The sequence below is a fragment of the Apus apus genome, chromosome 4 (assembly GCF_020740795.1).
Source record: "Apus apus isolate bApuApu2 chromosome 4, bApuApu2.pri.cur, whole genome shotgun sequence".
Taxonomy (NCBI): domain Eukaryota; kingdom Metazoa; phylum Chordata; class Aves; order Apodiformes; family Apodidae; genus Apus; species Apus apus.
Window position 1 is genome coordinate 61,371,298 of NC_067285.1, and position 57,494 is coordinate 61,428,791.

The 57,494-nt window shown below is 36.8% G+C and overlaps 1 protein-coding gene across 5 annotated transcripts; it reads right to left on the reverse strand.

The window, feature by feature from the left end:
• Positions 1–5,325: 5,325 nt before the first annotated feature.
• On the reverse strand, positions 5,326–50,556 carry SEC24B (SEC24 homolog B, COPII coat complex component). 5 transcript variants are annotated; one of them, XM_051618039.1, is made up of 24 exons: positions 50,329–50,556; positions 44,314–45,018; positions 37,673–37,858; positions 32,423–32,527; positions 27,224–27,304; positions 25,531–25,712; positions 24,730–24,914; positions 23,499–23,601; positions 22,761–22,887; positions 21,053–21,162; positions 20,010–20,122; positions 18,390–18,508; positions 18,035–18,090; positions 17,515–17,721; positions 16,779–16,902; positions 15,988–16,146; positions 15,414–15,587; positions 14,638–14,748; positions 13,330–13,505; positions 11,514–11,651; positions 10,870–10,974; positions 10,176–10,268; positions 8,406–8,509; positions 5,326–7,525 (listed from the first exon to the last, which is right to left on the reverse strand). In XM_051618039.1, the coding sequence occupies exons 1-24, from the start codon at positions 50,450–50,452 to the stop codon at positions 7,411–7,413; spliced, it is 3,702 nt and encodes a 1,233-aa protein (XP_051473999.1). In that variant the 5' UTR covers positions 50,453–50,556; the 3' UTR covers positions 5,326–7,410. The 5 variants fall into 5 exon arrangements, with proteins under 5 accessions (XP_051473999.1, XP_051474003.1, XP_051474001.1 ...); XM_051618043.1 differs by lacking the exon at positions 50,329–50,556 and adding an exon at positions 47,389–47,405; XM_051618041.1 differs by lacking the exon at positions 50,329–50,556 and adding an exon at positions 45,590–45,661.
• Positions 50,557–57,494: the final 6,938 nt, after the last annotated feature.

Sequence of the window (57,494 nt, forward strand, 5' to 3'; positions counted from 1 at the left end):
GCGATTTTAGGAAGGCTGCATCATCCAGTAGTTGTTTTTTTCCTCTCTCTTCTGAGACTTTTTACTGTATCTCATTTGTTTAGACTTTCTTGTATGCTTTTTCTTGCTTAGAAATTGATCCTTGATGCACTGTAAGCAAAAATTATTGCATTTAGGAACTTATTATAGGACTCACATATACGATCACTGGACAAGAATCAAAGTCTCCAAAAACTATCATGGCTAAGCAGTAAGCTATTATTCAGGTGGGAAATGCACACACAAACGTGGCTCGCACTGGGCAGGAAACCCGCAGACAGAACGTGGCTCAGAGCCTACCTCCCAAAAAGGTTCAGATGAAGAAAGAACTGTCCCAAGAGGGAAAGGCTGTAGCTTGACATTTAAATTGACCTCAACATGGTAACACAGGTCATCTCACTAGGAATTCACTTAGAATAGCATCTATGGCAAAGATTGTTGTTTGACATTAATTGATATTAGAAGCCACAAGTTCAATGTTCAATTTGTTCTAGTTACAGAAGGAGTGTATTTGTTTTTAGTTTCACGTTTCCAGTACAATTTTAGCAGCCCATTAGGCCTTTGTGCAGCCAGCACCAACACTAGCACACCTCTTCAGTAAAGAACCTTCCTTACAAACACAGGGGAGTGCAGAGTCCCTGAGACCTCCTAGTTCTAGGTCCCTGTCACTAAGATCTTTTCTGGGGGATACAATTAAGTTTATATTCCCCATCCCCCAAGGTGCTGAGCACTCACAACCTCGCAGGAACAAGCAGCTGAAACAAAATAAATGGTTCATATAGGGCAACATGAATGCCACAGGTGTATTTTGAATATTTGCTGAGAGTTTATTTGCCTGTCCAGTCATAAATATTAGCATCTCAGGACACGCAGTCAAACAACCATTGCTCCTGACACATGGGAGCCAGGAGGAGCATGTGGGGACAGGGTACGGATTCCCCTTTTGGCACCATTGCACAGAGAAATCAGCTTAAGCTGGCACTGGAGCCACAGCTCCAAGCAGAAATACACAACCAACACACTGGAAAAATATGGGTGTAGATCTACTTCTGGAGCTGTTCCAGGCCCAGCTCCTGTTCAAGGCAGGATAATCTGTCATCAAAGAGCAGCAGTAACATGATAGAAAAGTTCAGCTGTTCTCTCTTCCCTTGATACCTGCATCAGGCAAGAGCTTCACCTGGTTTCAGGCTCTGGCTCCTTTTGCATCAGTCTGCCACAGACGCAGGGCTTACGTCTTTAGCTTGGCACCTGCACTATCAAAAAGAGTTTGGAAACCCAGTATTTACATGAACATTTTTTTTCACTCAGGCAGTCTTAATGACCTGCACTACAGCTTTGAATGACTCACAGCTTAAAATGTGAGACATGTAAATTTAATGTCATCAGGAAGCAGCGACTGTTCAGAACACAGCACAGTGCAATTTGTGTGCTCAGGGGTCCTCACTGAAACTTCTCCTTAAGCACTCAGTGCTAGTAACAGTTAGTAATAGCTACGCACAGCTTGACACGTCACTCAAATACATGGAAGAGACAGTGGAATCAAGGTGAAGGAGTGGAACTGAAATGAAGAAATACTTCACAGTCCAAAAACTGCAAATGGCAATAAAAATGACTCCTCAAACAAGCATAAACATTAATTATACCAGAGGATGCCATGAACACCAAGATACACAGATTTTTTGTTAAATCATGTCACATTAGTCATTACAAATTAACACCACAGCTGAGAACAAAGTCTGAGTGACAATCATATTTGTTCTAGAAATTCTGACATCCCATGTTATGTAAATATTAATGGACCTGAGCATCCACTCCAACCCCACTCACTTTCCAAGACATTATACTCCATTCAAGTATTCCGTATAACATATTTGTACAGGGGTTTTGTGGTAATATTCTTTGTCTGGAGAACAATTGTCCATCCTTTTAAAGGTGATATCATGTCTGTCCTGTTGCTGTTCTAAACTAAGGAAGAAAGACTGCCAGGAGCAAGACAACTTGCTAAAGAAAAGGCTGGCTTCTAAGCTGTTTTTTCATTTGATTAATGGAAAATTCACATGCTAAAACCAAAGGACATTCCTAGAAGTCCTAACTCTTGCTTCAGTAAGTCATGTAGTCCTGCCTAAACCTTTTCCACAGCATGCAGACTTTCTACAAGATTTTTGTTACTTCTAGTTGTTTGCCATGGAGGAGGAAAGATACTTGACAGGTTTTCTTTTTTAAACTTCTCCCGGAAGCCATATAACAGAACTTATTTTTTATAACATAGTTATTTAAACAACCAAGTATTATTGTTAACAAAGTTCACTGTAACAAGAAATTGGGATGAAAAAAAGTAGAAAAGGGAAAAGGCTGGTGATACCTACCTTTATGTAAATCACTACATGCAACACCTTTTGTGATACCTTGCATAGTACCAGGCACCCTATCTCAAGTACAGCCTTAGCAGGCAGTGTAAGAAAAGAGCTGAACACCATAAGAAATTTAAACACACTGAGAAACTGAAAACCTTAGCATGCAAATTAAGGAGAGGACATGATAACTGTGTATCAAAGAAAGGTACAGAGTAGTTTAGCAGCTCATGTTCTCCCCAGCACAGGAAGCTACAGAGCATTCAGCAGCTTTCAGAAATAAGAACAAATTGCATTTTTCTTCACAGGTCATTAGACCGCAAAAACTTTCCATTAGAAGAAATAATTCATTCTAAGGCCAACAATAAGCACTTACTCTGATTAGCAAAAATGCCAACAGGCTTCCACACATGAAACTCATCTCTAAACGTGCAAGCTGGAGATGCAACTCCAGGTAGAACAACCTGCACACTAAGGATTTCTCATGTTTCATCCCAGACCATCCGATACCAGTTGCTCTTAAAGGAGACAGGCTAGCAGAGCAGGTGGATGAGCAACGCCGCTCGATGATCTAGCTGCAGTTTGACAGTGATGGAGCAGCAGCAGACAGACCCCTCGTGTGCTGCTTTTCTCAAGCGCTGCGTTCCTCCTGCAGAACCAATCCATCCCATCTGCACCGCTAGAGATGTGAGAGTCATGGTTGCAAAAGCACCTTCCATTCCTTTTTCCAGGAACTTAAACTTTCAAAATACATGCTTGGAAGGCTGAAAGATGTTGGGCTTGCTCTCCAAGAGCAAATCATGCTTTTGTGTAAACAAAGTATTTTTGGCAATTAGAAGTAAGTTTGGAAGGGGTAAAGGAGAGAGCTTGGAAATTCAAATGGCTTTTTATTTTTAATAAAAATATAAGGCACTTAGAAATACCGCCATATCATAAGAAATGGCCAAACTCCTAGATAGAGAGTCATGGCCCCAGTCTTTCAGAAGCTATGCATATGCTCAGCAAGTTGGATGGAGACATCCAGCACACATACTAGTGGTTTCAGTTCTACTTTTATTCCTGGCTTCCCCTAAGCTCTACTTTGGATAGTGAAGGCAGCGTATTCAGCCATCAAAAAGACAAAAGCAGAAATAATGCCTTAGCTATAAGTTGATAGCTACACATTTTATTTTTGCTTCAGTGTTAGGTCATCAAGTAATTTTTACTAAAATTTTGTGTTCAGAAAAGCTGGAATTTACAGCCTGTAGAATTTTTTGAAGCATCATACTTACAGAGTTATTAACAAAATACAGTTTTTCCTAAATGATGTTCCAACACAAAAATAATTTGTTAGTTTTAAAGCGTATCTTCAAACAATTTATGAGAAGAATAACATTTCCTACGGCTAGCAGATTACCAAACTGGTTATCACTAACTCTTCCTCATGCTTGAGGATTCTTGTGCCAGTGAACACTTCACTCAAAAATCCCACAAGGCCGCAGTGTCTCACAAGCAAACTTTCTACTCATGTTGGTAAACTCAAGTAATGTTCTTATACTTGCTAAGCAAACTAAACTCCCTTCTAACACTCCTGATCTTTTTAAAACTGTCACTTTTAATGTAACATGGATAAGGGTGTAGTTGGAAATGTGTATTTGCTGATGCTACTAGCACGGTATTCTCTTAGCATCTAAAAATTCAAATACAACTCCTGTATGCAGCTTTAAGAAAACAGAAACCAGAAAATCAAAAAGGTGAAGAAGTGCATGAAAAACAAGATTAACAACTCATTCTCCTTCTCCAAATATTTTTTAAACCATTTCTGAAGTACTTTCAGGAGTTCCACCATCTCCTCTATTTACCTTCTGTAGAAATCTGCAAATACTAAAATATCGTGAATGATCAATATTCCGGATTAGGCAGCTCCATCACTTTTACTAAGGACTCTCAGAGGAAAATAAAAAAATTCTGGGAAATATTAGGTATTTTATAGTTATCCAAGTTGTAAAGGAAAGGACATCAAAGGGCCTGCAGGTGGCAATCAGTAAGAATTCAATATTGGAGCATAAATTGAAGAAGCTCCTATAATGTGATTATTTGAATTTTCACTGCTCTTGTAATAATCTCTTTTACATGGCGCTAATCATGTGAGAATTTGCTTGCTACACTTCAATAGGATGCCTTTGGATTTTTCATGAAAAGGCATCATCAGTAGCTTGCAAGAAAACCCAAAATGTTCTCGAGACTTCAAATTCTAGTTATTTGCAATGGTAGTAACAACACTTTGCAGATTCCTGCATTTCAATATAACAATGTCAGCTTCAGTAAAGGCATGCAAGCCTGCTAGAAATGTGCTTCTTATTAATTCTAGGAACTGATAAATAAAGAAAGATACATCAATAAATCATTACACTCTGCCCACCCTACCTTTAAAATTCCCAACACAACTGTACCAACAAAACCTGTTCACTAAATCTCAGCATGAAACGTTTTCTGCAGCAAATCTTAAATTTCCCATTAGACAGGCATGAATTGTTGAAGGAGTTTTGGGAAGAGTTCTGTGCCTGAAATGGCCACAGATCATCTTTGGGCAGTTCAGAATTTTATTTAAACATACAGGAAAGTATGCCCCTTATCTCTCCTTCAAAATATTACTCAGTGGGCAAAAAGCTTGTTGAGCTTCATAGTGCATCCCTCAGTAGGGATTAATCCTCTCATGTGCATCTTCTGGTACAGTGGTGTGATCCAAACCATCCTAAGTAAAACTGTCCTTTAGGTACTCCTGCCATGCCCACAGATACTCTTCAAAACACTAAATCCTCAGATATTTAAATTTCAGTATACTTCTATGAGACTGTCTTTTTAAAATTTAAACTAAAGATCAGTCAGAACAGAGATGTGCTCTATTATTAGTAAAAAAGAATTAAGATTCTCTGTGCTGTGTAATAATTTTACTGAACAAATAGCTCTCAAGAGGTACTTTTCATAATTTTTATATACAAAAAACACAGAAGAATAAAGCTTTAAGTAATGGTTTTACATAATACGTTGCAATTAATCATGGCATAGTAGGTTCCCAGATACTCAATACCAAGCTCACAAGTCAGAAGCATCTACCAGCTAGCATTTAAAATTCTAACATGCTCTTTTCATCTTTGAAATTACAAATGATTTTTAAGATGCCTCACTCTTCAGCAGCACTTAGCTTTCACCCAAAGCAAATTAGTCTACAAATGTACTGAATCCTGGAGGTCTGATTTAGGGACAACATTCAGCATCACCTCAGACATTTATTACATGATAAATTAATTTACTAGATGAAAAGCTTCTTCTAAGTAATCTTGGGGTAACTTAAGCACATCTAGTGAAAGACAACACACAAATATAACTCATAAAGTATCTTATCCAAACAATGAGTTTGTGCCAACATGCAGAATAACACCACTTGCAGAATTTAATTTAAAGCATTTGCAATCCATAGCAAGCACTTTTTTTCTTGACTATTTGATTCAGGGCATATGGCAGTTAATATGCAATGTTAGCATTATCAAGGCTACTTTAAAATAAAATGTGATCATACTCATAACCATTTACTTTCTTTGTACTTAATTACTTCATTGTAGACACATTTCATTAAGCCAAACAAATAAACAAAGCTCAGAATAGTAAGTATGAGTGAATGTGCTTTATGAATTTCTAATATGCCTCTAAAAAAACCAAAACAAAACCATCTCAACTTAAAAACCTGATTTAAAAATCTGGGATAAGTCTTATAAAAAGCCTGAACCATTGAGTTACCAAAACATTAGCAAGAATAAAGTTTCTGAAAGATGCACAGTGTGATTACATTTTGAATTTCGACATTTTAAAGCCTTTACTTTCATTGATACAAGGTAATTAATTTTTACACCCTCCCCCTTTTTTTTTTTTCCCTTAGACCACAGCAGAAATCAAATATCAAGCATGAGTGATTCCCCTTAGAGTAAATGGCAGACAACACGTTACAGAAAACCAGACCAAGACAACAGTAGTTTACAAAACAGAAAACAAGGTTAACAGATATGCTTTCTTCAGGATAACACGTAAGAAAGATTTTAGGAACTTTATATCAACAGCTCATTTCAGACTATGCAATGTTTTCTCCTCCCTTCCAGAGATCTATGAAATCAAGTGGTAAACATGTTCTCTTCAATATTCAGTTCAGTAACAGTTTAGTTGCAAAAAGATTTTACTTGCATAAATATAAAAACACATGATAAAGCAAAATATTTTTAATTAGTAAGCCAATCATAAATAAATTCACCTAAAATTAATAGAAGACACTGCTGTGTTCTTTCTACATGGATACTTTTTTTTTTTTAAAGCATGTTTTAAATGTTTTAATTGTCAACTCCATTGTCTAGCCTGGGACAAAACAATTAATCATTGAGCACTCGACAATTCCGCACACTGAGCTAAATCTTTTTTTAGTTACATTTTTTACATTTTCTTTACAAACGTAATACTTATGTACATTATATATTTCATTTCTACAATTGATGTACTTTACTGAAACTCTACAACTTTCACCGGCAATTTGCTGAAGTCATTAGTAAATATGAATCATTCCTTTTAAAAAGAAATTCATATAAACAACCAACATAGAGCACTGCCCTTTGACATCTCTTAAGAATTTAGATCTGGAAGGGCTACTATAATAAATGTAAGAAAAAAAGGCTTTACCTAATTTTACATTTTTTTTAAGAATATCATCCCACATAGCTACATAAATTCACCAGCTTGCAATAAACAGAGCACCATACTGCTGCACAACTGGAAACGTGTATAAACCAATTCAAGTTTACTAGTGAAACAGCTTCATCACTCCTAGGACTTTTAGACTGAAGTAAATCTGCAAAATTCTTTTGGAAATGTATACTTCTTTAGCCATAAAGCTTCTGAAAAACAGTGCTGGTCACTGTATATTGTGAAGAACAAGTATCCACTTTTGTAACCTCCCATACGCTTCTCTTGGCCCGTGCTTCTTGTTGAAGTCGGGATTTTTCTTCTATTTATTTCTTGTTCATTTACAAATCTGCTGTTGAATATTAAGTAAGAATTCATAATATGAGAAAGCTGCTTCTGTCCGATCCTCAATTAAATGCTGAAAAAAATCTGTTTTGGCAGGATTCTCATCTCTGAAAGAAGAGAGGAAGGTATTTTAGTTCAAGCATTATGCAAAAATTCCACTGCAAATTCAAGCAGAGACATCAAGTTTAATTAATTACTTATTGCCCTTTGAAGTCTAGATTCAATCCAAAGATACTACAATTGCAAATTATCCAAAGTTTAGGAAAAAAACCCTAAAGTTTGCAATAAACTATCGAACAGCATATTTTAAAGAAGTATAAAATGGCAGAAAAGTATGTTAAACAGCATTTAAAATACCTTGTAGAAACACAAAAAAGGGAACATAAAAATAATTTTAGTTTAAAAGTTAATATACATGCTGGTGGCAATGACCCTGAAAGGGTTAAATAAAATCTTGGTAAAGATTAAAAAACTGGAAAATTTACACCTTTGGTTACATGTAATCTCAACCACCCCCCCCCAGTTTTTCTAATATTTGGCAATAGAACAGAGAAGGTAAACATGCCAAAGATCTAGTACCCAAAATTGCTGCCCCAAAAAAAGTTGCTGGGACACAGATACAGTGTGCAGTAAAGCTCTGCTGTTTACTATGGTCTCCCAGCCTTGCCTGCAATTCTAGGAGCAGCAGCCACAATGCCAACAGTTGAAAAGCTTTGTATTTATATATTTAAATATTATTTATCCAAGTAAGAAAGTCATCATACTCTCTAAAACATTAACTCCCATCAGGCTCAGTAAACTAAATACTCTAGAGAAGACAAATGTAAACTGAAGTTGAAACATTTTAGGAAACAGCATTGTATCAACTGAAAAGAGGATGTAATTCAGTTTCTTCTGGGTCAGGTATTTCCAGTTTTCATCAGTGTCAATTAGAAATTATAAATACAAGTTGCTAATAATTACTCAGTATCTAACAGAAATACTTACTTTATTACTTGAAGCACCGGACTTAAAGGTCTACTGTCTCTAAGCCAAGATATAAAAGATCGTGTCCTTTCTGAAGAAAGTGCATCTACCTCAGGAAGCTGTGTCTGAAGGTAATTGGAAGAAGTAATTAACTTTTACTATCAAAACTCTTTAAAAAAAATAGATCCTGATAGTAATAACATGACCCAAGCTAAAATCTCTATTAAGAAACTACCAACCATGGATTACACATACACATTTTTTCTTCAGCTTAAAATAAAAAAATTCAGGAATATCTGCTCTGTAGGAAGCCATACATCTTTAATTTAACTGCCTTTTAAGTGCAAAAGGTTTTAGAAAGTAAGCTCACTTCAAAACTATTATTTTCAAAATGCTGCTTTTGCAGCTTTCCTGCCTTTATCTTCCCTGCCAATCAAGTTCCTACATGTTGCATTTTATATCACTAAAAAGATGAATAACATGAAGAAGTGAAACCTGAATTACAAGCAAATTTCAATGCAAAGATTATACTGGAATGTTTGGTTGGGGAATGAGCTGAAAAAAATGGAATTAAAAAAACTGAGCCATTCACCAAGATAAATATACCAAACTCTTAGGCTGATACAACCTTTTAAGACAATTAATATGACATAAAATAGTTGATTACAGATTTAAAAGTAATTCCATTGCTATCTTTGTAATAAATGAATGAAAGGCAGAATTTTAAAGCAAAGACAACAACTTCTGTTATGTTAGGTTTTTCCTCTCATTTTCATTATAATGCTATATAACCATTGAATCCTTCCTTTATCCAAGCTCTTCCTGAAAACTCTGCAAATACTTACTACCAACTGGTCAGAGGGGACAGTTTTAAATTGCTCATACAAGCAAAATACAAAACTCTAAACAAACAGTCCAATTTTATAGCAGTCTTAAAACTCACCACTCTGAACCTGTTCTTACAATTACTGCTCGTCACTTAGTTTCCCCCTTCATACTAAGCAAACTTTTTAAGCAGGAAATACCTTCCTGTGTGTTTCTACAATGACAAATACATTTTTTGTACTATCTGGATATAACCATTCCATTCTGAACTTTTCTAGAGTGTCTTAAAAGGGTCCATTCTTACCTGCAACTAGTTGGCATACTGGAATCACTACCCACTGAAAAGAGCTCTTCTCTTTAATTGCTGCTCTGTTTCACGCACAAGACTATAGGTACAGGTTGTAACAAAAACCCCTCAACCAAAACAGCAGGGGTCTTTCACGTTCTAATAGCTGAGAGCAATTCTTTTTAACAATTACTCAGGGCTTGGAAGATGAACAAAACTTAACTCTGACCCTTTACCTACAGGCCTAGGACATCATACGATAGACTTGTTATCTTATACGAGGTTTGGAGAACACAAGGCTTCTGAAAACCATGGCATCAATAAAATAACTCTAATCTTAACAATTAACATCTCTGAAAATATAAGTTTTGTATTAATTCTACAAAATCACATCCTTACAAGTCCACATGTATTCCCATAAAAATAATAAAAACATTAATGTCAGAGAATAATTTTTGGCATTCCACAAATGCCAGAATTTACACGTTTACATTCTCCCCTTGTAAGCATCTGTCAACTTCTACTTGTCTCCTGAGAAGCTGGCAAAAGGTTAGAAGGTACCCAATTAACAAAACCCTAATTCATAATTACCTAATTAAAAATTGAAAATGCAGAAAAAATGCATTAAATATAGATTGTACATGTAAGCACTAGATAGCACAGCTCATTAAAATGCTTACCATTTTCTGTGGTACTGACGCATAGTTTGGGTATCCAAGGACATCTTTTATGAAGTTGTTATCACAGTTTTTTCCAATCCAAATATAAAAAATCTGCAAGAGATCAGAATCTGTTTTAGTAAAGGCCTTGCATATATTTTAAAGAAAGAGGTAAGTGGTGAGGTAATTGGAACAGTACTACAGTAATATCTTTCATCACTTGAGAGCTCCTGCTGCAATTCATACATATGTCTCTGTAGTTACTTGTACATTTACTTATTTATTAATACATTTATAGCATTTGAAATAAGATTATTCAATGGCAAAAAAATGTAAAATACTGAAAGAATGAGGATGCAGGACACATCTATATTGGAACAGTTGATGCACTAACTTCCCATGTTAGCTCTTAAAGTGAAAAATCTAACATTTTTAAGTCAGACCACTATCTCCAGTTACTGCACACTGACTTCCCAATCTCAAGTAATAGTAAAGCATCAGTTACAAAAACACATCATAGCAATTATTTCAGACATCTGGAGACAGAAGCTAGTTTGACATTCACAGTCAGCCCTTGAACTCATCCAAGGTTCAAAATGAATACAAGTTACTGCCAGGTTACCTGGAATGCCAAATTCACTACCCTGTTGTTGTTGAGAGTTGACTGCCTTTAGTAATTCAGCATACATTGCTCTATTAAAAAAAAACAACTTACTGAACCACAATCCATAAGAAAAGCTCCTTCTCTTGTCAACTTCTCTGCAGATAACTTCTGAAGAGGTGGCTGAGGAACAACTCTGTCATTTACATGTATTGTAGTCTGTAACAAAAAACAATACTCAGCAATATTAGAATATAAAGAAAATGCTATTTTTTATCTTAACCAGGAAAAAAATACTGTTAATATCTAGCAAAAATGTTGTGTATGTAATACTTTTCATGCAATAGATAACAAACTTCCAAAAGAATCCTAGTGTTTACACTTAAACTTTCTACCAACAACCTCCATAGATTTTTCCCTTGCATTCAACTTCACTAGAAATGCTACAAGAGGAAAAAACATCAAATTCTACTCCCTGTAAGTGTTCACCATTTTACTGCATTCAAATAACAAAGTTCCTTGATTTAACATGTTGCCTGAATCGATCCATGGGTTTGTCCACAGAGCACTGTGACTGATCCAATTAAACAATCTGGCTGTTGGCAACGACATTATTAGAAAATACTTCCCTCTTTCTTCCCAGCAATATAACCAAACAAAAACTATAAAAAACTCCAACCCTGATTACAGCTGCTTCCCCACCTCCATTAGAAAAATAAACTAATAGAAAATATCATAGAACAAGCTTCATACATTACCTCATCAATCAACTTGTCTATTCTGTACAAGTTGGGATGTATCATTTTCATCAAATGAACAAGTGGCTGGCTCTTCATCTGGCACATTGCATATACGCGATCATCCAAGCGTGTACTTGTTCCTGTTCTAAATGCTTTCTGTAAGTGAACAGGGGACCTTATTAATGTCTATAAATATCTGAAGGGTGGATGTCAAGAATGGGCCAGTATCTTTTCAGTGGTGCCCTGTAACAGAAAGTTCCACCTCAGCATGAGGCAAAACTTCTTTACAGTGAGGGTGACAGAGCACCGGAACGGGCTGCCCAGAGAGGCTGTGGAGTCTCTTTCTCTGGAGACTTTCAACACCAGCCTGGAGAAGTTCCTGTGTGATCTGCCCTAGGTGTTCCTGCTGCAGCTTTGTTCCTTTGTTCCTTTGTAAAGGAATGTATCTTACTGAGATTCATTAGCATCTTAATCAAATACAACTTGAATACAATACCTTTAATTTCCCTTCCCTACATATTGATAAAGGGAATAAAAAATTTCCCCCCCCTTGTGTAAAATTTCTATGTGATTGGGCCAGCATTTCTCATTTTTATTCTTGATGTTATTGGTCTATGAAACTCATTAATGCAAGATATCACACGAAGATATGACCCTAGCAGACTTCAAAAAAAGTACTTCCGTGAATAACGTTAACTCTAATTTTATATTAGTAGGAATTAAATGTTATGCAAAAGCTTTGGAAAGGACAAATTTTTTTATAGCAGAAACTGGGCTCTCATAGGAGAAAAAATATTTTTTAACTCTTTCCTACTGGATGTCCTTTAGAAGCAATCAGTAAACAATCACTATTAGAAGCAACACCATATTCTGATTCAATGGAGAATACCCTGTTATCAAAACTCATATTCATTTCTACAGCAAAGCTAAGTATATCAATCCTCCTTGGCTGTCACAAGCATTTTGGTTTCTCTATATACCAGGCTTTTTTATTGCTGAAAAAACTTAAACAACTTCTCAGCCACTCTTAATTCTGTCATTTACATGGATTCTCTTGATAATAAATGGTCTGTTTTTTTCAGCATCATTAACTGCATTACTTATGCAAATACCGAAGGACTCCTAATGAGTATATTAGAGACTGAAGCAGGCACTAAGCCAAAGCAAATAATTTATCATTATTTCATTTCTTACCAAACTTAAAAGATTTCATGATAAGAAAACAAAGAACTGCCAGACATGAAAATCTTTTACCTATCAGCTTTATTGAGAACTAAACCCTGCAGTAAGTTCTCTTTTTAAGTATGATGTTTGGTAATACAAAGATACTTAAAAAAAATAATCAAGTAGTAGTAACTAGTTCTACATGAACTTTAAACTATGTCAATTTACTTTATATAAGAGATTTAATTGTATCTCCATGGAAATTATTTTTCCTTCTTGGCACTATGAAGTATGAAATATGCGCATTGAAAATATTGCACTTGTCTTTTCTTCATAAAATAAAATGGAAGTAGTACTAATAAGTGGCTTCCAACAGTCTTTATGGGCAACACCAATTAGCTGTGAAAATCTCAGAAATGCCAATTGCTAAAATATACATATTTTTATTCAGACAAAATTAAAAAAAAACAAACCAAACAAAAAAACCTATTCAGGCACCAATCGTTTAAAATAAGTTCACAGTCATCTTGTATGTGAAAGTCCTGTAAGATCCAAGAGGATAAGCCATATTTTTTGAATTTTAGAAAAGTGCAGACATTGCTTGATTTTGAGCTGAAGAATTCCTCAATAGAACAATGAATGAAATATTAATCCACTACATTACACATACCTGTTTGAGAAGGGCCAAAATATACAGCGGAAACAGCTTGAGGGAATTTGGTGCTATTAGCATGGACTGCTGGAGATTTGAGGCAGTTGACATGTATGCTGCCAAGGAGTCTACCACGGCATTAACTAAGGCATCTCTTGCATCCGCAAGACTAGATGAAACTGAGCGATCCACAGCTGTTGGGTTAGAAGGATACAAGGAATTAATAGATTTGGCCTCATTTATTCCCTTGAATTTTGAAAATAACAGTTGTGCTTTTAGATGATACTTTAAGATCTAAAAAACCCCAAAAAGTCCAACCTGTGGTCCTAACTTTTTTTAGGAGCAAGAGTAAACAAGACAAGTACCCACACAGAAACTTGCTTTCATGATGCTTAAAAAAACAAAAGGTAGCTGATGTCCACTCCCTAGTTCCTACTCTTCACAAAAATTGTTAAAAGCTGTGGTATGTACTTGTGACTAAATACAAATCCTGTTTTAAACCTTAAACAAGTAACTTAGCTATTGCTGAAACTCTCTGCAGTCCTACCTCCAAGATAAAATTTGCAGCAACTATTTTTTATTTCCTCCCCCCTGTTATTTCAGTGATGTAACTATGACTAGTGTCAATGAAGTTTCATCTTTTTCTGCTAAGGAAGGGCTGCAAATCCTTTGGTTGCAGGAAGCCACCTGCTGGACTGAATACACATTTAAGATGAGATAGAGAAGTACTATTTATTATTTCTAATATATTTGACTATTAATGTACAACACAGCATGTAGTAAAATGCTGCACAGAGCCATATGTGCTCAATGGCACAGATCAGTTTATAAAACAGCTACTTATGACCCCCAAGTACAGGTAAGTGAGAATTCTAAACCCAGCAACAGGATAGAAGCATAGACAACCAATGCATACTGCAGATACACTGTTGTCAGAAGTTTGCTTCTAGTCTCCAGCAACTCACTAAATTGAATCACTTAATTGTAGAATGCTGAAATTTGAGATAACAACTGTGATGATGATAGAAAAATGACAGTTTTGATTCAAGTGTGTCATGATTCTATCTCCTTTAATAAACTCGAGAGAACAATATAAGAAGACTCCTTTTAAAAGATGAAAGTCAACTAAGTATTCAGATTAAGGAATATTTCAGTTAATAGTTTTGGTATAAATTTGATTTTGTAATCTTTTGTATTCTCAGGCTTTTGTGTGTTCCACTCAACCTTCTCCTACAATACCCAAGCTTCATTCACTACTTAATTTAAAGGGGTGGTAAAATCAAGAACACACAAAGATGTATTGGGATCTTCCTGGTCTGTACTCACCCATGTTTGCTAAGAGGCACACAATGGCTTGTACATCTGCTCCTGCATATACGTCAGTCAGTGAACTTACTACAGGCAAGCAAAGTGTGTGCACTCGAATTCGACGTTCACCTAAGTAAAAATAAGCAGAAGTAATTACGCAATATCTCCTGGCAGAAGTATACAAATTCAGTCATTACATCTCATTTAAGATGAACTCATACTGCAAAAAAACACTGGTCAAACAACGGCTGTAACAGTATCTCCTGCTCCTGTCTCTTAACCGGTTAAAAATCTGCAATGCTCTAAAGCTTTAAAATTATGAATTGGCACAAACTAGCTTCTAACATCCACAGTGAGTGTCTTGATCTTGCAAATGAAGTACCTTGACTTTCATCCCAAAATTTTGTGGCATCCTCCATAACAGAAAGTACCTGCTAGTCTTTATGCCCACCCAATGTAGTAGCAACTCACTCCAACCCCTGGCAGGTCTGTCATTTTGGAAAAAGTGCATGTCAAACATGCATGTTTGTTATTTGCTTATAATAATGGTGTGTGCGCCTTTTAAGTAAAGGAATCTTGCTCAATCAGCTCTATATAAGATGGAGATAAATTACATTTTCCCATTAAAATTGAGTTTATAGAGATTTACATTATATGATTAACTGCCACACAGGCTCACTAGGTTTGTCAACATCCTCTTAGAGAACAACAAAAGGCTGTGAAACTAACTATACAAACATTGTGTTAGAGAAAGAAACAAAGGCTCAGTGGCCAATTAATTTGAATTTATTTACCTTTGCTGGAAGTATACAAAAGAGCTGTTTGAAAACAAACCAAAGATGTGTCAGTCAGACTTTCCTCGATGGACATTTGTACTGCAAATCCAGCATCAGGATTGACATTGGCAAGGGACAATAAATCAGTAGATCGTACAAAAAAGTTCCCATGAAAAGTGTGTATTGAAAGACCTTAGAAGCAGATTAAATAAATCAGAATGAGGTTAAAACAGCATGAAAAACTCCTATCAATAATTAAAAGCCACAGCCCTCAAGCTACGTGTAAAAAAACAGTAAAAATATTTATTCTAACACACAGAATCAATTATGTGAACCATTAGACATTTCAGCATCATCCTGTAGAGTCCTTCCACTACAATGTCAATTTATGTGAAGTGAGATGGTGCCATCTTCAGTAAACGCTCCCCTTCCCCAAAAAAGGCAATAGCTAACATAACTTACATAAAGGCAATTATCTTCAGTGAAGGTGAAAAAGCATGAAATCTAGTGTTACTAAAGACTGAGTACATCCAAAATTTAAGTTAATGTGCTTACACCAAGTTTTCCATACAAATCAGTACTTAAAACATACCTTTTGTACATCTTATGCGCATAACTGCTTCAAATCCAATCTTTCTTGTAAGGTATCTTTTAAGGTCTTTTTGCAGCTTTTCAGCTTGAGCAGGATTATGGGTACGATGGAAAGATGGATAGTAATAGATGCATCCAGCAGAATACTTGGATATGCAAGCTGTGAATGAGAAGAAGATATGGTTAGGAGGTAAAAATATAACACGAAGTCAGGATGCGCAACTTGTGTCCAACTTCCTGCAAGTCACATCTACATTCACCTTTTTTTTTATTTGACTCACATCAGCAAGACAACAAGAACTTGCCCAGACTCAGGCCACTGAAGACAGTGATGAGTCATCTCAATACACAATTATCTAATTACACATTTTCCTCAATAAGCAACCTACTACTTTTGGCAGTTAAGACAGGAGTGCATGCAGAAATACTTAAGAGTCAGGGTCAAAGTTAAGTGTACGCTTAGAGACAAATCTTGGTTTAATACTAAAATAAGAGACCTCCATTCCACCCCTATGATTAAACTTTATTAATTCCTTGCCATCTGTCTGTCTCCTGTCCTTGAGCAGGAACGCACCCTCTTGTTTAAAACTCTAAAATCCCAGAATAATACTTGATACCACCAATTCACCTGTTCTTTACTGCTACCAACTTCAAAGTCAACTCCTTTGCAGCATTAGCTGCATTTACAAAAGTGCAAAAAGATTCACATGATTTAAGCATTCCTGAAGAAGCTTGTGCTTATGAAGAAACACAGTGTGCAAAGAGTGAATGCAGACATTAGGTACTCCTTACCAAGTGAAGCTAGATCAGAATACTGTGAACTTAAGAGAAATAAATCCACAGCAGTCTGCTGGCCTGAGCAGTCCAGTGCCAACTTCTTATAAAAATCTGTTGCTGGACCAAGATGTTGGACCACCTTTGGTGAATAAATTACACAGGAATGAGTTAAGACAATGATTGTGCTCTCTTAAGACTTCATGGAACAAAAGACATAGTATTCAGCAGCAAAGTGTCACGTTTCCTTTAAGCAATAACTGATTGACATTTCCACCTGCATAAATTATTTTTCTTATGCTCCATATTCTTTCAGCTTGCTTTTACAAGCAGTTATCATCCTACTTTCAAGGGAGTCTAGATTTTCATAAAATAAATATTCATGTAACTATGTAACACTTACTGGATGCTGTAAACCACAAGGCCATAAAAATAATAAGAAATAACGTTTTAGGTCTACAATTTAATATATCCATACTTTGGCTCAAAACTAAGGCTGATAGTAACTAAGTGATATACTTGCAGCTGCTTCTGCTTGCCAAGAAAAGCTATGGACCAAAAGACAGCTTATGAAGTAATACCACACATACATGTATAAACTAGTTATTTTAAATGCACAAACACAGACACTGAATAATTAAGATGTAGTGAATTGCTATAAATAACCCACAGGAGATGACCTGCAGAACTATGCAAGTCAGAAAGACATGGCCAGTACCTAATCTTATGAGATGAATATTAGAAATTTTTGTACCTTTGTGCTTGACCTTTGATTGGGATCTTCTCTGGAATGCAAAAGCCCTGCTCCCAGAGAGGGTAACTGCGTTTGAAACACAGATATCCGACCACCTGTTGGAGACATCAGTTTAAATGCAGCTTGAAGAGCAGGGCCCAATGCACTGTGTGTTTCTCTTGTATTGGTGAACATATCTGGTAACGCGTTCAACAGATCTTTTATCAGCTGCAGAACAGATTGAAAGGTGTTTGTGAGATTTTGCAAGCTTGAGATTTTCTGCTACTTCTAAAATGCTGTATTGCCATAACTGAAGTGGACCAACCAATACCAAATATTTCAGCTTATTTCAACACACTGAGGAAAACTAATAATTTTTAAAACTATGATGCATCGAACAAACAACATGTAATACTTCTATAATTAAAAAGTAGCATTGAAATGATACATTATGAAGAAAGGCTTGAATTCAAAGTGTAAAAGGAACCTTTAGTTTGAATAATTAATTCTAAATTTAATGCTATATTTTGAACAATCATACCTCTTTGCTTTCATGAAGATTTACAAGTAAACTATCTGGTGTAGGTAAGAAAATATCTGTAGGGAGAACAGAAAAAAGCATTTTATTAAATAAAAATATAGCATTATAATAGAACACAACATTTCACTCACCACTGCTAAATTTAACAGGAAATACAGTCTACTTTTCTGCTACTTTATTAGAGAGAATAATACAGTCGATACAAAGCTTGTTTTACAAAAGCAAAATTAGTATATTGGTATATTCCCTATACGTTCAATAAAATCGACTTAATAGCAGAATATTTGAGATTCTCATCTTTCTTATGGGAATAGTAGCTTCTCAAAAATTTAGTTTCAATTTTCTTTTTACTTACCATCAATATCTGAGACAATCAGCATCTGAGGCTGAGATAAACCTTCTTGCAAGTTGTAAAACTGAACAGTGCTGTCAAACGTTATGAACCCTATTCTTGTCCTTGAGTCTCCAGGCAGCCTGAAGCATTAAAAAAATAGACTATTAAGCCCTAAATTTCTCTCTCAAGACACACATGTATACACAACTCCCGCTGATGTTAGCAGCAACTCAGCTCATGTACACAGGGGTACAACGGGAGAACAAAATAAAGAAGATCTGAAACATGAATACAAGTAATATGTCTTCAATATTGTTGGAAAAGCTGGGATAATGATAGTTTACAAGAGCGTTACAGATAAGCACTCACTAATATATTGATGTCTTCTTCCAAGAGAGAACTTAGTAAGTTCATTTAAACATTATACTGACACATGGAAGAACTTCTCAATTCTTTACTAGAAAATAGTATATTCTGCTCTTTCATAATTCAAAAAACCCATTTACTAATGTAGTTAAAGAGTACTTAAAGATCTAAACCAAAACCCAATGTTTCTACAATGCAATATACTTATTTCTTATGTGGACCATTCTCCTATGTACAGCATTAAAAATGCAAAAAGAAAAACTAAACGGGATTTCTCAAATAAAATAAAAAACATGATCAGGTGCTGCAAACCATGATGGTGAACAAAGGCAACAGATGCAAACATTTTTTACCATCTGGGTATATAAATTAATTTGAAGCAGGGCTTTTCCTATGGACTTTGAATTACATTTTATGAATTTTCCTAAACAATTTAGCATGTTTCCAAGACTCTGTTGACAAAATACCTTTGAAGATCTGAACGAGGAAAGACCATACCAATTAATATAAGTGAAGAATTTTACTGTACACATCGGTGTCTTTATCAGAAATGAAAATTGTTTTGTAAGAGAGAATTGTAGAAAACAATTCAGAGTGAGGCCTCTACATATTAGTTTTCAGAAACCATTAACACAGTGAAGTTTACTAACCCCGCTCAAAAAGCGCCCTCAACAATCCCATACAAGCCATTCCAATGCAAAAATTAAAACAGATAGAAAGCGACACAGGGAACTGTTATCTAAAACAAGCCAAACGGACAACACAATTCCCCTAGGCAGTCCCACACTAGTGGTAACAATATTCCAGTACACATCATCTCAGCCATTTCAGCACAAGAAGCAGCCAATTTAATCTCTATAATTTACTTAATTATTTTGATCTTGGCGGGGGGGGAAGTGCAGTTTATAGATGTTTGTACAATCAACATGTTGTTAGAAGCTACAGTTGAGTATTTGTAGATACGTACATTAGTTGCAGATCCACCTTTTATCATATACAGGGAAGATCTCTCTCCTCATGCAAATTGCTTCAACAGCTTTTTATTGGGAGGGGTTAATTTTTTTTTTTTTTTGCTTGGCTGGTGCCTTTTTTTTTGGTTGCTTTTTTCATTTTGCTTTTTAGACACCCAAGTTGTGTTTCAGAATCTAAGGCAATAAAACTCTCCTTCAGGTACAGAATGTTTAAATTCCATATGCAAGTTTTATGCAAAACTGCAGGTTAGTATTGTTCATAATAACATGTTAGCTCATTTGAAAAGGTTAGTTATATTCTTACTTGTCTAGGTTTTCCAGCAATGACTGGCAGACTATTGTCAAATATCCAGCCTCCACTGCATTATGAGACACATCTAAAACAAATAAATATACCGCAGGCTGAGGAGGACGAAGCTACAAAGTAAAAAAAATATTAAGTTCAAAATCATATTTAAAGAAATGTTAAAAATGATTAGTCATTAGAAAGGGAAGCGGGAAAAGGGACTACTTAGAAAATGCAGGGCATACATTATGGAATGAAATAAAACCGATTTACTGAGAGTCATGTGGATAGACTTAACTACCGTTCCCAGTGGTTAGTAATTCCCGTTTGTAATAAGCATACGATATTATGCTTCAGAACAGAAACTGGATATTTTAGTCTCTCCTTCCAACAGTCAACTCAAACATGACTCTTTGATGCCAGATACGGAATTCACCCTTCAAAACACCATTGTTCTTTCAGTATGTGGACAGTGCAATCCATTAAATGGGGTTAAAATATTCTACCTGTATCCTTTTCCCAACCAAACAAAAATGTGTATTTATTGTCAGAAATCTTCACCACAGTGTTCCAATTCAAAGACAAGTGAACAACTGTTGTTAATAATGTCATTATGAATAAAGCTTTATCCCAGGCCTTATTTCTTGGGAGACAAGACTACTACCACAGCAAAGCTTGACTCCTTGTTAGAGGTTACCATTACTAACTAAAAATTTGAAACCACATTAATTCTCTCATTATTCCATTACTGGTCTTTCCAAACTTCTTCAAAATGAGGGAGAAACCTAGAAACCGTATTGCATCAGACTCAAACCAGGCTAATGCCACACTAAGCCACAATGGATGGCCCCACACACTGCAATTGCCTTTAACTGACAAACCTCTGAATATTTACATTTGCCAAAACTCAAAATAAACATGAATTTCAACTGTTCTTTGGTGTTAAAAGGACCTGCACAGGAAAATTAATGCACACCACTGAAGCAATGCACAACATTAATTTCAAGCATATTTATATTAACATGCAATTGCTGTTAAGTTACCATGAGAACTTTTTTTACCATATAGTCTGAGGAAGCAATGAATTCCACTGTAGAATTTTGGACCTCTGGCCGCTTGTGAGGCTCTCCGTAAGATCGAGTCAGAGGATTATACATAAATTCTTCAGGAACTAGTAAAAACAAAAATCCACAAATAAGTTTATATTATTTGTCAGCAAATAAAAACCATTATGGCAGCTACAAACAAACTAATCCAGACATACTTCAGTTATCATAGAATCGTAGAACTATTCAGGTTGGAAAAAATCCTTGGGATCACTGAGTCCAACCATCATCCCTACTCTGCAAAAATTCTCCCCTAAACCATATCCACCAACACCTCATCCAAACAACCCTCAAACACACCCAGGGATGTGACTCAACCACCTCCCTGGGCAGCCTATTCCAGTGTCTAACCTCTCCTTCAGTGAAAAAAATTTTCCTAATGTCCAGTCTAAATCGACCCTGTTGCAGCTCAATATCTCTCTTGAATTGAGGTGCCCAAAACTGGATGCAATACTCCAGGTGTGGCCTCACCAGTGCTGAGTACAGGGGGACAATCACCTCTCTACTTCTGCTGGTCACATTATTTCTAATACAAGCCAGGATGCCATTGGCTTTTTTGGCCACCTGGGCACACTGCTGGCTCATATTCAGCTGCTTGTCAATTAGAACCTCTACGTACTTTTCTGCCTGACAGCTTTCCAGCCACACTTCCCCAGCCTGTAGCGTTGCATGGGGTTGTTGTGGCCCTAGTGCAGGACCTGTACGTGGCCTCGTTGAAGCCCATACCATTAACATTAGCCCAACAATTTAATCTATCCACGTCTCTCTTGGATAGAGAGCCTCCCTATCCTCATGCAGATCAACACTCCTGGCTAGCTTGGTGCCATCTGCAAACTTACTGACATACACTCTACATCCTTATCAAGATCGTCAATGAAGATGTTAAACAGAAACAGTCCCAAGACTGAGCCCTGAGGAACACCACTTGTGACTGGCCACCAGCTGGACTATGGAAAGTGGCTTGGTGATCACATCTGCCAACTCTTTCAGCACCCTTGGATGTAACCCATCTGGTCCCATAGACTTGTGTGCGTCTAAGTAGTGTAGTAGGTCTCTGACGACATCCTCTTTAATCGTGATGACCTCATTCTGCATCCCCTCCCTGTCTCCTAGCTCATGTGGCTGTGTATCCACTGCTGTGGAACTATCACTAACAACAGAAAAAAATTTACATTAAAGATACATTAAAAAAAGGAACATTTCAAGTACCCCAAACAACATCAAAGTTAAATAACTGGAAACAAAAGAAGGTTTATTAAAAACAACAATATAACCCCAACTTTAAAACACTAACACAAGTAAAGGATTTCACAACAACAAGCTTCAATTTGTATTGTTTCTCACAGCCTCTGGCCTGGACTGCAGACAGTGTTAGCTGTCATGTTTCCACTTGCACACTGCAACAGCAATCAGTGGAGTAAGTTGATTACATTACACAAGTAATTGGAACAATATTCTTCCATGTTCTTAATCTCCCAGAAAATTGCAAAACACATTTTGCTTTAGAAAATGCACAGCACAGCTGAGTTATGACTCAGAGATTTAAAAAAATACCTTAAGAACACTGCCATTATTTTAATTGAAAGTATCCCATGGACTGATATGATGCAAATACTTGAAAGAGATTCTATAAATGCAAGCAACTCCTGCTACAAAAACTCACCATCATTAACTCTATAGCACAGGTTGCATTTCCACCTCCTTTGATCAATGAAAGAAACAAAAGGGTTGATATATGTCCTGCAGGATCTGCATCTCACTATTGTGCTTGATGTTATTACTGGTAATTGCTAAAAAGAAACAATGGAAAGCTGTAACCAAAGCACATAATACACTTCATGGAAAACATTAACTGTGCAGTAGAGTGCATAAAAGCTTCATAAGACTAGATATTCTATATTTTTTTTAAATCTTTTTAGATGCCTTTTAAAAATATCCCCTTTAAAATCAGGAGTAATAGCATTTAATGATTGTCTTTAACCAGTCTCTCAAATGAAAGATCTAATCGTTTTTAAAATGAAATTACTTTAAATTACACAGTTAAAATAACACAGCTACTATGGTAAGAGAAATTATGAAAGACAGGACAACGTTTGGATGACTAAATATGACAGGCAGCAAACTTTACATAAAGAACATACAAAAATACCAGAGTTAATAATCTTTTTACATAAATACAGATAACAAGGAAAAAATTTTGAAGGACTTCTCCAAAGCTTTTCCCTTATGAATTTCAATGAAGCAATAACTTGGAGGCTTTTATCCTCTCCTCTCTAGGTTTAAAACTTATTTTGCTACTTCTGTCAAATTTAAGACTTACAGTTCATCACATTTTATTGCTTGAACGAAAATAACAAATGCCTGTATTAAACACATGTACTAAAAGAGTCAGCTACTTTACCGTTAGGTCTCTGAAGGGATGTAGCAACAAACCCAATGGAAGCTTAGCTTTGTTTAACAAAGCCTGTGTCTGTGGAATATTTGTCAATGTACAGCGAAATGAGCTGAAAAGAAATAAATACACTATGTTGAAAGGGAAATCTAGAAGATGTTAAAAACAGTGTTAACGTAAGATTTTAAGGAATTTTGATATTTAAGATAATCCTATGTATCACAAAGCTGATTTAATAAACAAAATTAATGCAAAGAGATTAATAAAGCCTCCTAAAGAAAAAAAATACTCCCGTGCTCCCCAATTTACTAGTTCAGCCATGCAAGTATACCAAAATAAACATGCAATAAAGAAATAAAACTGCTCTAGGTACAGCACTCAATTTATTTTTTATTAATTATAACGATTTTCTGGGTGAGGAAACTAAAGAAAGAAAATGGTATTTACTAGTTCTCAGAAAGTAGTATTTATACAAGAAAACAGTAGTAAAGGATCTCAAATACTGAGAGAGTCAAAGCTATTTGTGTATGTAAAGTGGAGGATGGACTTCTGGATAAATAAAGAGCACTAAAAACACCAAAGCATGAATAGTGCTGTCCTAAGTGTTCCACACCTAAGACCAATTTCAAGACCCCCAGTTTTCTATTTCTGTTTTCTGGTGAGACCATGATTGTCAATAGGGCAGTAAGCTGAGTAAATCTGGAGCAATGAGTAACATTTATTCTGTAATTAGAATGAAGATCTATGGGAAAGAGTGATTTCCATTGTACTCAGCTGTACTTGACTTGAGATAATAGGTAGTATGTAGATAGTAGATATCATATTTGATTAGAGGTGAAAGGATACATCATGATTGCAGGATTAGCTCAGTAAATTAAGCTCACAGTTTATTCAAGGTATTTAGGCACGATCATCGTAATTTTCTGGGAATAAATCCTATGCAGTGCTAGAAAAATACTCTATGAAATGCACTGCATAACATTAAGGTATTGATTACTTTTTCTTGAATGATTAAAACAAGGCAAAGATTAAAAAGGTATAATATTTTAATAAGCAAGCTACACTCACGCTGCATACAATGTCTACATTTGTGTAAGGATGCAGGGGATAAACTTATCCTCAAGTGTAAGGGGTTATATTAGCTAATCACAAAGTCAGGAGTTAGTTTAGACATTTTTTGACATTTAAATTATTAATCTCTGAAAAATGTAAGATGCTGATCTAGATACAGTATACTTACTCTGGACTGCAATTTAATTTCCTAAGATCAGAATTCAAGTTAGGCACAGGTGCTGGAACTGAAGACACAGGCAAAATATTTCTATCTTGTGTAAGGTTTACTGGTCTCAAGCTTTCTGGCTGCTGAGAATGCTGTAGACTTAACCCTCCTAAGGAAGAGGACAGCTGGTTCACACTTGGATATTGCTGAAAAAAGTAAGAGCATTGCAAATAGATAAACACACAATGACATTTAAATAACAACCTCAAATCTTGTAATCCCAGTTCTTCCAGCTATGTATTAAAAGAAACAGCTACAGCAGAAGTTAGTAAAAAACCCCAAACAAAGAATTGTATGGTAGAAATTTAAAAATGCTAAGGTAAATGTGACATACCTTCCAAATATGTATAATGGGACAAAAATAAAATTGATTCTAGAAATTAACATTGGAAGTCACACATAATCCTTCAATCCAGGCATATGAAACTAGTTACTATAAAGGCTGTTACAATGTAAATTTTCCAAGTTACAGAAACTGTTTTTATATACACATATATATACTTTTTTTTTTTTTTTTTAATTAAAACAAAGCAAAAAGCCATAGAGTAAGAAAGGTTAGGCTGGAAGGCATGTCTGTGGTCTGGTCATCCAAGACCCTGCCCAAGCAAGGCTAACTTCAAAGTTAAATTATGTTGCTCCATAGCCTCATCCATCTGACTTCGAAAGTAACTAAGGATTGAGGATTTCACAGCACAATCTTTTGGAAGAAACTTTTCCCATGGAATCACTTAATAAAGTCACTTTTAAATTAAAAATACAAACCTGTGGATAGTGCTGAAAACCAGGATGGTGTCCTGGATTACTGGGCTGCACAGGAGTAGGTGGTGCTGCGTTTTGATAGCCAGGTTGCAGTGTTGGATATCCATAACCAAAGGGCTTAGAAGCTTTTGATGTTTGGGGGACGGATGGAGGAGGAACTGGACTGCTGGTCATAGAGTGTGTCTCTGGAAGGACATAAGAAATCCCAGAGATATTGAACATACTTACTATTTCTTTCTTAGTTTAATTGTAAACTCCAAAATGCTTAACAAACAACATTTCCTCCATGTATAAGTTTTCATGTTATCCATCAAGTTGCCTACCTGCACTGACCAAATAAATTAGCAAGGAAGATAACTACAATTATGCTGATAAAGGAGATATACGTGGGAAGACAACCACAGACTTGTACAGCTACTAACAAAAACCTATTTAACAAGAAAAAAAAAACCTTAAAAAAAGTATTTAACATGAACAAAAAACTGAAATAAAACACCCTTAGAATCACACTTTGTTCCAAGCTTTACAATTGATATAAACCACGAAAGAGACCATCCATGCTTAAGTTTCCCCTCTAGTACATATAAATACTTTTAAAACACAAAGCTAAGGCAACAGGACTGTTCTCTAAACGTAGACCTAGGTTTTCTTGAAGTGAAGCAAATCCTTCCTGTACAACCCTGCAGCAAGCCTACACTGACCTGTTTCTCTCCTACCTGCTCTCAATATGACAGTTCTACAGATTTCAAGACTGAGGTAGTCCGCTTATAGGTTCATTGAGAACAACTTCAGTGGCGTGTCAACTGTTCAGCGGCGTGTCACCTTGAGCACTGTGCACAATTTTGGGCACCACAATATGAAAAGGACATCAAACTAGTGGGAAGTGTCCAAAGGAGAACCATGAAGGGTCTGGATGGGATGATTTATGAAGAGTGGCTGAAGTCACTTGGATTATTCAGCTTGGAGAAGAAGGGGCTGACGGGTGACCTCACTGCAGCCTATGGCTTCCTCACGAGGGGAAGAGACGAGGCAGGTACTGACCTCTTCATTCCTGTGACCAATGACAGGACTCAGGGAAATGGCAGGCAGCTGAATCAGGAGAGGTTTAGGTTGGATTATCAGGAAAAGGATTTTCACTCGGGGTGGTGGAGCACTGGAACAAGCTCCCCAGGGAAGAGGTCACAGCACCAAGCCTGCCTAAGTTCAAGAAGCATTTGGATGATGCTCTCAGGCACATGTGATTCTTGGGATGCCCTACACAGGGACAGGAGTTGGACTCGATGATCCTGATGGGTCCCTTCCAACTCAGCATGTTCTATGATTCTACAATTCTATTATCAGTTACTAAGGTCAACACAGTAAGTCACAGAGTATGGCCTAGAGAAAGATGCTTGCTTTCACACAGCGCATACTTTCAGCAATATCCTCAATATCACAATGGAACCTATGACTTATGATACAGGTAAGTTTTATTAAACAGGTACTCCAACTTCAATGTTAAAACTGTGAAAAGTGATTAAAAAAGCAAGGTGTGTTCTCTCTGATGAACTCCCCCAATTCTTTTATAGGCATTTCCTTTTACCTATATGTTAATTAACAAGAAATTACAACAGAAATAGAAAAAAAATCATAAACAGTAAAAATATTTAAGTCTTTAAATAAACAATTATGCATTAACATGTGATAAACAGCTTACCTGGATAGCCACCTCCTTCCAGAGCATCATAATTGTTCAGAACAGGAGAGGCACTGCTTGTAGTTGAGGAACTATCAATTGCTGGGGGAGGAAAATAATTTAGAGTTAGGTGCTTAAGAAATGGCAAATTTTTGAGAACTAGGAGACTGAGAATTTTTTCTAAAACTGTTGTTAAGAAACATCCTGGGGAAAAAAAACCAAACTATTTCAGCTCTAAGACCTGAAAGCTACTCCTACTGCAAAGAGGAGGGGGAGGAAGAGATAAACAATCAACATAGTAAAAAACAAACAAGCACACACCCAACAAATAGCAAGAGAGAAAGCAATGGGAAAAGGACAAAAACAATGAAAAAAGTTTCCCGAAATAAAAAACATTTTTCTATTAAACTAGAAGTTCTTTCTAGACTACATCAAATGAAGCAATTTATAACATTTTAAAAGCAGTCTCTATCGTGACTGCATCCACAACTGCAAAAAAACAAAGGTTCCCATTGTCTTTGGAGTCCTTATGCACCATCCCCTACCTTCAAGCAAAACTGAAAAGTATTTCATTCTTTACTCATTTCTGTGCTGCTATTATTCAGAACTTGTTTTATTTTTAACCTAAGGCATCCGTTTTCCATTGAACACTTACAAGAGGTCTCAGCTTCAATCAGAAGGATTGAATAACTACTTTTGGTACAGACAAAAGTAACTATGTAAAATTAGATAACTAGCCAAAAGTAAAAAAAACACAGGGGCACATCCATAGTTGTTATTAGTAAAGACATTCCTAATACTTAACTTTTAATTCACTCTGTGCAGATATCTTGAATATCTTACTGCAAAGCATTACAAACAAAAATATATTTAAAAAAATGTCTTCCAGTGGCATTTCATATACATTTCCAAAGAAAAAGGGCCAAGGAGGTTGAATTTATCTGCTCCTTAAAACACTTCATGGCTTGGGCCATGAAGTACAACAGAGGAGAAAAAGTTTAAGAGATCAAAAGAAACAATTATCTATAAAACATTAGTGGCAGAAGATACTCAAAAGAGATTCAATGATACTGTTCTACTGAGAAGGATCAACTGTGACCACAGGTCCCAATATAAAGCTGAAATGTATTTCAAGGGAGAATTTGAGATTTGGTCCTCCCTCAACTGAGATTTACAAGTACAGAGACTTTTGCATGTGGAAATGTAACATCACTGAAATTTGGGACACATTAATACCACGAGAACACCATAATTGTATAAATTATTTTTGAGCATTTTGACATGAAAGCATTCAGCTAAGAAACAGAAAAACTACTAAAAAAAACCAAAACACTAACAATAGATTTTATTTTAAATAATAACACTGTGAAACTCACATAACTTTGTTTTTCACCCTAACTTTCCTTTGTTTTTCTGAGGCTTATGAAAGAACATAGACTACAAGATATCTTTTCCTACCAAATCTGATCTTTCTATCCTATAAACTAAAAGGAACAGGCTTAATTTTGTTGCCTGAGCAGAAACACAGCTTTTCAAGGTTTGCTAAGTCCCACTACAGAAAACACAAAACACACTTTTATTAGGTCAACATGATCACAATTTAAGAATTTTCAATAAGATTTTTCTTGTCTGACCAGAAGTTAGTCCTGCATTTCAAAACAATACTAAGAGAATATAAGCATGTTTATGTAAGACATGAGTTAAAGCTTTCTGACTTAACCACTAGGTCAGTCGTTACAGAGTTTTTCCCACAGTAAATTGCATTCATGAAATTATATCCATCTATAATAGAACTCCCTATAAAAAGAGTTTGCTCTCTTCACTAGGAAGATACTTATGATAAAATGAGTTGCAAAGAACTATTGTATACTTCCCAAGCTCTGCTGGAAAAGGTAAGAGAAATCAACTTGACAAATATATAAAAGAATATTTTAAAGGCATGTTGTAAGCAAAAATAATGCAGCTAGTTGTACTACTACCAAAAAATATTCTATGCATAATTTCTAACATGCAGAAACATTTTAGTCAGAAAGTATAATCTCAGATACTTTGAAACATAAACAAGGTCTGCCAAATTTAATATAAGAAACAGAATCCTATTACTGAGTATTCCATTTACTTACTGAAGACTTTTCACTTAAGATCTTTGCTTCTAAGTAACTTTCAAATTTTTTAACATATTCTCGAGAACAGCACCCCAACGCCTATAAGAATTATGATGTGCCCTATTCTACTCCCCTCAATGGAAAACAAATAGTTGACTCAAAAACAATGAGTTGTACAGTTTTCTGCAGACCAAAAGTAGCTTCAAACTCTAAGCTGGTCCCATGTCATGTAAGTCTTACATATTTTCAATCAATAAAAACCACAAGAACTTCCACAAAATTAAATAATAGTTTTTCTATGCTTAAATTAAGCTAAAACATCTGTCGAAGCTTAGTTTAGCTTAATAAGCACCAGACCAAAGAACATTTTAGGAAGACAGAAAAAAGTTTTATAAAGAAAAAAATATTACAAAACATCACCTAAATAAAATACCTAAGCTTTTACAGTTAGGTAATTATTTTACCAGTAAAACTTGCTTTCAGACTTTTCAATAACTCTTTAGTAACGTAGTTAAAAGATCTAATTGGTTAGAATGACAAAAAAATTAAGCAGCTACATAAACATAAGCAATCTGGTGTCCAACACCTATTTTTTATCAAATCACCAGCACAGCCTGAGCTAGAAACCTGTCTACAGGATCTGTTTAGGATTCAAATCAGCTCCTGGTGACAGGACATTTATTAATCAGACAGCCTATATATTGAACCTAGGTGCATAAGATAAATTTAAGTACAAGGATAGCTCAAAGGCTCGAGCTTTAGAGAAGTTCAGAACCTGAGAAAAAGATGGTAGGGCATACGAAAACTTTGTCTCTGGTAGGTTTAGGGAACAAAGTAAAGAGATAAAGGTTGTGGTTGATAAAATTCTGATACATCCTTTGACAGAAACCTTGGAATGGGATTAGATGAAGATAATTATCTGCAGATAATCAGTAGGCAGCCCCACAATAAAAAAAAAAAACAAAATGCTCTCCCTCTTCTAGCCTACTCTTTAGAAAGCAGAGTTCAAACAGCAACTGCATCACAACAGTCTACGCAAACTTTATATCCCAAAGTACAATTGTTTTCTAGCTAGTGAAGTCTAATTATAGTCACAGCACTAGCAAAAATTCTGGTATCTAAAATTAGGAAGTATCCTTAGATTTAAAAACAAGAGTTACAAAATGGTTACTATGCTTAATTTAATGCTAATACTCAAGGCTTTTGAAAGATCCAAGCTGTTATCACACAAAGGCTAAGAAAGTAAAGAAACTGAATCCAATAATCAGAAGTAACAAGAATTACACAGGATATGTAAAATATCCTAGTAGTTGTGCTCCATTAGGGGTTAATAATATCCCTTATATTGATACTATTGCACCCTCCAAATCCTGCCCCTCTCTGGCTAGAACAATGACAAGCATCTTCAGCTGAAAATTCCTTCCTCCTTGGAAAAAGAACAGCAGCTGCTTTCTCCTGAAGTTCTACAAATAATTCAATGTAACAGTTGAAACAATATTATTCAAATTGGTAACCTGAACCCATCACACTGTTCTTAGTTATGACCTGAAAGTCATTATTGTTTTGCGTCATTCTTCATGCTACCATTAAGAGTGCACTAAACTACTTTTCACAGAATCACAGAATCATAGAATGGTTTGGGTTGGAAGGGACCTTAAAGATCATCTAGTTTCACCTCCCCTGCATGGGCAGGGACACCTCCCATTAGATCAGGTTGCTCAGGGCCCCATCCAACCTTGTACTGAAGACCTCTATGGAGGGGGCATCCACAGCCTCCCTTGGCGACCTGTTCCAGCATCTCACCACCCTCACAGGAAGGAACTTTTTCCTAATGTCCAACCTGAATCTCCCCCTCTTTAAGCTTTAGACCATTGTCCCTTGTCCTCTCACTATACATCTTTGTAAAAAGCCCTACCCCAGCTTTCCTGTAGGCCCCCTTTAGATATTGTAAAGTTGCTATAAGGTCACCACAGAGCCTCCTCTTCTCTATGCTGAATAACCCCAACTTCCTCAGCCTATCTTCACAGGGGAGGTGTCCAGCCCTCTGATCATCTTTGTGGCTGAATACTTTTACAGTATTCTAGTTTTATGATTTAATTATTTTAATAAAACTCAGAATTATATGGCACTGATTTTTTTCTGCCTAGTTACAATATGAATTACAAGTTTAAAGCAGAAGTTACAAAAGTCTGCTATCCAAATTAATAGTCAAAGCCAACACACACACAAATGGGAGTAGTATATGAAAACAAGGTCTGTACATGACTTCCATCTAAGAACAAGGGTAAAAGCCTAATATTTAATCGCAAAAAGCTTTTTACACTTTTATCACTCACATACAGATTGTAAAGATTTTTCTTGAAGTTAGAAGAAAAGAAGTTATCATCTAAGAAACTAAGGCAGTGAGAAACATAAAAATCACAAAATGAGGCAATTCTGACAAAATACAGGCAGACTCCTTGCGACCAAGAACATAACATTTCAACTGATCAGGACAAACGGCTTCTTAAAAAAAAAAAAAAAGTAAGAAGGCAACCTTTTTAAGTTCCCTACAAATTAAGCAGGTTAAAACTGAATCTATGTGTCTGACCATAGAGACATACTTTTGAAGGAGAAAAAAAAAGCAGTATAGATTTACTATCTTAAAAAGCACCAATTACCTTTCAATATTTACTACCTTAATTGTAAGGGTTCCCTATATGTAAAATGGAAAACAAGGTAAACACTGTTCAACATAACAATACAAATGTAACTAGCTGTTTAACATAAGTAATTATAAGTCCAAGTTCTAGATCTAGTTTCTTCAGTTAAGAGTTTAGAGCCTACTGCAAATCAAATTATTAAAAATACGGGAATCTTGCAAAGTGTGAATAATACTTTGTTAAGAGACAGAAAACCTCTGGAATTAATATGACAAATGAACAAGACTGTTTGCTGACCACTACTGAACACTTGTTTACTATACTAATAAAAGCTGGGACTTGTCTAGTAAACTTGATACATGATGAGTCTGAGTGATTGTTAGTCTTCAAGGAAAAAAGCTTCAGGGGATGGAAATATGGAACAAAACTCGAGTAGGAAGAGAACAAGATACTGGTGTAAAGCTAAAGCCAACCTGCTTCCTCATCCTCCTCATCCTCTTCCTCATCATCTGAACTTGATGACAAGGGAGCTGGTGCAGAGCTAGCTTGATTATTAACATATCCACCATACTGCATGCCTGTGAAGTGGAAAGCACAAACATAAGAGTCAGACAGACAGAAAGATGAGAAACAAAAGTCACAAATCATTGCATTAGAAGTGAGAAAAATTAGCCATCCTAGAGAAAAATCCCAACATGCCAAAGTTAAATATAAAACCCTAGACTATAGAATTTGAGTTCATATATGAACTATATGAGCAATACAGCAGAATCAGCTTTTAGTGGGCTAGTTTACCAAAGAATATTAGTAGCACACAGAAATTAGCAGGAAATTTTACATATACGTGTGTGAGTGAATGCTTGTGTGTATCAGGAATTTAAACACAGAGACTTTCTAGGTTTGTATTTAATATCAGTTGTCCACTGCAATACTTTTACAGGTTAATATATAGAAATAAACATGTTCCTTCCCAGATAAACTAAAATTGTGTTACAAAAACACTAGCATGAAACTTTTGCTTGGCACACCTGCTCCTTTTAGGACAGGAATAATTCAAGTTGAAATTCTGAACACTGTCAGAAATTAATAAAATATATTGCTGCTGTAACATGTGAGAGTACAAACATACAACTCAGCAACACAGACAGTGAAATTTAAGCTAGGTAAACCTGAAAACTTGGTTAGTCTTATTTTTAAACCAGTGCCTAAACTGAGGCTTACAGACCCATACTGAAGCACCTCAACACATTATCCACTTTTGAGCTCTGGTGACAACTCAACTATTACCACTGTCACCTCCAAACCACAATCTATAACGTTTTTTGGTAGTGGTTATTTTTCATTGTTTTGTTTTGGTTTTTTACAATATCAAAAGATATGTGAACAATACACACACACTGCACATACATGTACCATTTAAAAAAAGTAAAGCATGCAGCAATGGTTTATAATTAATTTCCTACATTAATCATTATTGATGAAATTTCTGCACCTTCAAGAAATCTGGAGTTTGTCTTATCACAGGGCAGGGCTAGCAAGGATTTTAAATATGCTTGTAGTCAAGCAGCAATATCCTAAACAAATAAAAGTGACGGCTGTTTCTCTCTTAGCAATCCAATGGATTGCTGTTACAAGAAAATATCCTTATTCTTCAGAACTTTTCAAAATTTTTCCAGAATTTGCAGAGTTTGGGGTTTCTTCCCTGTAGCACCACCATGGCACCACTAGAATAGTGTCCTTATTTTAACACTATAAAGCACTAGAAAAGTGTTGTATGTTATGTATAATCTGAAACCATAACAGTAATTATTTAATCACCCACAATGTAAATAAACTATATCAACCTTTGTTTTATTTAAACTATGGGCTAAAAAAGCTGTTAGTTTCACGGCTTTTTAAAAAAGGTTTAGCAAATGATCCCAAGAGGACTACTTGAATTTCACTCCAAAAAAACAGAATCAAGGTAAAGAGAATCTATTCAAACAGCAGAAGTAAAAAGACAGATCAAAACTACATCACAAAATCCTTGAGAAGCTGAACTTTGCAAGAAGAGACTGACACTATTTAACTTTATCTAGTGCATTAATAGTCCTACAATTCCAATCAAGTTTCTCCACAAGCAGTCACAACGATGAAGGCAAAATCAACCCAAGTGCAAACAAGAAGGTACAATAATGCTTCAGTTTCTCTACAGTGCTAAAATACAGGACTAACTCAAGTGATTCATCGTCCCATCTTTTATGATGGCTACTGCATGCACTTGCTAAGGAGGATACAAGAAAACCATTCTCTGTGCAAAACCACACTGCAGCCAAGGGAACTCTGTCTCTTCTCAGGCCTGGGAGAGCTAATGAGGAATAAGACAGAACTGCATTATCATGGAGGATAAAAAATTTAAAATAATTAACATGCAAGTAAAAGGGAAAAAGGTCAGGATGACAAGAAGAGACACATTGTAACAAAGAAAGCCAAAGTAAAAGATGATGGACACAGCATGAGAGTGCAAAGACAGACCTCTAACAAATACAAGTAAATCTACCTGGAAAGCGCATGTCAATACAAGAATTTCAAGCATGGGCAGGTGAGAGATAAAGACTAAATTAGTAATTCTAATAATGCTACTTTAGAGTCTTTGAAATGTTTTTTGGAAAACAAAAACTTCTACTGCTAAAACTTCCCTTTTCCAGTCACTGGTTACATACATAAAGGATGCACGTGTTCAGAAACAATACAGAAAAAGAGATTAAAAAACAAGCTAGTGACACAGTAGTAACTGTGAACTATGTCACTACGAGTACTCTGGAGGCAGGACTGGTTAACTCTTAGTGGCCTTATGAGCTTGCTTAGATTTTTTATTTTCCTTGCCAGCAGTACAACAAAATTCTGATGGAGAAGCCTCCAGTTCTGGTTCATTGCTATATCACCAGTAGGACAGTACAGGGAGAAAGCAACTGAAGGGCAGAAATGGGTGGCTGAAAACTGCAGTGCCACCATATGCCTAATCATTACTTCTGTTGTGACAACTCAGTTTTGCTAAATATCTTTTGCAGAGCTGCTAATAACATTAAAGTCTCGTACTCTTGAAACGGCAAAAGCTTACTTTGAAATAACTATTTATCTTGAGTGAGATCACTTCATAGGTTTGTCTTAAATCTGCAACCATGTAATTTGAATAGTTAAAAATTTCTTGGAGTGGAAATTTCTAAACCTTGCTACCCGTGGATCTGCAAAATAATAATACTGCATTCTAACACTTTATCCCACTATATTTTACAGATACTGATCAATGTAGGTGGGAGGACACAAAAGGATAAACTGGATAAGAACATATCTGCCTATTAAATGAAAGAACTAATTAGGTATTTTCAATACAATCACCTATACCATGAAAGACTTTAAAACATAAAGCACACATTTTATGTGGCTTAAGTTTCAGAATGGAGGCCCCACCAAAAATGAAAATGAAATAACCACATGCAAAAATATGCTACATTCTGAATTTCTTTAAATGGCTCTCTACCCATAACCTTCTCATATTTGATGAATTTACTATGGCATTAAGATCTTAACATTACAAATAGTAGCTCTTACAAAATGAGTCCTCCATTCTTAAACTCTTTGCTTTAAATGAACTTAATTTACTCATCAGGTTCTCTCATTAACACAAAATCTAAGGAAGTCTACAAAAAAAACTCCAGACGGGACAAACATTCAAAGGTTCACCTCTTAAGACACCTTTTTCAAGTAAACTAGTTAATCTGCATTACATTTGTTATGGATATTTATGTAAGATTTATATAAGATTAAATATACTTTAATATATTGTAAGTCTTTTGTCCTGTTAGAACTTAGCCAAGAAAACAATTAAGAGTATTTTCATTCTGTACAGAGATGCCTACATAGGAGCTTAAAACATCAAAATCTACTTTACAAATCAATTCAAACTGATTTTCCAGAATGCTTTCATGTAGACTACACTACTCTATAATAAGAAAAAAAATCAGTCCATTTAATCTCCGCATGAGAAATACACCTGGAATGCTAAAAAGTGAGACAAATATTCAGTAGATGAGTTCTATTTTTTCAGCAGGTTAATTCCTGCAAATAAAGTTATCAAATGTAATTGTTAATAAAAAGGTATGGGAAGACTATAGTATGTACTTCAGATTCCTCAAATGAAACTGAAGGAAAAGAGTTTGAAGTTTTCTAATGCTCATAGAATTATCATCTAAACACAGAAATATACATGCATGATGACATGTACATGGATTGTCATTACATTAGTATCAATGCAAACTCCTGACGACTTATGTTTATATTCCTGACACAGGTACATTGGTTTTCATTGCTGGTGTACTCATTCAGCTACATATTTGCCTTAGTCTTCAGTTATACGGAAGCATTTTAATTTAGTGAAGAGTTCAGCAGCAACCACAGAGATTTGTATTTAACATACAACATTATGCTCACACACTCCACAGGAATCACTGCAAGAACATAAAAACACACATTGAAGCAAGCACAGTCAAACAGCTAAAATCCTTTTTCTCATCAGGAATGCAGTTATGCGATTTCTTTGGAAGATGAAGGAACAGTTTTTTCTAGCAAGGACATCTACATTAAAAATTTTACCCAGTACCAAAATCAACTATAAAACTGTGCAAAACCCAAGCACAGTTCCAAAAATTATGTCCTTTAAAATGATACAGTGTACATAGGCCTTTACAGCAATGAAGAATTATCTTTTTGCCTGTAAGATACAGAGAGCTGATTCACAGACAAATTATTTCTTAACATGCATTCTCCACTGCACCAAAAAAAGGAGGAAACTGAGGAAAGGGGAAAATTTAGACATCTGAAATGTAAGAATAAGAAACATGCTGCAACAGTCACACACCAGGTTTTTTAGAATTATTTTGAACTCTAGACATAAGACATTGTTCTGGAAAAAGCAAACGTCTACTTCCACCTTACATGTTCAATTATTTTTCCATGAGAAATAAGATTTTTTTTTTTTTTTAAATTCTGAAATCACATAGAGAAAACACATTAAAAAAATCCCAGTGCAGTAAATTACATTTGGAATACTAGATACAGAAACATGTATCAATCAAGAGGCAAGTCAAAACATCAGGGCAGAATTAGCAGGGCTGAAGGCTTAAGACCCCATCGATTCTTTGTCAAGAAGCTACTAACACCAGAAAAGGAAGAAGCTCATAAGAGAACTCCTCAGTTCCCCCACAAAAACTGCAGCAGCCTTCCATGGAAGCTTACACCTAGGGAATAAGAAAGCAATTCTAACAGTCTGAATGTAATACTCAAACTTCTCTGTTTCCCTGTGCTAGTAATGGTACATTACTAGCTTATACCTGATTTTCAAATACAGACTGATTACAAAAGCTACTTTTAAGACCCTCTTCCAAGAAGTTAAAATAGTGAGAAGATTTAGAAGAATAATGGAGAAGGGTTTTCAGAGGAAGAGAAATGTAAGACTGCCAACGAGACAAAGATGACATGTGGCCAAAGGAAATAAAAGAGACAAGATAAGAGAAGCTAGAACCAAGGTGGTACAAAACAAGGACATTACAGGAACCTGATGAGATGCAAGAGGTGTACTTCAGTCAGACAAATGCAGAAGAGCAGCAATAAAGCTTCCAGAATTCATATGCTCATGTGGGACAGGGCAGAACTCTGTACTGTAAATTCCCATTCCCTTTTAGTACCTTCCTGAAGGGCTGATTCCGGTGACTGTGTAACAGTAGGTGAAGATCGTGGCTGTGAAGAAAGGCTTGGAGCAGGTGTCCTTACTGATGAGTTCAAAGCAGAGGAAGATAATGTTCCAGTGCCAGACTTGGAAAATGGAATGCTCTGGCTCACAGAGTGTGCAGGCTGTGAGGAATCAATGCCACCTGAAAACAACAGCAGAAAGCAGGAATGTTTTGTATTTGCACAACTATACAATGCAGGCAAACACATTCAATTTTGCAAGAACAAAAAGCACAACACAATACTTCAAAGAGAGATGTCTTTCAACAGGCATATATGGAAAACCTGTTTGTTTTTTTAAAAAATATACCTTTAAAGTTAAGGCTCCATTAAAATGAAAAAACTGAGACAACTTAAAATTAACAGCAAAAAGGAAAGCATAATGTAGTAAGACCAGTATTAAGAAGAAGCTATTTTGATCCTTTCCCAAAACTCCACACTTTCACAGGTTCCTCTTCCCAGATAAGCAGCCCACAGTCCATGTGGGGTATTTCCCTCTCAGTATTCCTCACACTGGCAGGAAACCTCAAAGTCAGCTGTGTAGTAAACCAGTGTTCTGCTTCCTTCACTGGGCTGGCACTTTGCAACTTTGGTACTAAATTATGAGATCCATATTCCAGGCAACCTGTTTCAAGCAACCCTGAGTATTCCACAGAACTTATGGTGTGTTTTAAACATCTGGACTAGATATAATCTGCTTTAAAAAGTCAGATTAGTGTTTTGAGAGATTTAATGTAGTCCAGTTGAAATTCCTGTCAGATAAGGACAAATAACTTCAATTAAGTTAGCTTTTAAGAGGGTCACTCTTTGTTTATAAATAGAAAAAATTAATATTATGATCCTTTCTAAAAAAACTTGATAGTCCAAATTGTTAAAAATGAGAAGAGAAAGGAAATGGTTTGACCAATACTACTCAGTAAACACAGAAGCAAGAAAAAAAATTCTGTTCATACCTGTAGATTAAGTTACATAATTCACTAGAGAATGAACAGGTACTAATTAACTTTGCCTCCTCTGCACATATAGCAGTGTAGTTCATACAGTCCCTGACTTTTCCTTAAATGGAGTGGGTATCTGAACGACTTTATGGGGAAAGTGAGGCTTACTTTAGAGGGGGGAGAAGATACAGCTTAAAATGATTCTTACGTATTTCTAAACTACCATGCAAACTAACAGCATACATTTTTACCATCTTAAAGGAATATTTATTTATTATGCAGTTTTCAAATAGAATGTTAAGCATACATACTGCTTTTATTGCAAGTATTATCAAAATATAAATAATGTATTTCCTCAAAATACATACACACAGCATTTTTTTTTTTAAATTTACATGCTATAACCTCTGCCTCTACATATCGTGTCTTGTAGACTCCCCACAGAAGCATCAGCACCTGCCAGCAGAAATATTCTTGTTCAGGTAGCTACACAGTTTCCTCAAGCAAGATATGCAAGATGACAAGGGAAGTTCTTTGTGACTGTGCTTACCCAGATTTTATAGCAGAGAGCTGTTCAGGGGGTTATGGTATTTTCCACACTTCAAGTCCATATAGCAGTGCTTACAGCTTCAAGCACTGCTGTAGGGCATGCTAAATGCTCTAATGTCACCATGCCACATGCTCAAAACCAAACCCAACTTACACCCAGATTAGCTGAGGATCTAATACCTTCCTGCCAAGTACTAGTATTTATTCTCAAGCAAAAGTTACCCAAAATGTCCTTCAAAATTATCTGGATCTTTTACATATAAATAAGTAAATTATTTTAAACTCTGAGGAAAAAAAAAAGCATATTTATTTTTTTGTACAGAAATCCAGCCTGCAAGATTACATCTTAAATTTTTGGTGAAGCAGTTTTTGAAAGAAATAAATAACTAAAAAACAAAGCAAAAAGAAACAGTTTGACAAAGTCTCTAAAAATGCATCGTTAGTAATTACCACCACACGAGACAATCTACAGTTAGGGTAATTATGCTATCAATTATGTTTTTTCTCTGGGCAGTAGGAAGATTGCATCATACAAGTACTGATCAATTCAGGATGACGTATTGTAGCTCATGACAAAGCTGGACTGAACAGTAGTTTAGAGTAGAATTTTCCCATGAGCTTAGCCAGGACAAGCCCAACAACCAATATCATGAGAAGTCAAGACCTTTGTCAGGTTGCAATTAATATAAAACCCAATCTCAGTGACACAGTGTTTTCAGTTTTTCACCTTCCACTACTCACTGAAGTTTTGCCTCATGCATTTCAACCATGAACGTCTCTTGCACTAAAAATGACCAAGTACATCACTTGGTGTCAGAAGCCACGTACCAATAAAGATCTACAGCTAAAAGGTATGTTACAGAAAGAATGTGCAGAGCTCTGCAAATTAGCAGTGTAACTAATAATTTTTCCAATACACTATCAATTAAAGTTCTTAGTTAATTTCCAACTTGAGACCTACAGGCATGAGTTAAAAGTGTATCACCACAGTATCTTAAGTTTTCAGAACACATGCAAGGACCACCACTTCTGACTACCTACAGCTGTAATCTTGATTTTCTGCCCCCTCTTCCCCACAACATAACATGCAATTTCTACTGAGAGATTTATCACATGCCTGCAGTTTGGTTTTCAACAGCATCCTATCTCCCCTACTTTCCGTAGCTCAGCTGCAGTCCTTCCCCTTTTTCCAACTACACCTCTATTAGCAGATTTACAGGATTATAGCCTACATTCCCATGGAACTGGGGCAGCAAGGACTTTAGATCCTGATCTGACATGAGGGGAAGAATGTGTATGAGATCAAGAAATTAAAGTGTCTCCTGCTGGAGCAGACTGCCTTTGCTTACAGGACAGTACACAAGATACAGGAAGCAAACAAACCCATACCATATACCTGCAAAAGGGGCTCCCTATCTCCCTCTCCTTGGGGAGGTGCAAGAAGTCCTGTAAAATCTGGGCATTCTGGTTGACATCCACAATGACTGCAAAGCCCCAAGAAAAATCAGAGTGTACCGAGAGCAGCTGAAATAGCTGGAAAAACATTAAGGAAAGCTACTGACCTAGAAAGACAAAAAGTCTAGATAATATCAAGTGTGTTATTTACAAGGCATAACTCAAGTTTCTGGACAGATTTATATCAACACTGTTCTGCTGAAATATAGAATCTAAAACTAGAAGAGGACGTTTTTGCTAAATGAAACTAGTTTAAACAAGTAGAGAAATATCAAATTAAATATTTGAATTGTACTTTATTTATACTTCCTAAAGCAGGAAAATTATTCTCACCGGCTATTCATTAGAACTGGTTAACTTCCAGTAAAAGATGCCTCTTAATTCAGCAAGTTTCCCTGAAAATATGTCAGCAATTTCAGATTGTGGCTGAAAAAAGTTTCAGAAAAAGATTCTGCTGCAGTTTAGTGTCCTCAGTAAGTGACATAAAGCAGCTCGGGGGTTTGACCTTAACAGATTCAGCATTTTGGGGGCCATCCAAGACCCTACAGAAATTGTTTTTATTTCAAAATCTACTTTTAAGCCAAATGCTTAGAACTTCGCTGATTCAGATAGAAAACAATTTGGAAAACACCAAACTTCTGAAATGCTTATGCCAGCTTAAGTTTCCTGACTAAGTACTGTTTAAATACACACTTTTAAATAAAAAAAACATGGCATTCATCTAGAGAAACAATGTTTAGCTTTCATCATAGAGACCTCAAGTGTTCACTGACTGCACAGAACTGCTATTGAAAAATGAAGACAGTAGTATTTTGAATGACAGTCTAAGATTTGCTTATTTATAATTTAAGGATCATGAGGGGTCATCTTTCACAGCACAGCAGCAATTACAGCAAACTGTCTTCTTGGTACTCTGGCTAATAAGTAGTAGGATATTGTATTAAAACGTTTTTACACAAATAAACACTAAAAGCACTTTTAGGAATTCCAGTGTATCTTCATTTTTTTTTCCAGCAATTTTGCTAAAAAGTATGAACAGAACAGAGTCCAATTCCTGACCATCACCGTTTCCTTCCTGGAGAACAGCAGGGAGGATGAAAAATTAAGAAAAATTCCTTCTTAACAATCATTCATCATAAAACTCCCAGTGTGTTGTAATCAGACACTTTCCTAGGATGTACAAGGAATGGCAAATATTTTTCAAGATCTAACTGCTTTTTTTTAAGGGCTGCAAACAACTAGAATACTATATATAAAATTACTCCATCTCAGAACAATAAGACTGCACTGGAAAATATAGAAAACATATCAATGTCCCAAAAAGTACTTATGCCGGGATCAAACAACTATTTGCCAGTTTTTATTAGTAAGACGTTGTAGCAATTGAATTTTTAATATATTTTAGCCAAAGATACTGAATTCTGGACTAAAAAAATATCAGATATTAGTGGAGGCAGTCGTTTAGCATCAGATTTTAAAAATGGTGTTAAGAATTTAGAGTAGTAAAACAGCCCACCTCTTCCTTCAGCCTACCTACTGATTGCTACCTTTATTTGTTCTTCCCCAGACAGTAAATACAGAATCATTTGTGTGCTGAGGTTGAACTAGGATTCAAAGGGATGAGAAAAAAAGATATTCTCCAGATAAATCAGTTCCACAATCCCATCCACTGTGCAAGGAAGCACAGGGCATGCTTATTTCAGCACCTTTACAAGCTCAGAAAAAGTTTGAATGGGGTTTAAGTAATTCTGCCTGCAGTCCAGCAAACAAATCAAGTATTGCAATATTAATCAAGTGTGATAGAAACAGTGGTTTAGTGTTTATCTTCCTAACTGCATTGTGGGTACCTATTACACACCACTACCACAACGAGTTCTGTCATCAGCTCTTCGAATTTCAAGTGTAGTATTACTACTTTTTCTTGAAGGCCATGTATTGGTTCAATCGTTCCCTTAAAAGCAGTGCTGATAGTTCAGAAGCAAGATTATCCACTGCTCATACTGCTCTTCAATATCTGGTCAACTCCACTGTTTCACCTTTAAAACAGCTGCTTCTTACAAAAAATATCACTATGAACAAATAACATATCAAGAGATCCTGCAAGGAAATTAAATTAATAGTATTTTAAATTAAAGGCTTCAGTAAAAAAAAGAAAAAGAACACTAACAGTCTGAACAAGCAATACTTTGTTTTCATTTGGCTCCTGCAAATCTCACTGTTCTGGAATACCTACATTCTGCCAAAACCAGTTATAGATTCTGTGCTCAACACAATCAAATTTTTTGGCCAGAGTTTTAAACCTGTAGTCCTTCTAAGAAGGTATTTTTATGCTCAGCTTTAAAATGCCATTAACTTCAAGAGCTATTTAAGGAGCTCCCTATTTTTCTATTCCAAACTGTATTTTGTTTCATGTTTTTAAAATACTACAGAAAATCACACAGAGCACCTCTCAAACCATTCAAACTACTAATGACAAACTCTCATGCTAATTCAAACTACTAGGATGGCATTCTACATCCTAATCTTTCAAGGAAAAAAAGCAATACTGAAGCTAAATTCAACCTTAGCCTGGATTGGATGACCTTAATTTAAGCTGAGCTGTTTTTCGCAGACTGTTTTACCATCATCAAAACCATGTTCTTTCATAAGTCCTTGGTTTTAGAAAAACTCCACTATAAGGACTCCTAAAACAATTCCAATGTTAAACTATACTTTGAAATGTGTGGCAATGAAAAGGACACATTCTATAGTTCTGTAATATCTCTCTTACCAGAAAACCACTAGTCTTGCACAGCTTACCAGTCAAAACTGCATGAAGTCAGAAAATTACCATTATACAAAGAAAAGCAGTATTCTCCTGCACGTTATTGCTCTTCCAGAGGGAGAGCAAGATGTTTAATGTAGAGGCACTCCGACATCTCTAATCTCTCCCATTCTTCCTACTAAGTACTGCCTAACCTATGTACTCATTTTTCCCATGAAGGAGAAGTTGCAGCTACTAGCAAGGACTGAGTGTACTCGCCCTCCACGGGCACCTTTGCAATTTTATTCACTGTAGCTACACACATACTAAAAAAACATCAAGTTGTTGCTTACAAAAATCAGGTAAAAACACCAACATTTCTTTCTCATTCAAATGCTTACCAAAAATGTTAATTAAAAAAAACCCAATTATCTCCAAACCCATGTAGGCTTCTACTTTTTCTGAATTTTCTGAAGAAAAAAGTGAATTCATATTAACTTCGGTAAAACGTAAAGAATCAATTTAGATCATGACTTAAAAAAATTTCCAGCCAGAAACATAAAAAAGTATCTTTGCAATGAACAGATTTATTTCAGAAACTACACATTTCTTCAAAACTGCATGAAAAAATTCCTTTCCAAGACCAGTCGCATAACAACAACCCCAATAAACACCATCTCCTAAACAGCGCAGTTTTCTGTATCCCTTGATAGAAACAAAACATGGCAAGGATTCGATTAGCTGCTATCATGAGGAGTGTGGTAACCAAATGAGAAGTTTCAAGAATGAGTGAGTACAGAATAGAAAATTATTATACAGAATTTCACATAGCGAAGAAGTACAAACAAAGCACGTGATTCCTGATGTTTCTCAGATACATCTGAAGCTCACTAGCCTTCAAATAATACCATACCTGTATTTATTTGGTTGTTTACTTTAGAAACCGACCCAGTGAGATTCCTGCTGAGGTTGTCTTGAACAGGCTGAGCAGAAGAAATAGATGATAATGTTGAATTATATCCCACAGGACCATGCTGTTGAAGAGAACGAGGTACTGATGTACTCTGGCTAGAAAATGTATTTGTCTCTTTGAACTGTCCAACAGCAGGTAGGCTCTGAGAGGTAAATGCCTGCCCGTACACACTGCCAGCAGCTGCAGGATAGGAAACATTAGGATACATGGCACTAGAAACCACAGGCATGGGGTAGTGATCAGAATTAAAGGGAAATCCCTGAGATGCAACTGAAGAGCTCACAGAAGTGCTGTAGTGATTACCAAATGATGAATAGAACTGCTGAGCACTTGTATGTACATAGGATGCAGATGATATTGCTCCTTGAATAGGTCCTTCAACTGAACCCCCTGTATGGGGAGGAGTTTTATTGTACAACTGCTGTGATTCCTGTGTATTCAACACACTGGTACCCACAGAAGGTGTCATCGCATTTTGTGCTGGTGCTGAATAGTAAGCAGCGTAGTAATTGGCTCTATACTGGTCATCCAAATGTGAAGCAGCAGGTTTATTGGGCACTTGGGAATAGTGTCCTGAGGGTGCACTATAGTTTGGAGGATGTGAGCCATATCCAGAGGGGAACTGCATCTGAGTCGGCACAGGACCTGAAACAAAGAGGAAACATCACATGTATTAAAGGTGCATCTGATCTAAATTGCTATTTACTCTAACAAACAATTGTTTTCTGTCAATACTTTTGAGCTAAATTTCCATCAGCATGCAAAATAAAGTATTTGAAGTAATTTACAAACACAGACAGAAGTAGCAGAAAAACTGATTGTTTCCATTATCGAAAGATGTTTCCATGCCAAGACTAAGTCTCCCATTTGTACTTCTAGTATTCTGAAGGGTTTTTAGGAGGTTAATGTTTAAACAAATAATGAGCAACAGGAAGCACCAAAGTAATTTTTCTAAGCATCTGAATACAACAGTATGCCTTAGAGAAACCCAATGAATGTGGAAAATGGAAAGCTGCAAACTATTACAACAAAATATAAACAAGTAGGGACGCTTCTTCACAAATCCTCAACATGGTGACTGAGATTAAATGCTGTAGGACACTTATTTTTGCCTTTTATGTTCTTCTGTATGACATTTTAATGAAAATCAACATTTTTATGAAACTACTGAATATTTGACAAGGCCCTTCATTTCTGCTTGCTACCTGATACTTACATCAGGTATAGGAGATGTTGCCATCAGGGAAACTGACCTCTGCTGTCACTGCAAGTGGCTCTGCAACATTAGAGGTTAGTTACATACTGGTCCAGCAAGAGTAAAGCACTACTTGTTTGCTAGTGTCCTGCAAACAGTAGCAAACCAGTCCTCAAACTAGGACAGCTAGAGCCTGAATTTTAACTATGTCCAAACTATTTTTTTCAGTGTTAACTGATCAATGGTAGTTATGAAAATTCTTCCTCAAGTTCTTTTCCTGAACCCTATTTTTATTTTCTAGTGAACTAGAAATGCATTTCCCTAGATAAATTCCTTTCTTAAAACTACCACACCCTACTGCTTACGTCACACTCAATGACTATGGCGTTATTTCTCACCCCTCAGTTAACAGAAATACAAGCACAGCATTGGGCCACTTGAAAATTTAAACAGCTGTAGTGATATAATAATAAGTTATTGATTTCCCCCTCATATTTATGGTATGGAAGTAGCATTCTCGTCTTGAAACTCTGGAAAGCAATTGCTCTCAAAAGAAACACCCAGATGTTCTATGATTTACTTGCAAGGCAATTCTAATAATGAATTTGTTAACATAATTTTTAAAGCAATGATCATACTGTTTAAAATAGCTTTCTGATAAAATTTAGAAAAGCTTTTCATTATTGACAACCCAGACAGTTGAGTAGAAGAAAAAGGAGCTAAAGATTGAACAAAAATAAGTTGGACTGCTGAGCTGAAAGACAGAAAGGCACTTCGGTAGAAAGCATAAGTAGCTTTAAAAATGCAAATATTAAATCCCGAGTTCTCAGGAGAGTAACTATGCTTCTGATTCACTATTTTCTTGAAAAAGTGGAAGATGCTTCATGAAGCTCTGCAACTTACTCTCCTTTGAAGGAAAATATTTTGTGTTTGCAAGTCATTAACAGCTACATAAACTTTGGCAGACTTTGGACCTGCTTCTTCAGAATCTGATAGAGAAAATTAAAAAATACACCAGTAACTTAGGTTTGTCAAGGCTTACTGCTTTAAGCACTTATGTCACTTTAGACATCAAGAAAATACATTCTCTATAAAGACTGTGTGTTCAAGAGTATAAATTCCATGAAGCCCTAACTAAAAGAGACACATCCAACATTTGAAAAATTATTTTTTTTATTTCAAATTTCTGGTCTTTTGAAACTAAGTTTTACAATAACAGACAAAAGATTATTCTCATTATCTGAAGTGAGTTTTTTGTCTGCTCGATTATAAAGAACATGAATGAAAGTAATTTTTGTACTGCAATTAGTAGCTGAAACTACTAATGATGACTAGATAATTGGACAGTTTTCAACTCTGGAAATCTGGGTACATCTGCAGTGTCATTTTGAAACCTGGTTAATTGTGCAGCCTGTCCTGATGTCTCAGGTACTCTATCTTCCTCCCAGAACACCTGGCGAACCTCTTCCAAAAAGCTCCACAAAAGGAGCTGAAAAATTGAGCTGCACATAGGTGTATTGCTAAAATGCCATTTCTGTTGAACCTCTCATTTCACAAATTAGTATTTTGTAATGTTAGAATGTATATTTACAGACATTAACAGGCGAACCCCAAAAGCCTTATAACTTTTTAAGAGGGGGTGGAGGAAAGCCACTAAAAAAAAGAAAGAAAAAAAAAGAAAAAAAAAAGAAAAAAAAAAAGAAAGAAAAAGCAGCACTATGGCTGAACCACTGTGTGAATTACTAAAGCTTTGCTTTTGTCATGTTTGTTTTCATTTTTATACCCATGCTACATAGGCTACCTACATGTAGTCTACGTACCTTACACCACCATCTTCCTTTCTGGACAAGAACAGGTGTTAGTAACAGGGAACAGTCCTGCTGTGCCTTGTTAAGCTCTCTGTGCCCTTACTTGCCATCAAACAAGCCAGCAAATCAAGCTATTGCTGAGCTCCCACAACAGGTCAGTCATGGGAATTAATGCCTAGCTCTTTTACTCCCCCAGCTTTCTGTTTTCAGGGATTTAATATCTTTCAGACTTCTATCTATCAAATTTAATGCAACTATCCAAAGTCCGAGGATGGATGGAAAGAAGGCTAAATAATGTCATAATGAAAACCATGCTCCCAAAATGCTAGCAGAGATACCAATAGTAACTTTACAAACCAACTGTAGACTACACTAAAAAAAAAATATCTGGAGAAACCTAAGGATTCAATACAACTATCCTCTCAATGTTAACATTTCAATACATTTGTTAGCAGTGAAGTGCTCCATTGCTACTGGAAAGATACATCATCTTTCAGTACTGATTAATCAATGAACATTTTATTATGCTGAAATTAGGAAACAAGTAATTTTCCACCTAGATAAGAAGCCACTTCTAAGACTACTACAATAAAAGCTTCTCATACTTGCACACTTTACTCAGAAGAATTACATTTTAAAGCTCCAGACTTTAAAGCTCACCCTAAAGAAGGGCTTTTTAAAAAAAAAAAACACTTAATTTCAGTATTGGGACAAACAAAGAGCACTGAATATGAGAAAAAAAACCAATGCAAAACCAAAACAAATAAGTTAATTTAAAAAAAACAAACGCTAAGTAATACTAAAGCTAAAGTCTCCAAGAGTCTTAAATGGACTTGGACACTAGATCAGGCAAAACTTATTAAAAACAAAACTGAATATCCTTTTTAATATCACTGTAGGTGCAACAGGTTGCTTACTTTCTGCAAAAAAGCAGCTCTTCTTTCATCAGCTCCCAGTAACTTCAAAGTTTTACCTGAAAAATCCACATTCTATGTGGACAAAGCACTCTAAACATCTTGAAAGGATGCACTAACATTTTCTTTCAGCTAACATAGAAACAACTGTATTCACTTAAGTCTCTTACATTTAAACTTCAAAAGCAATTACAATCTTCTTTGTGAAACTTAGTTTCTGTTGGACAGAATGGAAATTTCCAGCAGTCTTTTCCTGATACTGCTCTCCTCTACTTCACCTCCTTTCACAATTTATAAAAAAAAAAAAAGAGAGAAAAAAAAAAGAGCCTCAAATCCTGTGTCTAACTTCAGAAGATTAGTACTAAAAGACATACACTCATCTAAACATTTTGGAATGCTATTGCAAAATGACACAAAATTACAAAAGCTGGAGTTCTTGCCTACAAATCATCATATACACATCACTGCAAGACCTCTTAAGGGACATGGAAGCCAAAGTCGTGTAGTTAGCAAGTCACACAATAAAAATCCAGGACTATTAGTGAACAGTGTATACATTTCTCAGAATTAAAGAAAAAGTGTTTCACTGAAAACAAATTGTCTACTACACAGTTTTAAAGCATCTGGTTTTAAGAATATTAACAGCAACATGGAGTTAATTAATTAAAATAACAAATAGTAATGACAGCTCTTTAATATTACTGTTCTGTTCAGTTAAAAAACAAGGAGAATATATCATGTAAGTTTCTGTTTGTTTCTGCAAAACACCCTTCCTACATTACTGATGCTGTAGTAGCTGTGTCCTCATCACAAAAGGTAAAACACCACGCAAGATGGTATTTTCTGAATTATTTTGACAAAACTTAGTATTACAGTATTAAAGTCTGGACACATCTGAGGCATCTGTATTGTGCTAAAATCTACCATTTAATTACCTATGTTTTCATTCACTTCAGCGACTTTTGCATTATCTGCAAGCTGATTCACAACCCACTTTATAGGCCTACCACCACTTTGGACATGAGAAATATTAACGAGTAAAAAATTTTGTAAGTCATTATTCTGCATATTGAGCTGTGTGGTAAAAATACAAGTGCACAAAATAGCCTGACTACAAAACAAACTATTTGACAGTAGGGGCTAAAGTTCCATGCAAATAAGAGGCCCAATTTAGATACCAAACCATGATTAGGTGGGGATGAAGACCATATGGGCATTCTGAAAAGCTAAAGAGATGTATTAATAAAGAACTGATTTTATAGTGCACCATTTTTAATGGGGAACTGCGTGCTAGTTATTTATAGTCAAGCTAGTCTCAACAGCTCTCCATCTGAAAAAGCAAGTCAGAATTTTGCGACTTTGAACTATTTTACTTTTGCTTTTCAGTGACCTACATTTCACTGGTCCAATCTTGTTTATTCGACTCAAAAGCTAAGATCCAGTTGTGGGAACGCCTACCCACCTACTCGTTCTAAGTTCCTAAACAGTTATTCTTAGCTTAGAAGTAGTCTCATCTAGAGTACGTGGGGTTCGGCCCATACTCTGGCACCAGCCTGGCCTGGCCTGCAGGTGCCTTGGCCTCCAGAGCATTCCCAGACCCCCACAAAGCAGGCGCCACAACACGGAGCCGACCCAAACTCGCGAGGAGAGAAGGCAGCGGATACCACCTCCCTAGCCCCTTCACCGAGGCTGGGAGAGACTGCGCCTTCGAAAGTTAAGCCCGCACCCAGCGGCCCGGAACGGGTCGCGCCGTTCCCGAGCGGTTCCGGCGGGATCAGCTGCCTTTCGAGAAAGGGCTTCGCTACGCCCCGGCTCGGCCGCGGCCCACCGGGCCCCCCGCCGGGCCCGCACCCACGCAGCCCCCACAGCGGCCGCCCCGCAGCCCCCGCCACCCAAGGAGGAAGGAGAAGCGAGCAGCCCCCAGGCACCCCCCGCCAGGACCCCGAGGAGGAATCGGCGCAGCTTGTCCCGGGCACCCCGCCAGAGGCCTCTCCCGCCGCCGCGGCCGGCAGCGCTAGGCCCGGCCCAGGCTCCTCACCGTTCTGGCAGCGCGGTGCGCCGGCCTGAGGGGCCGCGGCCTCCCGGGAGGCGCCGGGCCCGGCCGGGGAAACGGCGGCAGCGGCAGCGGCTGGCCGCGGCGGCAGCCCGGCGGGCGCAGACATGGCTCCTCGCTGCGCTTCCTCGCTCCGGCTCGCTCCTCCTCCGCCTCCTCCTCCTCCCCGAGCGCAGCCGGGCGCCGGGGGTCGCCAACGGGCGGGAGGCCGCGGGAGCGGGATGGCAGGAGCGCGCAGGCGGGCTCGAGCGCCGCTCCCGCCGCTGCGCCGTGAACTCCGCCGCCCACAGCGCCCCCAGGCGGCGCCTCCGCCGCACTGCGCGGCACGGCGGGAGGGGCGGCCGGGGGATGCGCGGGGATAACGCGGTGCGCGCCCGGCGGGAATGGCCTGCGGGGCAGGGAGGAGCTGCGCGGGGAGCACTCTCCGTCTGGGAACGTCGGCCGCATGCCCCATCTGTATCCCTATGGATCCGAGCAGGCAGGCCTGGGAAGGACGAGGCTTCTCCGTCCCTGCCTCAGAGCGCAAGACACACATATACTGTACATACACTTCCCGTGATTTTGTCTGATTGGGGCTTTTCTGTCTGTACAGATAATATATGCAATCGATATCTTAGGAATATACGTGCTGTAGGCACATCGAGGTAATGTGGGTGCTCTGCGCAGTGGGAAAAGGCCTCGCAAAGTGAAGCATCGAGGTGAAGTTTTCCTCTGTAATTATTGTATGTACAGACAAAAAGCCTTTGTAGGGCCGGGTGAACTGAGGCAAGGTTTTTCTTTCTGTGTTCGGAGTGGACACTTTATCTTCTCTCTGTATATGGACAGAAAGGCCTTGGCAAGGAAGAGCAAGGCAAGGTGAGGCAAGGCTTTTCAGTCTTTTCACTCTTCAGCCTGCTCTGTTGGCTACTGTTTGCAAGGGATCTCCATTCAGTCTGGCACTTTCTGCAGTTATTCGCACACCAAACCATATCAGTTTTCACTGTGTGTCTGCCTCTACTATCTATCTATCATCTGTCATTCACTCAAACACTACTCAAGACAATTACTTACTCAGGTTCTTTCATGCATTGTGTATGGAAGTCAAAAGCACAGTAACATCTGGTGATGATATTGTCAAGACCAAGTCCAAAAACAGAGTCACCTTTACTTTTTACATATCTGTAACCAGTTCCTTCCAGTTTGAATGCTGCTTTTTGTATTGGTTGTTATGCATGTCTTTCATTAAATATCTTAATATTTTTAAAATTACCTTGCCTGTATGCTAACCATACAGTCCAACTCTTGAGTGTTGCTGTTACTTGTTTGAACATGCAGGGCATCTTTAAATACTTGAGTATTTTAAAGTTTCTCTGCCTTCATAGCCTATCAAACTATGTAGAGGTGTCTTGCACAGGCCTCCATTAGTCCTTTAATAGACTGTAGATCCATATCTGGGAGGAAGAGTTTCTTCTCCATGTCCTAATAAGCTAAGGCAAGAATAATGGGTTCAAAATGTAGTAAAGTTCAGGGGAGCTATCAAGAAAAAAACATACCCTAAGATACTAAAGTGATATGGGAATTGTGTGACATTGCCATGATTGAAGGACTCTTAACAGTGGTTACACTAAAATGTTGACAGTCAGATTGTCATCCAACTTCGGCACAAGTGACCTCTTTAACTCTCTCAGGGCCATTTTGTTTTGATAGAGTTAACAAATCCTGCTCTTAAAGCTGTTCTTCGTCCTTTGTAACCCATTCTCCACCCCACACAAAGTACTTGTGTGAAATGATTTAATGACAGCAAAATAATTCAGACATACGGACAACCAGTTGGCTTGTATTTTCATCCTCGTGCCATTTTAGAAACTATGTAACTGCTTTCTTGCACTAAAACTGTCTTTTGTCACAGCTTGCAACATATGTGAATCTGTGTTTTGACAAAGGTTTCCCTTTTCATTGTCTTGTTTCTCTAACTCCTTGTACTGTGAGACTGTAAATATATCCTATACCACAGTCTGTGAAATTACACATCAATTTAAGATCAAGCACAAGGGAAAATATATAATTGTGCTAAAAGCAAGAACAGGAAACTGGGAATTTTTCTGTTGTTTTGAATGCTTTTACAAAACCTTTTATATGGCTTAGTTAACTATTTTTTACAAACAACAATTACACCATGGTTATACCCATTCATCCAACCCTGGGAAATCTAGATATGTTGGCAGCTAGAACACAAGACCCTAATGGAAATCCACCAGAAACCTCAAACCTGTTAGGGGTTTTTTTTGCACATTTATAATGAATCTGAATGCATTAGCAAGAAATGAGTATTAATGTCTGTTGTTTATGCTATCATGCAACAAATAAGATGGGAGTTGTCTCACTTAGGCCATTGCTTCCATTTAGTTTAGCTACAAACAGCAGGAGTAACAAATTATTTGGCCATAGATTTAATTTGACCTTTGGTGCGGGAAGTTTTGCAATGACACAAAAAGGTCACTCTGTCATTTGGGTTTGGGGAAGCAAAACATGAAAGTGTATCTTCTTACCTGTAATCTGATAAAAGGGCCATGAAATGTCCAAACCTAGAGAACAGAATTTATTTTTGCAAGGAGGAAATTGTGGAACAAAATTATTATAAACTGAATTAGAAATAATGTTGAGCTTTAACACAACTAAGCCAAGTCTCACTTTGCCTTAAATTTCAGATGCAGAATGCCAAAATTAGGTGCTTTTATAATCTCCATCAACAAAATATAGCAGTGGGTCACCCTAGCTCACTAAAACCTTTCTAATTATCCTTCTGCTTTTCTTACAGGAAGTGGCCACTTCAGTGCAAACTAATAAAGCTTCAGGTGTTCACAATCAGAAGTCCCAAAATGTGTTAACATCATTGTATTTGGGTAAGTTGCCTATAGTTGCTGTAGTGTGATTGTTTTCCACAGTGAGAAAGGCAAATCAAGACTCTTGAAGTCACTATAAAGTGTGTCTCTGCTTGGGTGACCTCTGCATTTGACTGAAGGATAAATCCCTGTATCCATTGGATGAGATCTGTGCTACACTTCGTTTTTAGCTGGCTAATTAGTTGAAGATGCCCCTGAGTAGTCATGCTCCACTTTAAATTAAAATCTTCTAAAGATCTAAAACCTACCTGAGAAAGAGAAATCAGCTGTGAAGCAGCTCAGCTTTCTTACACATGTACAGGTTCAGTTTCCATGTAGTTTACTTTCTTTATTATTCAGGTAGCTCCAGAGGAGTTGTCTCAGCAATGAGAAGGCCTTCTGTTTGTCCATGTTAAGCACTTAGTGTGTATTCAGGCTTGGTACACAAGACTGAATGGAGCTTTTTTTTCTATTTTGTTTTGGTTTTCTTTCTTTCTTTCTTTCTTTCTTTCTTTCTTTCTTTCTTTCTTTCTTTCTTTCTTTCTTTCTTTCTTTCTTTCTTTCTTTCTTTCTTTCTTTCTTTCTTTCTTTCTTTCTTTCTTTCTTTCTTTCTTTCTTTCTTTCTTTCTTTCTTTCTTTCTTTCTTTCTTTCTTTCTTTCTTTCTTTCTTTCTTTCTTTCTTTCTTTCTTTCTTTCTCTTTCTCTCTCTCTTTCTCTCTTTCTCTCTCTCTCTTTCTCTCTCTCTTTCTCTCTTTCTCTCTCTTTCTCTCTTTCTCTTTCTTTCTCTCTCTCTCTCTCTCTTTCTCTCTCTGTTTCCCTTCTCTCTCTCTCTCTTTTTTTTTTAGAGTATTTATACCTGTAAGGGAAAAGGCTCAGAAACCAGCAGGATCTGCCTGGCTGTGGTTTCATCAGCTCTAAGGAAAACTTTATGCAAGTACATTCTATACATTTACCAGTCCATCTGCAGATTATAGGATAAAGGAGGCTGTTCCTGCCACTACCAACCTAATGGTGGCAATCCAGCCACCTTTGACTTCCTTGGCATTGACAATAGTGTAATTGTCATCATCCTAGAGTGGCTGAAGTGATGTAAGAGAATGACTAAGCTCTTCTTTGGACCAAGGCAATTAGCTCTGCTAGCTGTTACAGCTGATTGTTGCTGGATGTAGCTTATCATTATGGCCTTTGTGTCTGGACTGAAAGTCAGACTAATTGTTCCATTCTGTAGCCCCTAACAATGGGTCTTGTCCCTGTTCACAGTCTAGTCTGTAATTTCTGTGATACCTTTTCAAATCTGGAAATCTGACGTGAATTCTTACCTAAATTGGTACTCCTGATTGGCAATTATGTCTGGTAAGCCCCTTGAGTATGCAGTGCAAGTAAACATACAGACCTGTATCTAGACTTGTAATACTCCTGGGTGGTTTCATCAGCTGCAAACTTCAGTCTACAGCAGTAATACTTAGAAATCACTAGACAAGCTATGACTAAGGAAGAACTGGTTTTGCTTTAAATATTTTCGTGGAACTGTGTTCAAAGGGAAACTCTAGCCACAAGCTTTCATGTGACCCTGGAGGACAGCTAAACAAAAGCAGGAGAGTCTGGGCAATTTTTGCAGTTGGTGCATCACATCCCAGTTGCATAAGCATAGTGATCCAAACAGGCCAAACTTAAGCTCATGAAATCTTTTCAGTTTTCAGCTATTAAAGTTTTATGGTTTTTTTCAGTAATTTTTATAAGACCACTAAAACTAATAAACCCCTGAAAGATCTATTACTCTCTGGCAGTTTGATATTTTATGGGTTTTCCATTAAGATGGAACAATGACTCTTCTGAACCACTGGAGTTCCCTGCTTCCTCCTGTGGCTCCACATGTGCCACTTCCTCCCAAAGCAAAGTTTGCTGCTGCTTCTGAAAGAGAAATGTGCTGCAAACATGGGAATTTTTGGCCAAAAATTGTTTCTCCGTTTTTCTGGATGTCTTTGCCACTGGTCTCCCCTGTATCTTTACATGGGCAGTAAGAAACCAATGAACCCAAATCAGAAGATACAGTTCCCCCCCTACATTATATGACTGTGCAGCCTCTACTATTTAAGTACACCAGAGGTCCTGAGGAGCTCAGTCACATGGTAATGTCCTTGACTTCAAAGGATTTCTCATGTGAACGATGGCAATGAGATAGACTTACGTGAACTATAGATCAAACAATCAAAAACTAAAATAGAAGATAATTAAACATTGAAGCACAATTAAAACTTAAGAGTACCATGCTGTGGATTAGCAGCTTAATGCCATAACCTCAAGGACTTTGCAGTTAACACGTTAAAAACCTTTGGTTTCTGTGTACATTTGAAACAACAAAAGGTAAAATTGCCTCTATTCATATCTGAAGAGACTGCTGGCCTCTGAAACTAATTAAAAATTCCTCTCATGAGATGTTTTGGCAATATTTGGGAAGCTTGTCATGCCAATTAAATATTACAGACTCTGGCTGACCAGGGCCAGATCCTGCCCTGATGGCCTCATCCACTTCAGTTGGGCTAACTCTGCAGGATGCACATGAAGATCCATACTGGCAGGGAAAACATTGCTTGAAGGCATCACATAAAGTGACACATTCTCCCTTTACAGGCACATGGCCCTAGTACCCCGCCAAATACTATGTACTATGTAGTTAAGGTCAGATTTTTTTTGCTTGATTTATGTAATGTGGAAGAATAAATTAAAAAAAATAATAAAAAGCTTATAGATTGAGTCATAAAACATTATATGCATGAAAAAAATTAAACAGTAATGCTCAGTTTCACTTCAAAGCAGAAGCTAAGTAGTAGCATTCATGGAGAAAAACATGTTTATTTAAAATCTTTTCAGACATGTAAACCACCCATCTGAAAAATCCTTTTGTGCTTATAGTTTTTCTGACAGCCTTACTAGTCTCAATCTTACTTTGAGCTTTTTTAACTGTGGCTGTTTACCTATCTGTAGCTTCTTCCTGGCAGTTGCCTCCTAATTGACTTTTGTTCATCATAATGGATGAAATTCACCTTTTCTTTCTGCACCACTGACTTCTGTTGAAATAAATGGTGGCACAAGAACTTCAAATTGACCAAAATGGGATGCAGTGGCATGACCACCTGTGTTATGCATCTCTTTTCCTAAGACTGCAACATTTACTATCACACATCATAAAATTATAAAAATTGGAATAAAATTCAGTAACATTCTTTCAGTAATAAAGTGCCTACATCTAAATATTTTTAACATATAATGTGAATTTTCATATGTAAAATTCAACTTACTTTTGGTGTAGTGCTTTTGATTTTAAAAAATAGGTCTCTGCCATCTTTTAAGAGCCGCTTGTAATATGTGGTTTCACATTGTACTGGAAATAGAGCAGATGCAATTCACACCTGCAAGGACAAAGGGGAAGTGTTTTGTTTACAAAAGAACAAGTAGGACAACCTGTGCCATTATTTAATGAGTTGAACTATTTTTCTGTAGATGCTTGCTCTGACTTGGGACAACAGACATTGCTGCTTCTTAGCCCGTAGTGAGAGACACCTTTGGTTTTGCTCCTCCTTTGACCTCTGTGTAATTGCTTTAATTGTAACTGAGATCCCTGTTTTGGGTTGGTTCTAGGTGAACATTTGCTGACAAACCATTACCTGCGAAGAGAGCAGCTCTAACTTGACACCATTTGGAAATGTGATTGCATATTTTCAGTTTCAAAAATACTTTCTTTAGCACTTTTGATGGCTGTAAAATGCAAAACAAGAAAATATGAGTCAAGGACTGGTAGCACCTGAAATGCAACTTTATAATCTCCCATTGCACTTCTTTTTCTCCTTGATGTCAAAAAGCTTTATGTTCTCCTATCAGACTGACCCAAAAGATCAGTTTGTTTATTTTTATTTTGGCAAGAAGATCAAACAAGCCATTTTCTCGTATTCCTTTTAGTATTTAAACAAGTCTTCTACAGAAACATGTGCCCACAGTTAATCATGCATTTGAGTACCTTCTAGCTTGAGGATGTTAAGCATATGTCTGAGTCTGTTCCGGTGTAGTTTCCAAAGGCAAAATACTGCCAGAAGAATCAACTGGAAAGGCCCCATTCTCCCAGTTTGCTTGTTCCTGAGAGTGGAGATTACGTTTATAGGAGATAAATTAACCCTGTGTGACCTGAGGTCTCTGAATCTGGGAGCACTCGCACGTTCACCCCTGAGAAGCTGGAGCTGTTCAGGAAGCAGCAAATGCCATCACGCAACAGTGATTTTTCTTTCCAGCTATTTT

Coding starts and splice junctions, on each gene's coding strand:
- SEC24B (XM_051618039.1), bottom strand. CDS start 50,452: ATGTCTGCGCCCGCCGGGCTGCCGCCGCGGCCAGCCGCTGCCGCTGCC. Junction 17,722..18,034: donor ATCTTCATGAAAGCAAAGAG/GTATGATTGTTC, acceptor TCTGTTCTGCAG/CTGATAAAAGATCTGTTGAA. Junction 8,510..10,175: donor CGTCAGTACCACAGAAAATG/GTAAGCATTTTA, acceptor AATTACCTTCAG/ACACAGCTTCCTGAGGTAGA.